This window comes from Buteo buteo, chromosome 1 (genome assembly GCF_964188355.1).
Source record: "Buteo buteo chromosome 1, bButBut1.hap1.1, whole genome shotgun sequence".
In the NCBI taxonomy this organism is placed as follows: domain Eukaryota; kingdom Metazoa; phylum Chordata; class Aves; order Accipitriformes; family Accipitridae; genus Buteo; species Buteo buteo.
Window position 1 is genome coordinate 81,885,412 of NC_134171.1, and position 72,089 is coordinate 81,957,500.

General features: G+C 41.2%; 1 protein-coding gene across 8 annotated transcripts; it reads right to left on the reverse strand.

Moving 5' to 3' along the window:
• Positions 1-5,237: 5,237 nt before the first annotated feature.
• UGT8 (UDP glycosyltransferase 8) lies at positions 5,238-54,851 on the reverse strand. 8 transcript variants are annotated; one of them, XM_075037591.1, is made up of 7 exons: positions 54,118-54,165; positions 47,145-47,229; positions 33,335-34,158; positions 13,668-13,810; positions 10,960-11,036; positions 9,253-9,472; positions 5,238-7,605 (listed from the first exon to the last, which is right to left on the reverse strand). In XM_075037591.1, the coding sequence occupies exons 3-7, from the start codon at positions 34,154-34,156 to the stop codon at positions 7,242-7,244; spliced, it is 1,626 nt and encodes a 541-aa protein (XP_074893692.1). In that variant the 5' UTR covers positions 34,157-34,158; positions 47,145-47,229; positions 54,118-54,165; the 3' UTR covers positions 5,238-7,241. The 8 variants fall into 8 exon arrangements, with proteins under 8 accessions (XP_074893692.1, XP_074893701.1, XP_074893664.1 ...); XM_075037600.1 differs by lacking the exon at positions 54,118-54,165 and adding an exon at positions 53,676-54,034; XM_075037563.1 differs by lacking the exons at positions 47,145-47,229; positions 54,118-54,165 and adding an exon at positions 54,834-54,851.
• Positions 54,852-72,089: the final 17,238 nt, after the last annotated feature.

A 72,089-nucleotide genomic window follows, 5' to 3' on the forward strand; every position in this document is an offset into this window, starting at 1 on the left:
GAATCGGAGAAGCTTCTCATCAGTTTATTCGCGCTGGGTTATCCCTGAGCACTGGGCTGATGCATGCATTAAAGACATCCAAGAGGATGGTGAATGTTTTTATACCAACTGCTTGCAGCTCATCTCAAACCAGCCACTTACTCCAAGTTTCCTCTCTCCTACTTCACCTTCGTGCCCACGGTACCGAGCGGGGTCAGGAGTTCCTACATCACCTTTGCCCCTTCTGGTTTTGAACAACTGATGCAATTCTGCATTTTCTTGTAACACCAGCATAGATAAACACATAAAACATTGCTTATATCTCTCCCGAGTTAATTATTACACTGCACAGCCCAGTCAGTGCAACACTGTGTCAGGCAAAGTGAGACAAGGAATTCCTCCAGATTTCAAAAGAAACACTTCGTTTTCACCCCCACCCCTCCACGGTTTCCTCATCTCAGTTTCACCAATTTGTTTTCCGTGGTGAAAGATTTCTCTGTGAAGGAGGAAACTGTCTATAGCTGTGTATTTAGCTACATTACCTCACAGTCCTTATAAGTAACCTCCCAGTTCTACGAGACCAACAAGATTTTATTTTTTCAAAACAAAGACTAGAAACATAGGTAATAAATTATAATTCTGACCTTCAGTTTGTCCTAGGTGATTCTTAAATATGCAGGAATGTAGTAAAAATGTTTATTTCCATGGAATTCAGATAATGCATTATATAAAACTCTACTAAAATTTGGTTCTGTCATGCAGTAATCAAATCACAAGCAAAACCAGATGAACGGATCCACACCAGCATAACTCCCTCTCCATCTCCTGTGGGATCACTATTGCTACAGAGATGTGCCAATTGTGAGGTGTATTCCAGTCTCTTAATCTGAAATAAAAATGTCTACATGCAGATTTGAGATCATCTTAATTTATAATGAATTTTGACAGCGTTCTGTCTCCCCATCCAGAGAAGAAAAAGAAAGGCAACAGGAATGCCACGCCTGCAACTACAACTGCAGCGAAGCTGGGACATTCGCTCCCGAGGGTTTGCCTGTACAGATATCTTGCCATTTAAAACTGGCTTAGGAACATTCACAGAAAACTACAAGCAGCAGCATAATAAAGCCAGTTTAAACTGTGTATCTGCAAGAGAATCCAAGTTTGCCAAAGCAGATGATCAAGCATCTGCGTGTGTTAATTGGTGTGAGTACCCTTAAGCGAAAACCTTCTTATACACCAGCATCCAAAATTATTTCTTCTCTATCAAGTACTGTACGAGGGAAAGGTCTCAAAGTCTGATCTAGAGAAATGCCCTGAAGGTGGCAGAACTTTGATAAGAGATTTTTTTTTTTTTTTTAGTTGTTTCTGCAATATGCTGAGAAGGGGTTGTACTGGGAGCAAGGACCAAACAGTTACTCAGCGCCTTGGACTGCTGAATGGTGACTGGTAATATCTTGTATAAATGAGAGATACCCAATGTAAAGTTTGAGGTGAATCATAAAAATTAAGGTGGCAGTTAGGCAGCAAACTCAATAGATGGCAGGACATCTTCAATGAAAGAATCAGACAAATCTTAACAGCGAGTTGAAGACACTACACGAACACTCATTTTACAACAAGTTGACTATGGCATCGCAAACCGTGTATTATAGAGAAGAGGGCCTCGAGGACCTGGGTAGAGGAGTGAAAAACATCTGGTTTAAAAATACCGCTGTGTGTGCATTAGACTATTTGACTGCCAAAAATCTTCACGCTCATCTGCAAAAAGTTACAGTCTATGTTGTTTCTTGCTTTAGTTATCACTCCTCACCAGCCTCAGTTCTTACACCTAGACATACAATTGTTAACATACAATTATACTAACATTAAAAAGCCAATTAATGCTCCATGCAGTGCAACTATGCTCTGTTTGTTAAGTTGATGCTTTTGCCTGTATTTTTCATAGACCAGTACTTTTGTGACAGCACTTCTAATCTCATTGAAAGCTGCTGTTTGTGGTTCAAACACGAAGTTGACACACTTTAATCAAGAGATCCTTCAATGCAATTTTCCCCAATTCATGCTGAAACGTACAACACTTCTTCTAAGGAGCAATTCCTGAAATGGCTCACAACGACATCCCAAGGAAGTTTCGGTATTCCATGTCTCTCCATTTTTCTAACTCCTATATAATACCTAAATAATATAAACCTAATGTTCCCTCCTAGCCACAAGGAACACAAGAAGACAAGAGTAACTTCCAGCAAATACTTTCTGAAATTTCCCTAACTATTGTTTAAGCTTCCGTCCCCTCAACACATGTGACATACAACCTTTTCTAACCAATTTTGGTTTCATCACAGAATAACTGAGAAGACCCAGAGGTATGACATGCTCTGATTTTTGTTATTTTACATTGAAAATTTAGCATCCATTGTTTTTTGTTTAGAAGGGCAAACACACCCACACCCCTAGATAAATCAGTTTTATACCACTGAAAGGTATAATTTTCATTAGGATAAGTTAGCCCCAATTGGTCTGCAGTATTTACCAAACAACAGCAGAAGGCTGTCTCAGAAGATTAATCCCGTTTGTTTTAAGACTGCCTTCTCTGTTCAATGCAGAATAAACGGTACTGATCAAACAGGTGAGTAAAACCTCACACTTGGTATCGTGATTCCGTATGCAGTCTGGAGTTACACGTGTATTTTTAAACATGCCTTTTTAACATTCCTTCAACAATCTGGCTGATTTCAGTGCTGGCTGAGCATCAACACCAATTGCTGCTAGATTTTTCATCTTGAAACACAGGAACATTTGCTTGCTATGGCAAAGAGGGAAGTTTTCCCATTGTTACCCACAGTGCAGATTTGGAATATGTACCAAAATATACCCCAGGGTGGGGTGCAGTGTGTGTGGGGGTTGTTGTTGGTAAAATGTTGTAATTATCCAAATGAAAGGAAGCAATTATGGTCTTCCTGAATACAGCTACCTCTCTCCTACCAGTGCTGCTGGACCAGAATTAAAAAAAAAAATAAAAAAAAAATTATTTGGTTTTCTTTACTGTTCTGTAATAAAACAATTCACAGAAGGCAAACATGAAATTTCTCTGAGGAAAATCCCTCCTCCTCTCCCTCACAAGATCGTCATCCTAATCCTTCATCCTACTTGTGAACTGTTAAAAAAACCCGAAACTGCTCTTCAAAACCCAAGCGCAATAGGATAGCTTTCTCCTTTGTTCTGTAACACACCTAGACCTTTAATACAAAGAGCAGCAACATGACTTTAGAGGCTCTTTTCTCATATTTACGTAACTGAACCTTCTTATTACAGGTGTTGCCTTATTTCTCGGAAATCAGAGAGTATTTCCATCCCCGGTAACCACAAATGAAAGTATCTGATAGTACTACAGCCCGCTTTTTGCAGGCATATGCGTTTATCCCAATACACAAGCTAAAACAACATGGGCAATTTCTTGTATAACACTGGATGTGCTATATGCATCTTTAAACACACATTGCCCCCACCCCCCAAAATAGAAACACATCTCAAAAGAAGTTGTATGATCTCATTGCAGGAAAAATTACAATATCTTTATGTTGAAAATTATGTCACTTGAAAGAAGAATCACGCTTCTCATATTTGTTGGCCACTAGTCATCTCTAGTGTTGTACAGCAAGGAAGATAGGAGTCATTTGTGAAGACACCAAAAAACCCCCAAAGTTTATTAAAAGTGCTGATGTCTTCTGAAAAATCACCAAAGCAAATGAAGCATGGTTCAGCTTCAAAATGAATTAAATGGCCACTTTCTAATACACATGCGCACATATATTAGATGTCATATACAAATAAACCTGCTTGTAGGTAACCACACAAATTAAGGGGAAAAATTCAGCACCCTGGAAATAATAGGGCAAAAATTTTGCTTAAATGTATGCATGCATAACTACTATTTCAGTTGTGCCTCTTCACTACAGGTGTACAGATCAGACTAACTACAGCAAGTACTTCATACTTACCATGCCACAGAATAAAATCAGAACATAATCGGCCTCATGAAAAGTAGTATCTTTCAAGAATATCAAAAAGATTAACACACAATCGTATTAAAAACCTGACTTTGCAAGTGATCTGGGGAGTAAGAAGAAACTGCTAGCATATTCATTCATTTCCTTAAACCCTGAATACTCGATAACCATCTCCAGAACCTAGTTCTGTAGGTGATAATTAAACTGTCTTGTTTTTACGGCTGCTTTCTTCTTGAATCGTTGAGCTATTCAAAGGAAATCTGAAAGCAGAATACCAAAATCTATGGCGAGTGCCCAAGTGTCTCGAGCTTCTTTGAAAACCTTTATGCAAGTGGCAGACGTCTTCTGTACTTCTTACTGTGGCTATTTCTTGTCTGCTAGTTTTTGCCCAAAGAGTATTTTATCTCAGTTGCTCTAATGACCTTTCTTTTCATACACAGATACCTGAGAGAGCAGTGAAGCCCATTTAGAAAGCCGCGTCAGGGCTGCAGGTCACACAGCCATGCTGTGCTGCCTACGGACTTCTGCACACCTGCCCCAGGAACAGCTAAAAAGTGGCGAATTTTGCACGTTTTACTCTCCTCCTGTCAGACACGTTTTGTGGAAATGCTCCCCCCACACCATTATCCACCCGCTTAGTCTAATACAGGTTCCTCTATTACTGCAGGGGGCTGAAATGGAAAACTAACTACAGTATCAGATCATATTTGAACTTACAAGAAAGTAACTTTGAACACAACACAGCAGGTATTTCTATAGATGAGGTGGATCAGACCCATCTAGAAATTTGGTAATACAACTAATAATGGAGCCACGTCCTCTTTTTGCAACTGAATTGCAACATGTTTATACCTACAGAGACTACTCAGAAATCAATCATCTCATCTCACTGTGAAAAATCTTTCAGTTCCGCATTCTAGGAAATGGGTATAAATTAACACGTACAAAAAAAACCCCACACTTCACCAGGAATGTTCACATAAACTTTAAAAAAATTAAACTGCCTTAAAAAAGAAGTCTGGTTAAGCATTCCGTCTTTCAGTTAATTCAACACCCCTACAGGAAATACATCTACATTCACAAAATATAATCATTTTTGATTTCAAACACGTATCACGCCTCACGGTACATACTGAGAAGAAAGAATTTGTGTATCCTAGTAAGCATCCACATTTATATACACTCACACACACCGGGTACTTTAAAATAAACAGCATTCATTTGAACAAAAATATACTTCCAACAACAGAATTTCTCTATTAAATCCATGTTTATTGCTTAAGTTTTATCACAGTGGAGATTAAATTATGCTTAATCATCCGGTCAGTGCTTTTGTACCTTCTTCAATGCCAAAAAAGCCATTTAAACCAAGTCATTCATACACTCGAAGTCTTATTACCATCCCACCATTCATCGCCTCTGTGTGCTCCTTTAGTTGCCGCAAACTGCAAGATTGTAAAAAGGTATAGCTAATAGGCTTATTTATAATACCATTTTCTTCAAGTATTCAGAAAGCAGTACAAGTAGCTGTACTGTATATTAGAAACATATCTGTACTGTTATTTATTGCTATAGGATAGAGGCTCCTGATGGAATGATAGTGAAATATTGCATCACCGTGTATGAAGATGATCTCAGCGTCCTGTAATCATCACAACTCTTCCCATGTTAGTGAACGACACTAGGTAACTGGGTTTCTTCTCTTTCTCTTTCAGGCATGGGATTTCAAACTACAAATAAATAAAGCATACACTCACAACATGTGTAGTGCAAATTCCAAGTAAACAGAATGACATGGAAATAAACTCATAGTTGCCAACTTCGGTTCGGCAGGGCAGTTATGATTTCCACGCCCGGCGCCCCGCGTCCCCACCCTCGGCGCACACCACCGCCAGCGTCCCGTGTCGGCGACAATGATTGAAAGAGATTGTTGCAGGGGAAGGGGGAGACGACCACCTCTGCAAACCCTCGCGCTCGCGGGTGGCCGGGCTTCACCCCACGCATGTCCCGTCAGACCTGGGAAGGGAGGCTGGTCACCCGCCGGGAGAGCAGCCTCCCGTCCCGCGTCGGAAAATTCGTATTGGCAACTATGTGAGACATGGATTGCGTGGCCCAGACTAAGAGAAGGTAATATTTTTTTCCAGATACAACCACTGAAAGAGAACATCTACAACATTGCGATTTATAAAGAACTTAATAATAATGAGAATTAATAGGAAAGACATTCAACTTGGGGGGGGGCAGGAGGGTGGGTGTCTGTTGTTTGTTGTTGTTTTGTTTGTTTTTTTTTTTAAACAAACCCCAAATAGCGGTTTGATTCTGCACAGCTCTGGGCCATTACAAAACCTTCTGCACTGAGCACAGGGCTAGATTTTCTTTTTCGTTGTTGTTGTTGTTTGTTTATTTTTCTTAATTATGCAAATCTACTTCCCACACAGCCGTATTTTAAACTGAAATAAACTCCCTAATATTTTCATGGCATAAATTATATATGCAGAGAAAGGCAACAAATAAAATGTTGTATAAATTAGAAACTAGGACATATTGTAGACTTGCTCAAGACCTTTTTCTCCAAAGTACTGGTAGTGAGCAGAAAAGTCATGCAACTTATCAGTAAAACGAGTAAATACTTTTGCCATTTTTCTTCAGTGCTCATTTTAAGTTTGTTTTTTGGTTTGGTTTTTTTTGGTGTGGTTTTTTTTTTTAATGTCTGTGTTCTCAGTCCTCAACTTGCTATTTCTTGCACAAAGACTGGGAAAAATTATTTTTTTTGAACAGCATTCTTACACAACATGTTGAACCCTCAACAAAGGAAACACAGAACTAGCACTAAAGTTCTCTCAGCTAAAAGATGGATATATTAAAATAATAAAAAAATAAAAGGAAAAAACCTCTGCAAATAAAAAGAAACCTCTCCTCATTTGGGACATACACATTTAGCTTTTAAAAACTGAAAATTCATAAATACGGTCATTGTATAACTTTAGAGAATTAAGGCTTCTAAAAACTTCAGTGCCAAAATAACCTCTCTGCATCAGTATTAAGAATAAAATATTTTCCATTTTAGGTTGTGCTTGCCTTTTTTTTTTTTTAAAGACTTTTCTTAGTTTCATAGAATTTTGTCACATAATATTACATACTGAAGGGGAGTGTTAGAACTGCTTATTGAGGTTTTAAGTAGTTGTTAGACTAAGTTACAGCGATAAAAGTCGATTACTGATCTGATTCATTACTACTTTACATGGGGCGGTTGGCTCATTTCACCTTTTTTTCATGCTTAATGTGGCCATTTCTTCTATACTTGCCATTCGGTATCCCATTCTGGTAATGTCCATTAACAGCGCTATGTTCGTCATTTGACCAAAGATGTTTGCTTTGTTTGCGGATAAATTTTGTTATCCTGGCCAAAATATAATAAAGTAAGGCAGCACCCACTAGTACAACAAAGGCAATATCCAGTAAGAAATACTGATATAAAGAGATGCTGTAAACAGCAGCACGTAGATGTTGGGCTCCGTTGTGACGGAGGATGTAATTAATCCAGTATACAGTCCGGTTAACAGGATGACCGGGTTGGTCTTTGTGAATCTCAGACAGCCTCTGGGCCCGCTGTCGGTAGCTGCGGGGAAGAAAAAGAAAGAAAAGGGAAGAAAGGAAAAATCGTCATCAGCGCTCTGAGTAATGCAAGCCTGCAAACACGTTAATATACTTAAGCCTCTTCAGATCAAACAGCGTATTACCGCAGGACTCTCGTAACCACCAGCATACAGAGGGCTGGGCTCAGCAGATAATCTGTCTTTAAATCAGTCGTTACAGCTCATTGATGAAGAATGACTAGAAGAGCAGACCCGTGTGTGACTAAAGGCAGAAATCCACCCTCCAGCAAAGCGATGAAGAGCCAAGCTGACCTGCTGCCAGAGGGGAATCTTATCTAATCCAAAATGAATCCTATCCAGTGAGACAGATTTGCCCTTCCCACTGTAAAGTGGCAACATACCCTGTCTAACACACCACTCACTTATGTTATTGTGCAACTGAATTACTGAAGAAAACACAGAACAAAGCAAGAAACTCGTTGACTACACAGCAAACTATTTCTGCTTGGGTCCAGAGTTCAGCCTGAAATTTTTTTTTTTCCCTCAACAGGCCAACCCCAGCAGCTGATCATGTCTAATTCCGTTTCTCCCCCTCACCGCAGCTGCTGGGTCGACAGCTTATTTATGCAGGACTTGTCTTTACACTAAGGATAATTGCACAAGGGAAAGATGATGCAACCGGTGTTATCGAGATCTCTTTGGTGACATTGCCCTTTGCTGCAGTTCTGCTGCTCGCCCCTTACAGGTTTCTCCTTTCCCAAGGTGAGCAACGCTTAGCGACTTTGCTCTCATGAAAGCAAGAAGTACTGTTGGCACTGTACTCCAAAACTACGGTTAGCCCGATACAATAAACCACCAGCTAACACGTCATTATTTCTGATTCGGAGATGGTCTGAACATCACAGAAAAGTTCAGAACAAACTGGTGAAGCGACTCTCCTCAGACTTTAGTATCCCTGAGCAAACTCGTTTGCTGGAATTAGAAAGAGTTATGAAACCCAGTTCATGGGCTTTTACTTATTCCACCTGAGTAACAAAAAAAAATTTACAACAAACAGACTGGAGTCCTCATATTCATAATAATTTGTTAGAATATTGTCACAGCAACAAACACAAATAACCTTCCTGACCTTAAGAGAGGTATTACTGGCCAGAACAGGAAAAGAGTATTTTCGGTTTGTTTGTTTGTTTTTTTTTTAAATCAAATCATGGAACTTTAGAAAAGAGTCACTCTTTTTTAATACCTCCATGTTTTCAGGTACGATCCAAACATGCCACCCTACAATCGTATAGGTGTATTTTGCCCCAGGCCCCTTAGGCAGCACAACAGACAGACTGCTAAATATGGAGTAATCAAGACACGCACAAAGAGACATTGGGCTGCAACAAGGAATAAGCCAGGACAGGTTTGTTTCTATAACCTTTCTGCCCTGCATATGGCAACTGTCACAAAAAGCAAATGAGACAAATGAGTGCTTAGTGCCTACGTGGAAACCTGATCGATTGAGTAATCTTGTGAAATGGGACAACCATCCAAAGACTTGCCCCAACTGTACACACAAATCAATCCCGACATGCATTTTCTTCCCTTGCACAAAGGTTCTGTATCTGCTTATTTAACCCATAACAATAACTTAAAATAAAAGCAAGCAACTATCGCTCATTCCATACCTGGGATCATTAATAACTTTTACTAGGGCTTCATACAATTCGCTCTCAGTGATGGTCTTCCAGTTCAACAGTATTCCCATGCCTTTGGCCTGCACACGAGTCATCGTATCATAATGGTCTCCAAAAAGGGGAATCCCCACCACCGGGACCCCATGGTACATGGTTTCAAAAATGCTGTTCAAACCTCCATGACTAAGAAAAGCTTTAATGTTAGGGTGACCTGAAAACAGAAGAGGCATGAAGATTAAAAAAAAACATTTACATCTCCTTAATCTAAAGTTACTGAAGAAACTGGGTACAACACATTTGTCACCATGTTTCTGTGGCTGCAATTGAGGACAGGAAAAAAGGGAGGCAACCTGTTCTGAAGTTCTCCTCCTTAAACCTTACACACCAAGAGAGCAGGAACGGCCAATACAAAGAAAATTCTCACATATACGAGTTCTGTAGAATTGTAATGTAGTAACTACTGTACATTGTTTACTCCCGAGTAGCTGCAGGTGGTGACTACAACCAGTTTAGCAGTACAACTGAGCCAGAGAGAAAGCGTTTTTCCTTGTTATTCATATGAAATACAAGCTACTTAATGGCAGGACAACTGATGTGACATTCTCTCTAAAGCTTCACATGCCTTACTTCAGGCTAGCAAGATCTGACAATAATGGTAACAACCTTATGTAATGGAAAAATGATACTGCCTCAGAGCAATTCAGTAACCACAACAAATCTACCTGCTTTAAAAGTCATTTGCCTAATCACTACATTATAATAAACACTCCAGCTGACATGCACACACAGACAGACACACACATGCCTAACGCATTCATCAGCGCCCACTGTAGCACTGGAGCTGTTTTACAAACACACAAACATCCAGGTAGCCCAGAGACAACCACAAATATTCTGTGGCCCCTCAGACCTGCAACTTATTCAGCTACCCTTCGACAGGGAAAGAAGGGAAAAAAAAATAAATACATAGACTCTAGCATATAGTCTTTACCAAAGGATGGAAGAATATCAAGTTTCCTCTCTGCACCCGAGAGCCTGGAGTACCTCAAGTTAGTTAAACAGAAAGGTTATATCAGCTTGCAACATGTGCCCAAGGTCTGTTAGAGTCTTCTTCAGAGAAAAATGAACAAACGTGTGTGTGCGTGTGTATATATACACACACAGAGCAGTATGTACAGATCCATAAGATTTGTTTTGATGCAATGTGAACAAATTTTGTATGCTCAGTATTATGACTCTTCCATGAAGAGACCAGTGAACACCCTACCATGCTTTTTCATAACAGAGAAATTAACAGTTACAGTCATCAGTTCCCTCAAACAGCAGATTCAAGAAAACTCCTACTTATTTATTTTTAATAATTTTCTCAAACTGCATAGCTTCCATGGTATAGAAGACACTTGTCAAAAAATTCTCCCATTTATTAGGCCAAATAGCCTTTGGAATAACTATGTCCTTCCACCCTATTAACTTAAGGAAAAAAAATGGGAGTTAGTACCAGGGAAAGATAATTAACATCAGAAAGGTGTTTGATTTCATCATCTTGAAATTCTGACTAATTCTATACTCTAGTTCTATGACTTCCATTACAGAAATTATCCTAACTTTATAACGACTGCTAATTCAGTAGAATATTGTCAGAAGAGCAACTGGAACTCAAGTGAGAATAAGCAATATATGATCAAAATAGATACTCACCAAGGAGGTCGTTTTGTGGTAGCCATTCTATAAGCTTTGTATTGTTGCCCAAGTTCCTTGGTTTGTTTCCTGAAAACCTAAAACAATAAAATCAAATGGAAGCTGAGTTATCAAGACCTCCAAAATCAATAAACTCAAACCAGAGAATCGAACCAAATGATGCATGAGCCCTAAGCAGATTTCCAGTTACATCAGGGTACTGTTTACTCACTGTTACAAGAAAACAAAAGAGGCTCAACCAAAATGCTGTAAATAGCTAATAACTTCCAACTTCACGTCTTCATCATTCAGTTTCCTTGTAATCTGGCTTGAAATGCAGTGTTTTCTACTAACATAATGGCAACATAGTTCCTTCTCAAAGCACATGTAATTCTTGCCACTGTGATTGGCAGGAGGTTTTACAAGCTCTCTATGGTTCTTAGTCCACTGTTTTACTGAAAACTCTGACTGGTACTAGTTAAATAACTCCACCGAGAACATCCCACCAGCACACAGACAATAATCCCTACCATCAACACGAGGCGTTCCCTTTCAGTTGGCCAATTTCCTGTAGCTCTTGATAACCAACTCCGTGTTATTTTAAAGGGAGTTACTAATACCAGGAAGAGAAAGGCTGACAGCTCAGCTAATGAGGCAAGAAACTATTCATGAAAAGTTGGGAATCAGACAGTGAGACAAGTGTATTTTTCTTACTTGCTCAACTGCCTGAAACCCAATGGCAACGTCTTGCTCACCTGAGGTTGCTAGACAAGTTCAGCCCATAAAACACAGGCTCAAAATACAAACTGATTTACATATTAATGCTACATACAGTTTATATAGAAAGTTAAATATATTCTAGACAGAAAACAAAGTGGGGAAAAATTACCAGTGACTACTAGAGGATAGAGCTCTTTTGTGAGAGCTCCATCAAACAACTTAAAAATATTCTGGTTATTAGAGAGCATTAGAACTGTAACTTCATAAATAATCACCTACATATTCCCAATTAAGCAAGCCACACATCTTTACAACTGGCTTGTACGTTCTGTCAAAAAAAACGTACATTATTTACACTAAGTTACATAAAAGCAAATCAACTATGTTAACTGGTTTTGGCTCTAACTACTACTCCATAATCAGAAGCGTATAAAGAACTACAAAGATTTGCTTGATTTGGCATCGTGGCATAAGACTGCCAAGTAGTACTACCTTTCTCATTTTCAGAAATATCTAGTAGAAAAACTACCTGTGTCCAATACAGGCCATAGGTCAATGATCTGAAGAAGAGGGAAAAAAAAAAACCCAAAACCTATTAAAGTTGGAGTCATAATTTCCTGTTTAGGTACTTAACTATGGATCTCAAATTCCCACCAGGGTGACTGAATGCCACTTGCTCAGCGCTCCCAAAGACCGTGTCTTACACCTAGTCCCAGGGACATCTTCCCATTCCACAAATCACGATGGAAAGAAACAGCAGGTGGGTGCCCTTATCCAGAAGGACATTCAACAGGTAACAGAATGCAGATAACAAAAACAGAACAAAACAAAAAACATACCAAAAAAGCATTGTTAAGGAAATACTAGCGAGGAAAATGAAAAATTTTAACAGAAGGCTTCAACTGAAATTGTTGCTTTTGCATTAAAAAAAGCTATCCCCAAGAAAAACCCATTAAAATTTATTTATTATCTACAGAAAGTGGATAATTCCTACAGAAAAACATTCCAGGGAAAATACGATGAAAGGATAAAACAAAAGAAAAGCAATAAGATCAACTGGGACTAATCATTAGTTACAAGCCAAGCAGTGTTGCAGGCTTCATAAGGAACAAATACAGTCGCTCTACCCCAAACAAAAACTGACGAGATCTTCACTACAACTACCAGAAGTTCTGTGCCATAGCCTGAAGAATTTCCATTTTCCTGTTTGTTAGTGGGGTTCACTATTTCAAGTACACACAGCAGTGAAAACAGTCCCTTAGACATGGCGGGGAACAGGCCACTAAAAAGACCTCTAATACAACTCCAAAAGTGCAGCAAGGACGGCAGTCAGGAATTGTAAGACGCCGATTATTTGGAAACCGAAGGTTCACATGAACTCCTCTCAATTATATTCTAGAGCGATGCTCCACGTGAAGCAGAGCTGACTAAACATTTCTTGGATTTTTACAGTAAGTTGAGAGCACCACTCAAAATGTTTTTAGAGCCGAGAAAACGTATTACTGATTTTTACTCCTGCAGATTTTTCTTCCTCCAAACTCTCACAGAAAAAGACAAGTGAGAAGAGCAATTATGAAAGTCTGTGTTTACAGATAAAAGAGAAGAAGGGGCCCCCAAAAGCAAGGAAAAATAAGACAGAGAAGAAAGAACAGCTACGATTAAATCAGCAGAATGTCATTCTTGCTCCCTAGGGTGGCTTCTTTATCAGAAACGATGACAGTATGTGACAAATGTCATAACCTCAAACTCTCTTTTCACTGTCCGCAATCCTTCCAGGATATAAACTCAGCATACAAGTATAACCTATGTCTTATTCTGCCACAAAATCATTGTTCCTCCTTATTACCAGGGGACTGCAACATTTCCACAAAGAGAGCTTTTCAAAAGAGTCAGGTCCTCTGTGCCACCCAGACTGTCTCAATTTCAGCTTCCGCAACTCTGCATCAAGATGGCACAACAGGAAATCAGCGTGCTTCAATCACCCCAAGTACATCTATCATTGCACTTACCTCCAAATAACTCTCTGAGGCAGTCTTGCAAGAGCATGTGCCAACTTATTTGCTATATCTTCTGACAGGTATTTCACTCCAGCTCCAAATGAGACGAGGACAAAGCCATTTTCATTAGCACCATTCACCCACGTTTGGAGATCCTGTTAAAGTGAAAATTTATACTGAGCACTGTAGAAGCACAAGTAAACCACAGAAACAGATTAAATAAGCATTGCTTAGCAAGAACAGTTGTTGGTCCCTGTATTACTTCACAAGCCAACTTTCAAAAGTCATAAACATTTCAGAAATCACCGAGTACAATGACACAATGATTCAGAATCCACGGTACAGGACACGAACAGCAAAATTCTTCCTGGTTTGTTTTAGTTTCCGTATTAACAACCGGTTTCATGAGATAATTTGTCCTTTCTTAACTGATTAGTTGACACACGTTCACAAGTTAACACATGACATTTTAAGTCAGCAAAGTATAAATAGATCTACCTCATAGTTTCAGCCAGGAAGTACAGCACAGGAAATGCATGAATGAAGTCTGGGACTTAACCGTGTGATTTTTAGCCTTAAAAGATAGTGACAGTACTTCAAAAGGCTTGGTTTTCTTTCATTTATATAAAAAGAATAAACAGAACTTGAAATAAGCCAGAGCTTCAAAAAACACCTTCAGTTTCCACTGCTCCAATATTTCAAGACGCAAGGAACAGTACCGCATCTGTATGGCAAGTCAGGGCGGACATGCCTCTTTCTTGGACCTATATACTTTATCTTACTTAGAGCTAACTGCGTGCCTCTTCCACAGCATATTACCAGTATTATATTAAATATACACAAGTGTAAAAAAGGCCAAAGCCCTTTAGATCCATAAGCTCATCCTCCTCCTGTGGTTGTTCTGAAATGTAGTCTCTTGCAATGCAATTTTGGCTGACCCTCTTGATTCAAGGGCTGCTCCAGCTTAGGCAAGGAAGGCAGCGACGCCGCAGGCAGAGGTCTGAGCGGTGTGGTGCTGCAGAAGCGCTCCGAAAGCAGAACCAACGTCCCTCTCCTGGGGGTAACCCCACGGCCACACCATGAGATTCAGGTTGGGAGGCAGCAGATTTTACATCAGGGCACTCTGCGATGCTTCTTCTGCAGAGGGTTCAAGGACCTTTCTGCTGCACAGGGCTGTGGGGCTCGCGCCGAGGGACGCTCAGCCCACACGTGGTCACCGGTGGGTGCACCCTACGCACGACCACGGCTGGTCCGAGGTTTCGCTGCACTGAACGCCGCAGCGCCTTGGGTCCAGACACAGGTCATTCCTTCACCGCCGATGGTTCGGGCCAGTCGCAGTTACGTTGCGAAGGAGACCACAGCATCCGAAGGTCGGGGCGGACTTGGTGGAAACGGGGTTTGTGTCACTGGTGACAAGGCAAGCCAGCAGACACCGCTATGGACCGCCACCGGGGCGGCAGGGCTCTGCAGGGTCGGAGGAAAAACCATCCCAGCATACGAGAGAGCGCGGAGCTGCCACCTAAACAAGTCTCAGGCACAAGAACGATGTCATTTGGCTTCGGGGGGGGGGGGGGAGAAAATGAAGGGAAAAAAGTAAAAGCCTTGGTATACCCTTTGCTTTTGGAAACACAGATTTAAATTCTGTTTTTTCCAATGCAACTGTTGGCAGCGGGAACTAAAAAATTATACCACTGACATACAGATACGTCAGTCTGCCGAAAAATATCCTGTATTTCCCAGGATATGGTTTAATTCTGGTCTCACCAAATTTAAGCGTAAGCCTGCTCAATACCAGTACAGCAATAGGAAATGAGTAAAAAGAAAATTAAGACCCCTGTTCACAATGCACCTCTTGTCCTGGCAATAAATAGCAGGCCAGACAGTAATAGAGTAATGCTGTGCTATCGTATCTGAGCACAAAAGCTACCACAAAAAACAGCAGGCATAATGAAGACCTGCACATTACACTGGGGGTTGTACGCTAGTCTCTGCTATGCAGTGAAAAAGGAATTTCTATTTTCTCTAGAATCCACAGTTTTTCATTTTTCTTCATCCTTTTCCAGGGCGCTTTCTTCTTCATTTTTTTTCTACATCTGTGGAGAGAGGGAAGAAAGGAAAGGAGAGGAAGTGTCTGTGACCTGCCTCGGAGCTGAATCATTTATTACAGGCTGAACTTCTGACACGAAAATTTCCAAGTGGTTTTGTGATTTATTTGAAGTTTGTCCTTGAATTTTACTTAAGGACCTAAGGCATGCTGCAAATGCATATGCACAAATTTGCAAATGCAAATGCACAAATACCGGCTGGGCAGAGAACGGATTGAGAGCAGCCCTGCGGAGAAGACTTGGGGGTGTGGGTTGACGAGAAGCTCAACATGACCCGGCAATGTGTGCTTCCAGCCCAAAAAGCCAACTGTGTCCTGGGCTGCATCCAAAGCAGCGTGACCAGTAGGTCGAGGGAGGTGATTCTGCCCCTCTCTTCCACTCTGGTGAGATCCCACCTGCAGTACTGCGTCCAGCGCTGGGGTCCTCAGCACAGGAAAGACGTGGACCTGTTGGAACGAGTCCAGATGATGAGAGGGCTGGAGCACCTCTCCTATGAGGACAGGCTAAGAGAGTTGGGGTTGTTCAGCCTGGAGAAGAGAAGGCTCCGGGGAGACCTTAGAGTAGCCTGCCAGTACCTAAAGGGAACCTGCAAAAAAGCTGGAGAGGGACTTTTTAAAAGGGCATGTAGTGATAGGACAGAGGGTAAAGACTTTAAACTGAAAGAGGGTAGATTAAGATTGGATGTAAGGAAGAAATTCTTCCTTGTGAGGGTGGTGAGGCACTGACACAGGTTGCCCAGAGAGGTTGTGGATGCCCCATCCCTGGAAGTGTTCAACCCCAACTTGGATGGGGCTTTGAGCAACCTGGTCTAGGGGAAGGTGTCCCTGGCAGGGGGGTTGGAACTAGGGGATATCTAAGGTCCCTTCCAACCCAAACCATTCCATGATTCTATAATTCTAGTCACTTTTACTCAGTGGTTCAACTAGTTACACCTTGAACCATTTCCTATCTGTTGCTTAAAGCTAAACAGAAAATAACCTTTTGTGGGCTCTAGGACAAACCATTCTGAAAAGCAATCAAGTACCACACTGTAAAAAACAGCTCTCTGCCCAACTGTGACATTCAATCACATTATATTCTGAGAGCTGAAGTCCCCTGTTACAAGGTGGTTTTCTTCCAACAACTGGAACAAGCCCAACATTCACAGGCTCTGGTCTTTATAGGGCACTCATCCACCCTGATACCTGCTGGAAGGGCAGAAACCTGGAGGTTTCTGGAGTGCCTTCTTGATGACAGCTCCATGACAAAGGTGCTCAATAAGCCAGCGAGAGGAGACACTCTGCTGGACCTCATACATACAAGCAAGGAAGACCTTGTCTGGGATGCAAAGGTCGGGGGCAGCCTTGGCTGCAGCGACCATGAGATGGAGGACTTCAGGATACTGAGAGAACAAGACAACAGCAGCATCTCCTGCACTTCAAGAGAACCAACTCTGGCCTCTTCAGAGACCTGATTAGAAGAATCCCATAGGATACAGCCCTGGGGAGAAGAGGGGTTCAGGAAAGCTCGTTGATATTCAAGCATCACCTTCTCCAAGTACAAGCATAGTCCATGCTGATGAGCAGGGTGTTAAGCAAAGGTGGCAGGAAGATGAACAAAGGACTCCTGGCAAGACTCAGACGTAAAAAGGCAGCATACATGAGGTAGAAACAGGGACGGGTGGCCTGGGGGGAATATACAGGCACTGCCTGAGGTTGCAGGGATCTGATCTGGAGAGCCAAAGTCTACTTGCAGTGGAATCTGGTGAGGGACACGAAGGGCAGCAGGGTACATGGAGCAGCAAAAGGAAGACCAGGGGAAGCATGGGCCCACTGCTGAATGGGACAAGGGACCCGGTGACAAAAAAATATGGTAAAAGCTGAGGTACTTCATGCTTTCTTCATCTCAGCCTTTACTGGTAAGGCTGGCCTTCAGCAATCCCAGGTCCCTCAAACCAGAGGGAAAGTCTGGAACAAGGAAGACATACCCTCAGTGGAAGATCAGGCTAGGCTACTTCTAAACAAACGGGACATACACAAGTATATGGGACCTGATAGGGTGCACCCAGAAGTGCCAGTAGGCAACCAGGAGCTGGCCAACGTCACTGCAAGGCCACTCTTGATTATCTTTGAAAGGTCCGGGTAATTGGAGGAGAATCCTGTGGACTGGGGGGGGAGGAAAAAAAAAAAAAAAAAAAAAAAAATAAAAGGCAAGTGTCACTTGCATTTTCATGAAGGAGGATCCAGGGAATGGACTGCTCAGCCTCATCTTGATCCCTGGAAGGTGATGGAGCAAATAATCCCGGAGGTCATTTCCAAACATATTAAGGACAACATGAATGGAGCAGTCAGCATGGATTTATGGAGGGAAAATCAGCTTGATCAACCTGATAGCCTTCTATAGTGAAAAAAATGGCTCAGTGAATGAGGCGAGAGCAGTGGATGTTATTTACCCTGACCTGAGTAAGGCTTTCAGCACAGCCTCCCACCACAGCCTCCCAGACGAACTGAGGAGGTACTGCCTACACAAATAGACAGTGAGGTGGCACTGAAAATTGGCTAAACCACAGGGCCCAAACGGTTGTGATCAGTGGCATAAAGTCTGGCTGGAAGCATATTTGTTTTTTAATAAGGACAAAAACAGGATAGCTGGCACTACTGCTCAAATATTTCTCACTTCAGCATTGGGAAGCCCTACCTGGGACTACTTCTGCTTGGTCAGACACGTGGTTTCTGCTGCTAGAGATCAGTCTGCTCTAGCTGAGGAACAGCTCCCAAGGCTACTGCTCCTCTGTGCTTAATTAGAAATTCCGTGAGACTTCACAACTCTGTGATCTATTCACAGAATAAGAATTATACGTCATTATGTAAACACAGAGGAGGTATAAAATATTTCCTTAAAATGGAATTCCTAAAATAGCATTCAAAAAACCCCATGTATAACAACAAATAGCTATTAAGTACTTAGAATTTTATGTAGAGGAGAAAAAAAAAAAAAAGGAACTGCACTGTGCACTCTGGAACTAGAGTCACCCTACAAACAGGCTTTTGCATTTTATTATTGTGCAATAGCAAAGCAACCTGCTTTGTGTTATTATGGCTGATTTCACAGCCAAACCTTTGTAACCCTTCCCTTTGAAGGTAATCCCCACTGCTTCAGTGGAACATAACATGTACAAAGGGGAACTTAAAATCTTGACAGGCAAGACAAGATCCTGCCATCAGGCTCAAATGATGGAATTTGTTTGCCATATTAAATGGGATTACCTAAAAAAAATAAAGATCAATGGAATATAAACTGGTTTGTGTAAACTGAAGTTTATTATCCGAGTGCTCCCTCTCCTGACCCACTTCCTAAGTGTGGCAACACACAAATGCATGCTCGCAAGCTCTCAAACTGGAATCCAAGCATAGGAAGATTTTAACTTCAAAAATCAGGCATGCTTCCCCTACAGACAGGTCCACAAAAGGAAAAGACAAGTGAAATGAGGTTTGCCATGCTCTGAGTTGGTCAGGTGCAAATCAACTCTGAACGAGCAGGTAAGTAATGATTAACACAAGTGCAATAGGCAGGGACTTAGCTCAGACGAAAAAAAAAAAAAAAAAAGCCTACATGGCTACCATGGGCTTCCAGACCAGAGCTGGATGATGCCTGGTCAACCCAAATAAGAAGCAAAGGAACTTGAAATTGTCCTCAGGGTTTCTTTCAGGATGCTAAATTAGGAAGAATATGATTTTGATTTCACACACAGTCAGGCTCAGAACTGTCCTGTGCCAACCTCAAAAAGATCCAGAGAGTTTCAACTCAGCTTGTCGTATTTTGACATCAACTGAAAGGTTCTTTCTTTCCCCCACTCAAATGTGTCCTAATTTTACTTAAGCCTTACATTGCACTGGCAGTAAGAGGAATTGCTTGCCTGCCTTCTGATCTGCAGCCCCATTCTAATCTGCTTCCCCAGAGGGGTGCTGGAGATCAGTACCACGCATGGGTTGCGGAAAATGAACTACTAACTTGTCAGGACAAGGGTTCTCCTTGCATACATCTGTGTAATTCCTGGCATAACACGGCCTTAATTAAACAGGATCACTAAGCATTGCTAAAAATGCAACAGTTGGGTAAAAATCAGGAAATGAATAACAGAGAACTTACGCTGCTTCCTTGTAGAGCTCCCCAAGTTCGTGATCTGGAGGAATTCATTATTCTCAGGTTCCTTTAACGTCTTGTAATTATTTCTCCTGACAGCTTTTTAGTACAGACTTTCTAAACTGAAGATCTGAATCCAAGTGAGTGGCGTTCATAGGTCCTTGGTTGCAAAATAGATCTAAACATCCTGGTACAATTAGCTGGGCCATGGCACAAAGGCTCGGTATTTTCTTGTACTTTCCCTATTCTTTATGTGGTATACAAGGTATAGAAGTGATACTCACAGTAGTTAAAAAGCAGGCTATGATCTTGGCACATGAAAGAGACTAAATACTTCATCAGCATTATTACTATGGCTATATATGTCACTTAATTTGCGCATATACATTCCTAACGTTAATTTTAGCAAGCGCACCGTGGCTACTGTGGTGCAGGACGAGCAGTGCAAAATACAAGCTTTGAGCGATTCTCGCAAAACCTGAATTACGGAAGAGAACAGATTGATGCCACAGGACAATTTTGTTTGCCTGTGATTTCAGCATATCTAGCCACTATAGCCTTTAGTCACCTTCCTACCTTTCCATTCATTAAGGCCATACTAGCCCTAACACCCCAAGTACCAGTCTCCATGAAACCACCACTTCAACACTCTAAGCTAAAAAGTTTCACAGACACCTGGGCTCACCACCTATGAATTCACCCCTTTCTTTTTCTTAAATCCACTTACACTTTTGACCTCCAGCACATTCTGTCTTCCCGATCTAATTATGCACCGTATGAAAACGCACTGAGTCAGGATGAGTCATTAGAGCTGCCTTCATTAAAAGCGGCGTTCCCTGTTCGGGCAACATTTTACAGCTCCTTGCTTGCAGCAGGAAAAAGACCTCCTTTTTCCCAGTTTAAATGACGTTCAGGTTTGCTGCAAATTCCGTGCGATTGTTTTTTAATGTAAGGAAAGGATACTTAATATTTGAAATCACAACTTCTGAGGTCTAAACCTGCAGTAAAGGTCTGGGGAGGGAGGCTATTACATCACAAGCTGCATTATTCAGCCTTCCTCAAACTCTTCTTCCAACTTCAACTGAACACAGAAGTGAGAAGGAAACACCTTTGACTTTTGCAGTTAATTCAAACTTTACATACACATCATAAAGACAAGCACTGCTTTAAATGGCTATCTCTTTCAGTGACTGTAACAGAGCACCTGATGACTTATTTCCCAAATATAAGTATTTTCAGGTTTTGTGGTGTAGAAAGAAAAACTCTTGCCTCAATTACTTGAAGTCCTAGCATTGCCAGCAAAAAACATTGCTTCGCTGAGGCTACCCTGCAAACTTGACAGACTGACCAGCAGCTTCGAAACAGACCTGCCTTCCCCATCCAAACTAGGAACCAAACTTCAAACAATTGTAACACCCCAAACCTTGATGAGCTTGAAAACAAAATTTTGATAGAATTTCTGAAAAAACTTAGATCGGGCACTCACATGACCTGTAGTTGAAGAAGAATTAAAAATGTAATTATTCTTCTTTGTGACTTCACGCTGAAGACAAGCTGACATTAATGAAATATTCAGCTGGATACACAGGTGCGTACCGGGATTTTCCAGAAATTTTAAGACACTTGAACATAGCTGAAAAGTCTGGGATTGGCAAGGTATTGCAAAAATGAGTCGAGTGAGGGAGGCTGTTTTTTCCAGGCTATCTCACAGTCAGTGAGGAGGCTCATCCAGACGATAAATCTGAGGTCCTACAGCTAGACACATCACACCTCTTCCTACCTGCCCCCTTCTCCTCCCCAGGCACATTACGGCCTCAGCCGAGGCTAGCCCACGGGAAAGACAGAAAACCTGTCAAGCCTGCTATAGCACATGTTCCATTTCTGAACTATGAACTGCATTTTCCAACTGAATTTTGGGTTTCATCCAATTATAGCCTTATATACATCCCCAACAAAATATCTTCTAATATGTACATTAATTACCATTTTCCCTTAAGTGGTATTTTAAAAAGTAATCAACGCATGCTAAGGTGCGAAATGCTTAAGGGAGCCCCAATTACAACACTGTGCCAAACCCCATCAGGCCTCTGCCTGTTTTCATGTTGAATTCTGTGCAAATGCATGTTCTTTGGGCAAAATAGTACAAGAGTAAGAGACTGAAATGATAAACTTTCTTTTGAAGCTCCCTAGCTGTTCATTCAAATATCTAGTTTCACTTATGTTGACTGACTGATCCTAGCACGGAGTCCCAAAGGAGGTACCGATTCATTTTCAACCATATTCCACATCAGATGTGCTTTCTAAACCCTTGTAACAAGTGATAATTAAACACACTCACAGGTCTCAGAGAGATACGGCAATTGCAGGGACTAGGCAAAGGCGGTCAGACCGCTACCATTCCCTTCCTTCCCTAGGCAGGGAGCGTTCAGGTGGCAGCACACTGGCCTTCTGACCATTTTGCCCCTCTCAAAAGTTGCATGCTTGCTTTTAAAACACTCTCTCCAGTTTGTCATATACACCATTCATAGGCTGCCTAAGCAAGCTTCTCTTTTTTCAACATCGGTAATACTTATTGCAGTCAGCTTTGCACAGGAGCAGACGCTACGACCTTGCCTTGTTCTCTTCCCCGAGTTTGGTTGCCTCCGAGTAATGATTTCTGTGCGATGCTACATTACTGAAGAGCAAAGGTTTTTGAGTATGTACTGGTCTTTTACTGAGATTCTCCCTGTGCTGGCATAGGGAGAATAAGCACTTACTGATCTATGCTGTACTATAGGCATGAGGGGGGCAGGGGGAGGAATAAAAAAAATAAAATAAAATAAAATAAATCTTTTTACCATTCTCAGACAGGAATGTTATTGTGCCGACCCTACTGTGTGAGCTTTGTTCTGTTTGATTTTCTAATTAGCTATTCTTAGCAGGCTTAGATGCTAAATGCACAGCTGTGACTATAGAGTGAGGACCCAGCTGGCAGTAACCAGTGGTGCCTAATACTGAGCTTTGTTTCAGATAAACAAAGTACACAAATACAAACATAACCGGGTTTAATATCCCAAGCTTTCCCTGTTCAGCTGCTCGATTCAAATGTGTAATAGCACAAATGCCTGTTCTTTGAATATGGTTGCAAACCACCATTCCCCAATAGAGAGCACAGGCATACTATGCAACTTCTACTACAAAATGCTGCTTAGAGTAGACAAAACCAGATCTATTTCAAAATAAATAAATAAGAAGCCACATGAAGTGATCTTTAGAAAGGAGATACTCACTGATAAATAAACAGAAAGGTACACAGACCATTTTTATTAGTGTCCCAACTTTTCTGGTATCTTCTAAATAGCGCTTCTCTCATGTGAAATATTTAAATGCTATATTAATACATTTTTAACTTCATTTCAAATCGTACTAAAAAGGGTTTCAGCACAGGTGGTTAAAGGTCATATAGATGCCATTATACGACCTTTACTATCACTTTAGAAACGGCGTCCTATCATATAATCCGTAAGTTATAAAATAACATGTCTGTCTACAGCAAACCCAGAGAAACCCCATCACATTAGGCAAAGTATGCTGTTTGTATTTGCTTGCCATGAATTTGTACATCAGTTTACAACCAAAAATAGAGGGTTTTTTTATTTGTTCTAACGAGCAAAGGACACGGGACGCCACCGCGGACTGCACGGAGCAGAGGATGGCTCGCACCTCCCTGACTCAACACATCCAGCTGCCTTCTGCTGGCTCAGCCGAACATCTCCGCACCGGCTAGTGGGTATGTCACGCTCTGAAGGTTATTTTTCCACTAACCAGATTCCTGCCTTTTAAAAGCGATGGCCGCGAGGCAAACGTGCTCGTCCCATTTTATCAGGGTTTGTTCCTTTTCGTATCATCGGGCTCGGTCAGTTCAATTAACAGCAGCCAGGCTGTTCCCAGCCAGGACAAGATCCTTCCCCACCCCACCATTTCCCTCTGGATTAACTGCAAATTAATCATTCTGTTTCCTTGGGTACAAGTCGCTGTCGGCCACCAACTTCCTCTCTGTTGCGAACTTTTAACTAAACGTATTTTTTTCTGGTCTCTCCCCCTCTCCATTTATTCTGCTGTCTGAAGTCAAACTGAAACTTCTAAAAATGAAACAGAAAAGGTAGGATATTTGTAAAGTCTGAATAAGATCTACCATACAAAGTCCATGCAGTTAACATTCACATTGTTCTTCCATATTTTGTACTTCATATTAGCACAGAGTAAGATAATTCCAAAAACAATACTTTGTAGACATTAAAAAAAGCATACTCAGATTACGGCGTTAGACTTAAATCTCTCCATTTTCTTGCTGGGTAAAGCCATGCTAACACTCTCAGTTGGGAAACAAGCTGTAAGATGTGAACTGCTTTCTCTTACGACCCTAAGCACTACTAAGTGCACTGTTGTCACATATTAATCTAACAATGCTGTTGATAAAGTGCTTCTTCAATAATATTAGGCACAGATTCAGCCCTGTTGAAATACAGACTTTCTCATTTGTATGTTTCTCACTAATTATTTGGTATATATACACTGCCTATTTGGCTTATCAAATGCACAAGGGCGGGGGGTGGAGGGGGGAAGAAGTCTTTAAAGCCCTATGAAGCTTTTCAATATCTAAAATGTTGCATTTTCTTGTCCTTGACCTCTACTGCCTTTTCCCAGTTAACATCTAATACTGACAGAATGTTTAAGTCCATTTAACTTTAAGGAGGAATGAAATTTAGACTCAAAAATGCAGGCAAGAAATACAGTACTGCAAGCCTTTGTCTTTTCTCCCCTATCTCAGCCCCCTCTAGAGTTACAGGCGTATCCAATGAAGCCTCTGAGAACACGGGCTACCTAAAACTAGAGGTCAACCAGAAAACTGCCGCGCAAGTACTTCCCTGATGCAACACTCCGTCAAAAATCCATTACTCACTGGACCTTTGGCAAGCACCCTGGGAAAGGAACCTTGCCTTTCAAATGAATGGAAGGTAGTTGAAAATAAGAAGCTTGCCCTTCAAGAGAGGTTATTAAAATCACTGCATAGAGTAGCAGGTGCAGCAGTGGTATCCTCAAATCCAGGACTCAAATTAAAAACCTTGTTGACATTACCCCAGAGGCAATATTCTGTTAAAATAAGCACCAAAAAGATGTTCATTTACCTAAGTGTGAAGCCCTGCCATATAACTTGCAAGCATACACAGAAAAGTTTATGATTATTAAATGTAAATGCAAACCAAGGTTTTGCCAATCCTCCTACAGTTTCAGTACCTGCATATGTGGCAGAAAAGCTGTACAAGTAACAGTTAAGAAAAGATGGTTTTAAGTATGGATGCTGTTTTTACTTACTCTATATCCATAGAACATCGGGTCAATCTAAATTGCAGCAAATACAGTAAGGAGAAAATTGAAAAGAAGCTGAATTTTAAACCCAGACCTCTGCGCTACAGATACTGACATATAGCCCCATCCATAAATTCATATTATAAACTAATTTAGGTGGAAAATTTTGTCTTTCATTGCTCCACTACGACACCTGTGCTCTGTGGATGGTAGGAGATATAATTCTAACCTGCAGCTTTGATTTAATAATGGAAAGTTCTTCTTCATTTCCTTTTCAGATGAAACAGCTTGCTTTCTGCCTGGATCTCACCTCCTCCCACCTCTCTTTTTTAATATTTATAAATACATATACAAGCACGCATATATATGTGTGCATGTATGTATACACACAGATACATATATTTTTATATAATATTTATATATTTTAAACAGGCCATCGGTCATCACCCCTTCTGTAACAAGCTTAGGATCAGCTGGCTTCCGAGCCTGTGTTTAAGTTCTAAGATCTCACATCCTTCAGAAAGACCTCCCTGATGTCCTCTTCTGCTCCTCCGCTTGGTCAGGGTGACCAGAATTGCACTCAAACTCTTCGGAGGGTCCCATCTATGTGTGTCCCCCCTCACCTTTGCGCAAAAAGCATGAAGAGGGACCAAGCACCAACACCGGCGCTCGCTGAGCGATTCCCAGTTTTCACCTCTTACTCCCGCCGGGTCTGGATGCAGGCAGCCCAGCACCATGCAGGATGAATCCCCGCAGCAGCCGCCAGGTATCCTGCCTCCACCTCCCCAGACCAGGGTTATGGGACCCCGGCACAGCACGCTGCCCTGCAGCATCCTCCGGGCAGGATACAACACAGCCTGGGAAAACTCGGGGAGGTGCAACGGAGCTACAACCAGCAGCAAAACAGCAGGTGAAGGTTAACACTCAATTGCAGAGGTGTAAAAAAAATAATTCTACTCAGTTTAAAAAAAAAACCAAAACAAAACAAAAAAAACCAACCCATTAGGGCAACTTTGTTAATAATGAAACTTCTGTTCAAGGTGCTGTTGTGACCTACAACAAGCTCGCTGTCAAGACTGCTCAGTCAGGATATCAAAGACTGCTTTACTTCAGGTCATCCGTAAAGGATATCCACCAAGCCTAGGCATTGAAAAAATTACTGTACACCAGGTTTCAGCCAAATGTGAATTGACTCCCTGAAACTACAATTCCCTTGAAGGCAATCTTTTGGTGAGAGCGGCATTATTTGGAAGGCAGATGCTTTCTTTAGGCAGGGAAGCTGAATACACATTACTGATTTTCCCAGCACTCTTCAAAAGGTCAGGTAAGAGGTGCTTGAAGCCACACCATGGAAGAGGTTACGTACCACCTACTCTCAGCCACTAACACCGGGGCAGGGAGCCCGGCGTGAGACCGTCCCTTCTCCTCCCTATCCGTCACGTTCGGTTCTTCTCCAGAAGCCTCCAACCTCTCCTGGAGGTCCCTGCTGCAAGACACCTCACCAATCCAAATGACAAGTGCTGTCTAACACTAACCCAGCCATAGGATATGTAAATGCTCAAACACAAGTTATCTACTTCACTTAAATAACCTTTAAGCAACTAGGACATCTGAAAAGAAAAGTTGGCTTGATTACAAAGATTTTTTTTTTTAAGTCAGTAATATTAATAATCAGGCTTGCTGCTCTTAAATGTCAGCTTTGAACACATCCCAATTTCCCAAATTATACAAACATGGTGTTTGAACTCAAACACATTCCAAATACTGCAGAAAAAAGTATGTCTTTGGAAATAAGTTCCTATCTTCTGTTTCTCTACATAATATTAGAAATTACAGTATGGTACAGAAGCATAGAAAAAACACCAGGTCATTTTTTGTCCTACATACAGGTCAGTCTTAAAAACCTGCAAGTAACACTCACAGTTAAAGCACTGCACGTTACCAAAGTGAATAAATCTCGTTGATTTGTGCATTCCAATAAAAAAAAATGATGAATTAGAATATTTAAAACCAAAAACCTGTTTATAATAGTAGCTTATATTAGCCTGTTCGATTTTTTTTTTTTTTTTTGGTAAAGAAATACAGTAAAGTAACTTCTGTTGCTTTCAACTTTAATGATTTGACCTATGCAATATCCAAGGTCCAAACCTTGCGTTTTCTACTCGCAATACACACAATCATTTGGGCTGAAGAAATAACCACCTCATACTGCAATCCAAGTAAACTTGCTTTTTGATGGACAGCACAGGCTTGCTGAAGAGGTTTGGTGTTCGCTCATCACATCGCTGGATGCCAGCTTACATTTGGCATGTGTACTTGGAGGACCTGCCTTCCTGAACGAGTTTTACTGGAGATACTTAACTGACTTCTGAAATCAGCCCTGCATCCTTCTCCCTGTGTCTTATGCTACACGGGTAGATGCTGAGTCACGTACCTTCCCAAACTTAAAATGCAGCAGTATAGCAGGAATAGACATGGTACGTCAACCTAGCCACACCGGAGCATCTGAGACTGGAGACTACGGCAGTTTTATGACTGCGGGTACCTGAAGAGCTCAGGCAATGCTCACTTGTGTAGCAAACAATCAGTTGTTGCGGGGAGAGGGGGAAACTTTAGGTAGAAATCTATTTCAGAGCTGAAATACATGATCGTATGGTTCAGCACAGAATTTACACAGTGCCCCATAATCTGTCATCCTTAAAAGACTTTTTGCCTCCCCAGCTGACAATCACATGCATTTTAAAACAGCTCTAGAATTGCTTCACATCACCAGAAATTTACTGTCAAAAGTAGCTCTGTAAGAACTATTCCCCAGACTTAAAAAAAAAAAAGTAAAATGATAGTGCTACGCCATGCGCAAAAATCTACTGCTACAGTCTGCAAGAGCTTATAGACGGTGTCCTTGAATTTGAACAAAGGAGAAAAATCTGATCTAAGGAGTAAAACATCTCTTTCTTCTTCCACCTATTTTTAAAGATAAATACCAGTATCAGCTAACACACACCTAGTAAACATACAACTGTCAGCAAGACTCGGGGAAAAAAACCCCAAACTTTTTAGTGAAGTATTTCAAAGCCACCAATTTGTTACATAGATCTAGATCTATATAGTAAGCTTAGATAAGAGATCTACAGGGAGGAGTAAGTTACCATAATTACTATTTGTTGACAGCAATGGCTGAAAGGACAGCTTCTAATTCTGAAACATGAACACCCTCCTTTGTAGCACAAATTTAGTTTACTCAGGTATGGAAGAATTAAAAAAAAAAACCACCACAAACTGTCATTTGTTTCTGTTTTCCTATCAATGACAAATGGCATTCAATCCAAAGTACCACCACAAGATCAGCATTGAAAAAAACCATACTGTTACACAGAGGTAGTTATAAAACTTTAAAAACTGTGCTGATGTGAAAAAGCAGCAGGTCAACTTAAAAACTGTAGGGTATGCATCATTTTAGTTTGTGATCGGGGTTTTTTTTTTGTAAACACTGACACAGATTGTCTCAAGTACAACTGTATCCAAGCTGCAGGATCCAACCTATGTCCAAATGCACCTACAACATTAATTACCTGATGGAAAGGAGTCCTTTTGGAACTGTTGGGCTGCTGCTCCCGCAGCGAGGACACCCGCTCATTTCCAGGGTGCTCTGTCCCCTCCTCACCAGGCACCAGGTATTTCCCGAGGCGGCCGCTTGCAGCACCCGTCGGGTTTCTACCCTGATTCAAGGACGTATCTTATCAGGCTGATTAATGCCCAGCTATGTATCAACCTAGTCACAAGATATGAATGCCATAGCAAAGGTTTCCCCATTGTTTCTTAAAACGTGTGTTACTTTAAAAAGCCAGCTTCATTCGGCTTTGCAAGATCCCTCTGGAAAAGTGTAATAAGGAGGCGGCAGAGGAGCCTTTCACTTTCCTAACAGCCACTGCCAGCTATCTGTAAAATACTGCCAGCTAACACCATGCACTTAATAGTTTAAGTCAGCAATGACCTTAAGGACTTGATACTCGGCCTGTCCCTAGCGTTTGATCTTTTAAGGCTAATTGTGCTCGTGCTGTCCTCTATGCAATTCAAAATACACTCTTTTGGAGTTAACCATACAAACCCTGGACTCTTTCCCACATGCATGTAAGATTTGACTCGGTGATGGGTGCAGCCCCATTAACCACCTCCTTGCCTTTTCAGAGCACACTACGCAAGAAGCACCTTCTAAACCCACACACTTTAACCCGTGAAAACAGCACGCTAGCTACCAGAGAAGACAACTAACCCTGTGGTGCCTATCGCCTGGACCCAGCTTTGGGAAGCAACCATCAGCCCTCCCGAAAACAGAGCCGCGCCAAGCGCGGACCCACGTCGGGGCGCTGCCTTAGGAGAGGAAAAAAAAAAAAAAAAAAAAAAGAGGATTGGCAAAGGTTTCCCCGAGGCATCCGGCCAGGCTGCAAGCCGAAGACACAGCTTGCGGTTTGCCTACCGCAGCCGGGTGCCGCACGCTGCGGCCGTCACGGCTATAGAGCTCAGCTGCAGTTAAAAATCCAAAAATCCTGCCCGCCGCGCCGGCTGACGGCGCGATCCGCTACCGCCGGCCTGTGCGGAGCAGTAAGGATACAGCCCAGTAAGACCAGTTCCCTTGACTGGTGAGGTGTGCGATGCGCGGCTAACATACGGTGCCTGCAGGACTGCAGCCTGCCCCGACCTGCGCGCCGTGCCAGCGCAGCAGAGGCTCGGCACGCTCCGGCAGCTTGGCTCTGGCTGCATCTACTGTGATCTGAGCATCTCCCCGCAAAGCACGTCGCTTCACGCCACCCGAAAGGCCAAACCCTGCTACAGAGACCCTCGTGTCTCCCATCAGACACCAGCAAGCGTTTGGTTCGTGGGTGAAATAAAGCTTCCAGCTTAACATCCTCCCAAATAAATCCAGTTTACCTGCGGCAAAATACTCTACAAAGGGAACGTGCAGGCAGTCCGTGGGGATGACTGGGGGATTTACAGAACCCTTCCACTGCCCTGAACCAAAATATTCATGCAGATGGGACAGGGACAGAGCAAAGCAAGAGTCAGGTTTGGTTTTCCCCTTGCACGCTTGCTGTTACAGGACACGGACATTCAGCATCCCCTGCTACATTCTGCCTTTAAAGCTGTGTTTTTCTAACTATTCTTTCAAGAAAGCTTAAGGAAAACACAGGTGCAGACTCTGAGCAACCACAAAACAGAGCTACCACATCCCCTAGAATTAAACAACAGCCATCCCGTAATGGTTTAAAAGGCCTTGACCTTTGTCTCCTCTTTGATTAATTGCTACTCTCTGCCTTTTCTTTTTAAGATGTTACTTATTAGCAGAAAACTAGAGCTTTTCAGTTATGTGTAGGAAATCTGATTTGGTTAAACAAACCACTTTTTTTCCTTTTTCACCCCCCCCCCCCCCCCCAAAAATAACACTCTCTCTGCTGACGAGACAGCAGTGTTACTGCTGAGGTGCTTGGTATTTTGTGTTGAGCAGGTATTTTTGACTCGAAAAAATAACACAGATCTTTTTCCTAACACTACTCTACCAGAAAATGTGGATAGGCTACTTATAAGCAGTTTTAGAGAATCTAAGATACCTGAATGGCTGGCAATAGCAGCTTAAATTTGCCTGCTGAAGCCATTATGTCCAGCCACACGCCCCTCTCTTCTGATGATCACCTCTGGCCAGGAACATCGCTTTCATTTATGAGACAGTTCCTGAAGCATCACGATTTCCAGCCCAGCACAGAAACGTGAACCAGCTCTGCTTCTGGCTTACCCTAATGCACCAGGCTAAAGGCTGCAGAAAATAAATTAGCAAAGGCTCCTGCCTTCGAGACGCAGCAATAGCTGAAAACAGTGGCAGCACTAGCTATCCAATTTTAATCTGCCAGAATGAAGCGACAGTTATGAATTTATCTAACTGTTCAGTAAAAACAAACTGATTGCCCAATAATTTACCTACAATACATACCACAGTGGATTATGCATAACAGTTTAGGCACGGACAAATTATATGATAAAAGATGAACACACTCACTTTGTCTCTCTCGCTTTCAATCAAATCCTGTGCTTAGAACATTGTAAGAATGAATTGCCCAATAAAACTGAAGAGAAGGTAAATAATATCTCAGTTCACAAATAATTACAGGGGTTTTTTTTCCCCACCACCGTAATAAGTATTTGCCAGCGTGTACTCTACCCACAGGTCTATTTCAAGGTCACTGTCAGTCTGGTTGTATTAAATGTTTTACTTTCTGTTCCACCTTTTTGCATCATAAGATATTGCAACAGATTAACATCTGTGGTTCCCGAGTAAATTTCAGAAGTACACAGAAATATATTCTCAAAAGGCTCCAGATACATATTTATATGTGTGTACAAATACATAAATCTCTATATCTATACACACACACATCCCTATAGCAAAACACTGAAAGGAAACTGCTCCTTCCATTTTCTTCCGCTCCGTTTTATACCAAAGAAAGTATCCACTTTTGAGGACAGTTAATTTTTTTACCCTAAAGACCAATCTACTGAGACAAAAGGTAGACAATGTTAATGTAGTGCCCAAATTTATCATGCAACAAAGACATTTTTCTTCTTACAGAACAAGAAAATACCAGTTTGGAAAATGAAGAGCTGAAACTCAACCCAGCCAGCAAGGTTTTCCTTCAGAGAATAGGGCTGAACTTTGTTTAGCTAGTACAGGGCTACCTTTAGACTGCTTTCTGGGGATGCCTGCACATTCTGACACTTTCTAAACACAAACACATCAATGTACACACAGGAAGAACCAGTTGGAAACAGCACTGATATGGTCATCTCTGATGGCACCTGGGAGAACAGACAAGAGTGTATGTTGGGATATAACCACTAGAGTGTTCAGATTGCGGTGCGAGTGCCTGCTCTCATTCGGCTCAGATGCACTTAGAGTTGAACAGGGGAGGAAAAAAAAGATGAGGGAATTGCCTCAGTGCTCCACATCAGTAGCCCAAATCAGGGAACTGTCTGATGTTTTCTGAGTTGGTGAAAAAAGGTACTGCTAAGTCAAGACACTACCAACACTGCAAAGAATGAAAAAAAAACCAAATCAAAATAAAACAAACCAGCCTTCCACAACCAATTTTCAGGCTAAAACAGATGAAAAGCGGGCCTGACAGCAATAAGCAAAGGCTGAACAAGACATTTTTAGAAGCAAATTGTTGAAGACTGCAGGTGTACCTACCTATTTATCACCCAGCCAGAAGTGTCCATTAATAATCATCTCCAATTCAAGATCTATTTGTTTATGTATACATGAATGGAAGTGTAAATTACATGGTTTTCTGTGAAATTTTGTTCTGTCTGTCACTCACCATTACGTTGCTAAACAGAGGCATTCTTGGGTATCGGGTGTCAAAGATCACATGGTACACTGAAGTAATCAAACTTAATTATTAATCTGTGCAGCCAGGATTTCTGGAACCAGTCCAGTCACTATCACTATTTCAGTCTGAAGTTCAGTACCTGATGGCCAGTAAGTGTACAGTAAAAATTCATATCTGAGTACAGCAGTGGTGCCATTCACATCAACTCACATCAGTTCCATTTTTTGGCCTATACACAGTTCCTATATGCTTATGTAAACCCAGTTTTAAAGACGTTTTTACCATCAAAACAAGGGAAGCAAACTCTCCATAAAAACACTAATACCATGAAATTAGATAGTATAACCTATCAGCAGGCTTCTTTAAGTGTAAGAAGTATTCATCTATTCTGCCTCCTTCCCAATTTAACCCAGACCTGGTTAGAAGCTACAGATGTAACTTCCAAGATAGCGTGCACTGTTTTTTCCTCTACTGTACCATTAAGCACCTTAGTCAAAAGCAAAATACTTCCCGCAACCACAAAAGACTCATTTTGATGAGTTTGTGTCTGACAGTTCCCCCCACCACCACCCCAAGCTACTTTGAGTGACCACAAGGGTGTATTTCACCAAGCATCACAAAAGATGCGAGATCCCATTTGAAATTCACTGCTTAAAAACTACCACTAATCATACAAGGTCAAGCAGATACCACAGAAATTACTGTAAAGCTCAGCAAACCTTACTTCTGGCAGAGGGCTGGCCGGTTTGGTTAGGATTCCTCCCACATAAACAACATTGGGTAGCGTAGGTCTTGGAAACTCCAGCGCTACATCAGTACAAAGCATCCACAGGCTGGATCCATGAACCAAGTCATACATGGACCGTTCCGGCAGAACCTTGTATTTCTGCATTATCCTTTCATATTTTGGCAGAACCAAAAAACTGACTCCAAATCTTGAAATAAGATAAACAACAGTATTTTTAATCCTCTCAAATAGGTTCATGTGATCTGTGAGCAGCGAGTTAAATTCTGGAACGTAAGACAGGGGAGCTGGAGCACCTACTTCTGCTGGATACCAGAGGCCAGTGGAAAAGACAGCATATTTAACCCCTAAAAGATGAGCTATAACAAATCCACACATCTCATTGGGATCTACCAGGAGCAGGTCAAATTTTTCCTGTTTGAGGGCACGCATGAGGTTTTGGTTGCCAACGATCATGTCGCAGTTCTTGGAATAGTGGTCCAGGATATCGAACAGTTCGAGGGCTGTCAGTCTCCCCGAGAAGATACTCCTCATCTTGCACTGGAGAAAATCATCTGAGGTGCTGCTGTTAAAGATCCCTGGGTAGCGCTGAAGTCTATAGTGATTAGATGGAGGAATCTCTCTGCCCTCAGAGAGGAGAAACACTGTCTGGTGACCTTGGTCATGCAAGGCTGAGGCCAGAGTCTTGAAAATATAAAGATGGCTTTCAAACATAATTGGCGGCACAACAACGATTTTGGCAGCCCTCGCTATCCCGACAGCACTCCACAGGAGAATGAAAGCTGGAGCGTACGGCTTCATAGCTGAAATGAGAAATAGAAGCATTACATCAACAGAAAACATGTTTGTATGCTACCTGGGAAGTTAAAAGAAGTTATTACGTGGCTGTCCTATGAAAGGTAATCACATCTCCCTATTTCAAAGCCGTCTTTGCAGTGGTGACAGGAAACAAGAGAGCCACTCTGCTTCAGAGTGCATTTGGTAGTGCTCAGTTTCCAGCAAGATCTGCCTTTTCCCCTTCCCTCTCTTTTCATCTGGCATTAAGGGCAGACAAAGAGACTTCTTCCAACACAGATACTGATATGGCACCTGCATTAAATGGCAGGAAAACCAGCCGGGGCAACCAGGTTGGTTGAGACAATCCACGGAGATACCACATGCACTGCTTGCAAATTATGCCATCCAACAGCTGTTAAGATCTTGAAGTCAGCTCTGAAAGCAAGATCCTGCTACATTTGGGATTATATTTTAAAGCACATCTGCATTATTGTCATTGTCACATATTAAGTGAATAAGAAAGATGCTACATTCAAAGACCCAAAGGCTAAAATCCTCTATTCATTCACATTAGACCCAAAGGATGCACTGGTGATTTTCAGTGCATAGGATATAAGATGACTCTTATAAATACAATTCAGTCTTGCCCCCTCAATGGGAACTTCTAATATGTCCATTTTAATTCTGTAGCTTGAGAGTGCCACACTTCACACTACTGTTACGGTTACGAGCTTTTCTATGACAAGGTCTTGTCTGATAGTCACTCAAAGCTTTCAAGCTGTCTTCCTTCAAATTGCAACTCTCTATCCTGATTTAAGGATAACATTTTGCACCGTTTTGTTTTCCTATAAGCCAGTGGGAATAGAGAAGATAAAAGATTATTTTTTGTCTCCTAAAAGGACACGCAAATTCATGCAATGATTTTCTTTTGTGTCAACACTTATCAGACTCATGGGAGTGGAAAGTCAAAATCTGGCAGGAAGATGCTAGCATCTAATAAGAACCAACTTAACTATGAGCTTTCAAAAGTTACACTTTGTGTATGAGAACAAGTGAAATAACAGCAGTTTGTACTACATACATGAACATCCCAACTTCCACTGAAGCACTTCTACAAGTACTTGAATCTGAACCTACTTAAATCAGCACTTGAGCACGCACTCAAGCACAAACTCTAACCTATGCTGAAAACCCCACTGCTGTCCTAAACACACACAATTCCTGACAGTAGCAGGCTGCCAGGGAAAGGGAAAATACTTTTTCCCCCCATGTTTTGGTGGAAAAGCCTATAAAACACTGTATGCACCAGATGAAAGCAAAGCGCATTAACAGCACGGAGAGGGAATGTCAGAAAGCTCCTCAGTCGCTTTAACCCTTCTAGGACAGAGAAACAAGTGCAAGCCAAACCAAACAATCTGCTCTTTTCTTGTGCCAAACCAATCCATGTGGAAACCCACGTCTGTTGCAGTGTCCTTTATAAATAAGCAAACAGAAACAGGTAACACTGCTACTGAGTTACCTCCTTACGGTGTAGTCTTATAACCCTCCTACAACAGAGTGCTCAGGAATTTCTTTAGACACTTGTTTTTTAAACATTATGTGGGTTAGCAGCTCACCAACAGAGCATCTCACATTTGTATTGCTACTATATAGTATTGAGCTTTCTGAAAGATGCCCCAGTTGTGTCCTACTCCAGCTTCTGCAAGTGGCTTGACTTTGAAACATTATAAGCACGCACCAAGCCCAATTAAAGTTGGAAAAATCACCACAAGGTACATTGACTGTTTAAATCAGGTTTCTCACGTGAAAAGTTTTCTTACTGGATTTGAAGCCTCCTTCACACTTGCCTTCAAAAAGTGTTAGCCACTGCCTAGAAGACTACCAACCATCACTTAGAACACTCTACCAATTTCAAATTAATTATCACCAGCAGTAGCGTGTGTACACACAAATAAAAATGCACAAAAATGTTCATTTGGGCAGATGCGCTTTTTTTGCTGTGGGGTTTTTTTTTTTTCTTTCCCAAGACAAAGCCCACAGCACAAAGATGCACAGCAAAACATTATGGTATCCGTGGGCAAGTAGCAAGAAACTGCAACACAGAATTTATTGAGATCTCCGCACAACCGCCACCGCATTCACAGGCTGACGGAGCATTCTGGGAAGTACTTGGCGGCTTCACTGTTTCTAGGCACAAAGCTCAATTTTACAGAGATAACACTTCAGGGGAAGCAGGAGGAAATTACTTGCTGCAGATATTACCAGTAGCATATGAGATCTTCACTAAACTGCACCACTGTCATTGACATCAGGAGAGATCAAATTGGTTTCTAAGCTGCTTCAATTAGGGTGTTGGAGATCACCCTAAAACATCTCCTCCTTGGCAAATAGTAGTAGTTAAATCGAACTAAACAGCAATCCTATTCACTCCCCAATAAAGTTGGAAAAAGCATTCTTACTACATGAAAAACAGCTTACCTCCCAGCACGAAGGCCTGACCTGCCGGAGAGTTTAAGCTATTAAATTTGCCTTTTTAGTTCAGGCCCTTGCTTTCACTGGAGGCTTTCTAGAAAACAGCAGCACCCCACAGAGGTCAGCTGCGCTCCCAGTAGCTCCAGTTCGAAGGACGTGCCAGCAGCCAGCCCTGCTCCCCATCCCACCTGGCTCTCGCCTGTAAAACTCGCAGGTTCCAAGCCACAGCAGAGGGTTGTGCAAATGCAGAAGTACGCAGGCTTGGCGTAGCGTTCGATATTGGTACCAATAAGCCGTGCTCAGCTATCTTCCAACAGGGATAACACTCGTTAGGTAAGTGTGGTTTCAAAAAATAAGTAAATACTGGTTTGTCAATGAAATATCCAAGAAAATCAATTCATCAAACTTGGAAAAAACCCATTATTGATTACATCTCCCCATGCTATAAGCATTCCCACGGTATTCAGTTACTGCTCCTGTCAACAACAGCGATATTACAAAACCATGAATGGAGGTGTAGGATTGGGAAACTCAGAAACAGTTAACATTTCTATCAGCAGTATAAATCAAAGGTACCAGGAGCCTAAGGGCTAGTCATGATCCAACAGGTTGCCAGACGCAGGCTTGCCAGCTGTACTTTGATCTTCTGATCCAATACAGGTCTGGAGCACAGCACCTACAATCCTTAGCCCTAAGGCGTATTTTCCACAGCCGGGGTTACGCCCCTGCCACCAAAAGCCATGAGAACTACAGCCGTACTTCCCTGGGATGCTGACGGTACCATCCCCACCCTCACTGAGCAGCAACATTTTCAATGGGAATCGCAGTGGACATTTTACTCTTTGTGAAGGTACTATAAAGCACTACCTGCCTAACATGAAAATCTGTCAATATAACTGCAAGCAATTTACCAAACTTTTTTTTTTTTTCCTCCTCTTGAGGTGTACCAGCATCAAGAGATAACACAACATGCTTCCCCAGGAGACTGTAGTTTGCAGTATCTTCAGTACTGATAAAAAAAATAATCACTACTCAAAAACGTGTTATGCAACTCCCCTTTTTCAACACAAGCATCTTCCACAGGGACAGGAAAATATATGTACAGGACCTGCCAAGCCATAGAGATATTAAACACATGATGCTATTAGAAAAATGCCAATTAAGTCACATTTTTACTGGGAAAAAAGGCATTGACCTTATATTGAGCTTCTGGCAGGCACCTGCAGGATGAAGCCTCACCGACAACGAAGCTTGGAAAGTTTGTATTTAGCAGGAACGAGGGCAATATGTAACAGCACTTTGTAAGCCAATTAATCACAAGCCTAATTCCCATCTGGCAGACTCAGAGAGGGGACGAGGTAGGTGCTCAGTGCCATCAGCAGGGCAGTAACACGCAGCCACGCAAGCTCAGCTCCAGGCTCAGTCCCCGGTGTCCCTTCACTCTGACCACCCCCAGCAAGGAGCTCCTCCAGCACATCAGGTATTTCCACCGAGACAGGGAGAGCTGCGCAGACTTGCCTGTTTCAATGGGAATTTCTGATTCGGCTCGTCTCCAAAAGCAGTAAGCAGCGCCTAGGCAGAGGGGGCTTTACAGAAGTCAGGGAAATTAAGAGGTGGTGCTCAGCTGGAAGGCAGTTAACCAAAACCAGAGCACAGGGACTCTTCCCACTAACTTCCAGTCATACTCCAGCAGTGAACTCCCAGAATAAATCACTTGCCAAAATAAATAAAAAGCATCATCACCCAATGCAACTGCTTTCTGTTGCCGAATACCAGGAGCACGAAAAAGAATGGTCAAGCGTCCTGACAGAGAAGAGGAAAGAAAAGCCAAAGCCAGAGGATGATGTGTTTCTCCAAGACAGTTAACAATATAAAACCATTTTTTACCTCTAGCTTAAGTCCTTCTGCTTAGGATTTGCCTCCATTAAGTAAGACGGTTTTGGTGTCTGAGCTGGCATGTAACATCCTCTTATAATAGAGGGTGAAAAGACAAATCCAAATTTTGTAAAATTTGATAAAACCAAAACCAAACAAACAACACCCCACAAAATTGTCACCGAATTGAAGCCATTACTACTTTCAGCCAAAAAGCCCTAAAAGCAATGGTATGGAGGAAAAAAGAAGAGAGACGCAGAGTGGCTTTATATGAGTAAAACCAACTGCCAACTGTAAAGAGATCACCTATTCTAGTGCAGCAAGAAAAAGTTAAATATTAAAAGAAATACCAAGAGGTTAAACATTAAACCTATTCCAACAGCTTCTAGTAAAGTTAATGACCTACACATTTTTTTTCAAATGAAAGAGAAAGTACAAGCTTTAAAGTGTGTTACAGAAAACCAAGCACATCCACAGAAGACTGCTGGAGGGATGTTTTCAGCTGACCAAAAGAGTTCTAAATCCTGATTTTTATTTTTTTTATTTTTTTAAAGAAGTATTTTTCCATTCACCCAGAAAGACCAAGCAGGATCTAGAACAAGAAGTGTGACTATACAGACATAGGTGACTTTCAGAGAAAAAAAATATAAAGGGAAGGATCCTTCCCCCCAGTTGTTCACAAAGGCCTGATACTTGAAAATTAGGCAATGTGGAAACAAACTGAACGATGCTTATTTTCATATAAATTATATGAAAAAGTCTTAATGTTTAAATTAATATTATAAAAGTGAACTAATACTGTCGTTATATTTCAATCTTAAAAATGGGTTTAAAATAATTCCAATTAATAATTTAACAGTCAATTACAGTACTGGAATACGCACTGAAGATTAGATTTACTGCCAGTCCTTAATAATCTGCTAATCACTCTGTAATTAAAAATTACAGACATGTTTGGGGGTTTTTTTCTGCTTTACACCACTGGCTGCCTACCTGCTATTTCTGAATCTCACAAAAAAAAAAACCACAAAAAAACATTTTCAAGCCAGCAATACCATTGTCAGTGTTTTCCTCCATTATAATGAGATCTAGAAGCAAAAGAGACTCTCAAGCACCTCCATATGCAGCACAGCTTGAATTCAAACTGCACGAATACTTATCACCACTCAAAAAAGTAAACACTTCTTGTGCACTTACACATACCTAACAATATAAAGAGTCCTTTTTATTCACTAGTAACACATAACGCTCCTGACTTCTAAAGCAGCAAATTGAGTTTTACAGAGATTGAGTTCAGTGATGCTATTAGCTTTTTCAAGTTCTTCCCTTCCTTTCGGCCCTTCCTTGGATTTGCTAAGGTGTGTTGAGTTTACCTGGGCAGTTTGGTCAGCAGACAGGGACCTCTGCGTAGAAAGGTGTCCTTCATACTAAACAGCAGCGCTGTACTGACAGCAAAGGAACAACCTTTCTAGCTGCTGATCACTCTCGCCTTACCCAAAGAGCTCAAATTACTCACTACAATTTAACAGATACCAGTACACATTAAAAGGAGCAGGCTTACCAACTAGACATCCACCTCTGCAAACCCAAGTGTGGATGCTAATTAGCACCGAAATGACTATGCCCAAACAGAAAGCTAATGATGTGCATCACAGGAGTATAATTATTAAAAAGGGGGGAAATTTGAGATTTGTATGTATTTCAGCAAACCGTGTGTACTGCAAACTGCCACCAGAGTTCTGGTAATGTACAGATTTATTACTTGATCCTGCTCACAGAATTGTACTCTCTTTTCACTATCAGTTCATTACACAAAACTCAGTATTTTAGAAGGGAGAACACAAACCCTGCTTTTAGAGCTGTAAACCCTCCAAAATTTCACATTAGTGATCTGAGCCAATTGGAACAAAAGGCAGAAAAACAGAAAACTTTTTTGGACAACAACAACAAAAAAAGGTATTATTTTATGAGCAACTAAACTTCTTATTAGAAGTTGCAAATCTGATGTGGTTTCCACACAGGGATAGTGGATCTTGACCAGTTATCAATTACATACCACAACTGCCCACAGTGGGCTCCAGGCCAGGCTGCTGCAGAGTCGGTTACTTTTCTTTCACCAACTTGACATCAGTTACTCCACCTGCTCGTATCTCCATCCAAGCTCAAAAATCAGAACCATAAGCAGTGCAGTGTCACCTCAGCAGCCAACACACCTTACCATGTCCAACAGCAGCATTTACCACAGGTAAACCTCTATAGTGCGTTTATTTTTTTTAAGATAGTATGTATTGTAGCTGTAAGAAGACAAAAGTATGGCAAGAAAAACGCTAACTTGTGACTGAAAGACAACCGGTTTCTGAGAGCACTACAAACTCCCCCTGAAAAGCACATAAGCAGCTACTGGTTACGGTTTACTACTGCTTTTAATAAAAAGGAAGCATAAAAGAGGAGAAAGAAATGAGCATGGATCTCGGCTTATTACCTGATGCATTACCTGTATTACTCAATTTATTGAAGCTCCCGTTCTGCCGTGCCTACTCAAGATCCCACTGACATTAAACTTGTTTTATGTGCAAATCTGTTTGCTTTAGCTGTTATTAAAAACAGTTTTACAGATACACCATGGTATCCAATCTTCACAGGCTTGTAAACATGTCAGTTAAATACAGAACCAAACCCTGCTAGTTGCATGACCAAAGGCCCTGCAAGCAAAGCATTTTCTCAAGACTCAGCAAGAACAACTATCAAAAAGCACTTACAGTTACGAATAAAGCTGAAAGAGGAAGAAAATATTCGAAGACAAACAAAAGGTTTTCTAACACTGGTTACAAGATGATTCAGTGATAAAAATACATGCACCCAAACCAAATCTTAGCTGTATCGGCCACATGCAAGCAAGCTGATATGAAAGACAAAAACTTATATATAAGACACAAGCATGAATGCAGTGCATTGATTCAAAATTGGGGAAGAGTGAACAGAGAAAAGAAGAGGTCTTTCTATTCACAACATCCTCCAGGACATCTCTTGAAACAATACAAATAATTTTCCAAGTCCCCCTCAAAACATTTTCTTTAATACCAGCCCACATCAATATTTTTTTGCCAAGCACCAGAGTAAGGAAATGCTACCCATGTGGGGGAATGCACTGACCAAATTATGTATAACAGCAAATCTCAGAAGATGATCAAATTATCACAGAGGAAGATTTTAATTCGTGGCGTAACAGATGACAGTAAGAAACACCATGTTCTTCAAGCTAAAAGTACAACTTGATTCCTAAACCCTTTAAGCTGGCAATTGTAAAATATGTTCTTAACCTAAAATACTGCTCCCTGTACTGTACACGTTCTGTAGGTAATAGGAAATACTACTCCATAATTCTTTAGGAGCATTAAAGCAAATCAGGCCCATAAACTGATTTCAGGCAGCAAACTGCAGTTTAAGATTAGGAAGCAGTTGCTATTATGCAACCCACGTGCTGTAAAACAGACGAAATTATCTGAAAGGTGTGCATGCACAGAGCGCCAGAGCAGCAAACCATTATACTACTTAGGACTCTGGTAGACTCTGGTAACAGGTATTGCACATTTGGATTTATAAATTTTTCCTATCGCACATCTTGTTACTAATCGCTGAGGTAGTGCATGCTATGATTGTTATTTTGTGTTGCAAGGTTTTAGGTAAGTGGTAAGATTTGGCTTATAACTACAAGTTCCTATTTCAACCAAATGAATAAATTAAGAAATTAGTGGAAATAATGAGTAAGAAATCAGTGCGCACAAACAAGGGCAGACTTTTGCATTTACTTTGTACAGTTTCTTGAACAACTACATCCCTCTATCCAATGACTGAAGCATTTCAATGAGTACCAGAATGTCACACCACAGATAAAAGAGAGGGGAAGATTTATAGGCATTACAATGTCGCTGTCATCATCTGTCAGAGACTGACTGTGTCGGTTATGCAAACAGCAAAGGAGTTATTAAGAGGGACTCAAAAAGATAGGCAATTTATTAAACCCCTTTCAGTAACAACTTATCTGTGTAACAGTTTTTATCAAAAACTGAAGGATTTTACCTAAGCTTTTGAACTCGAGAGTTGTGGAAAACAGATTTTAAAAATCCTCGCTCAAAAGAGAGCAAGGTAGAAGAGAAGAGGTACTTCTCTTTCAAAATAAGGTTTTACAGTTAGCACCCAAAATATTTTCAATGGACATGCCAGCAGATAGATCTTTAAGAAGTCACACGGGAACAGAACTCTTATGCAAGGCATAATGTCCTATTAAGATGAACTTCTAGCAAGTGACCGAGGTAGAACATTCTTGGTAGCACTTTGCCACTGGCTTTCTGAAAAGAACGGCTTTAAATGAGTCTTCATAGTTACGGAAAACAATCCTAAACTTCTGAAAAGATTGATCAGATTGAAAAAGATTAAATATTTACAAAGATTATCTCTATTATTCTATGAATAGATTCTAAACTTAGACAAAATTTCTAAAGTTATTAACAGCAATACATGCAATCTTTTAAACGAAGTCACTTATAAGCCATAGCAAGGCCTGCATACTTTGGGATTATAATACTGCAGTATTGACAGCATCAGTCAAGAAGAGATTTACCTGAGAGTAAAGGATTGAAGTCTAATTAAATGTTTTCATAACATGAAGTATGTTACAACAGGGCAAAGGCACATTCCCCTTCATACGACTTACATTTCTTAACATTCTATGCACTAGAACTGAGCAAACAGTATACAGTTAAAAATATTTACTTTATTGAATGTCACTATCGTAGCAGTATCCATTTTCAAGATTCAGTCCAACTAACTGCATGAAAGTGAGTTTCATAAAGATTTTACACCCTATGAAACACTAATGTTCACAGACCTACCAGATACGCTAGTTAAAACAATTCAAAATACCTCAATAACGTATTTTAATAATGCAAATGAAAGTAAAAAGAGCACGAAGAGTGAGTTCTTTTCTGTCCTGCTGTGCACTGGGCAATTCAAACAGGGTATTTTAAGATCCTTATACGCTGTAAGTCTTTCACATTATGTAGTGGGGATTAGCATTTGCAGGTACTAGTCCACCTGTCAATGTTTTATTTAAACTGAGTGCTATTGCAAATTCTTCTGTAAGGCTTAGCCAGGCCTAGAAGTGCTGCACGAATAAAAAAAGCCCCATCCTTACCGCTGCTGGCCTCGGTCCAAAGCAGTATAGCAAGACCAGAAGAGGCTCCTGGCCGCAGCAGCCCCACTGTATCCCCAGAACTGGGAGCAGGAGGGGAAGAGGGTGCAGAGACACATCAGTGGGACAGCTCAGGTCAGGCTGCGCTTAGTACTTCGGGCCCTGCGCCAGAGCAAAGCCGACCACATCCACACGTGGTGTTGCAACTGAGCCGACGTGCCCTCCTGGACCTCGGGAAGCACAGCGCAGAAACCTGAGAAACGAAAAGCCTGCTCCAAAACCTATGCACCTCCAACCGAATGCTACCTGAATCCGTGCGCAAGCGACTCGGATTTCTCCGCATTGGCGCTCTCCATTATGCAGGTCTTTTCCTTGCTGCCCGTGGTTCCTCCACCCCCTTGGAAAGATAAATGCTGACTACATACAGCAAAAAAGCCATCTATTTGAAAGCAAGAGACGTATATTCCCCGTGGAGAGATTTGTCTAGTTCATCCAAAACAACATGAGAAGGCTTTCTGACAAATTATACATCTTCCTCACAGCTACTGTGAATTCACAGAAGACGCAGTATTTTGGCACCAACATACAAGTCCCTTGACAGAGTCCCCTCAACTTCTGGAGACCTTTCCTCCAAGTACTGACATCGGAAAGCAACGTTTCTCAACTTGCTGCAACCATTTTGCACCAGAAAGCAAGCAACCTGAAATCATGTTGTGACATCGAGGGGTGTGGGTATTAACACAGAGAAGTCAACAGGTTACTCCACACTTCCTAGAGACACCGGTGTTGTTTAAGACATTATTTACTGGCTCACAAACTGCTGGCCCTGCTCCTGCTGTGTGACGCTGCGCTGCCCAGAAGAGCCCAGTAACACACTAACTTACCGGAACATGTTTCATGCCACACAGTCAAGAGCTACAGGAAAAACTGCAAAAAGAAAAGGAGAAAACCTTCTACCTGCAGAAAGCAGGGGCCATGAGCACCACAGCAGCTGATGGAGACAAAGATGCCTCTCCAGAGGGGTCAAAGCTGCCCAAGAAGCCTTCTCTTTAACACTGGCATCAAAAGACAGATTGAAATACTGGCTGAATGAAGTATCAAAGAGACAAAGAAAGAAAGAAAAAATTAAAAACCCAACTCTGCCTAATTTTAAACACTTTAATCAGTGAGAGATTCTCCTTTGATTAAAATGACTCTCCAAAGAAGCGGCTGGAAGAAATTGCAGAGCACAACTTCGTAGTGAGCTTATCTGTTGGTGCAACAAACACAGCCTATAGTTATATGCTACCATCACGCAAGCAAGAATTTTGCACCATGAACGAGTCTCAGGGTCTGAAACATTAGGTTTTAACTTAAACACATTTTACTGGGATTGTATTTTAACTTAAATAATTGTTTGGGGGGGATGCTTCATTTTTCACTACAGCTAGCTTCAGCTTGGTACAAGCTCTCCCTGGTCACGCCATCACATGACACCTAGAAGCACTGAATGAATTTCTTTGTTCAGTATCTGACTTCATCCTATAGCAAATAACTACATTTTAATAAGCCACACAAACAGAATCACAAGGGAAACTATAGCAGGTTTGTCTCTGCAGTGGGAAATAGAACTTTGGTTAAAGTTAAAATACTTGATTTAATAATGTTTTGCTCTTATTCAGCTCAATTAAAATAATTTAATTGCTCAAGACTGTATGCGGCAACAACACACACTCTGACAACATTCAGCTTGTTCAGTCTGTTCATCATTAGGTTCTGTTTTGAAATTTACAGGTAGAGTTTTTCTAAAGCAAATTATTGTCTTTCACTTTCAGATTTGTGTTTTATAGTGTCTGCTTTGAACCACCTCCTAGCAGAATTCAGTTGTTAGAATAAGGATAAAAAGTACTGTATGTAACTGTTTTCCTGTCTATGTAGTTTAATTCTCAGATTCTGATTTTAAGACCGCATCACTTGCCAGACTGACAGGGGACAGAAATCAACTCAGGCACCTTCTAAAAGGTGCAGACAACACTCCAGTAAGGAGTAAGAAAATACTCAGGTTTCTTTGCAGTAGCTGTATAAAGATTTTTAAATAGACAGAAACTTCCTGCCAATTACCAAAGTATCACAAAGCGGAGTAACTGAAGATTCATCACTATGAAACGTCAAAGAAACGTGGCAGCTTTAGATTACACTCTTGAATTTGACACACTGTACACCAGACTCTGATCTATTTTACAAGATTCTCAACTTTGAAAGAAAAATTCGGATAGTCATCAACTGTTCTTGGGCAGGTTTCCACGCAAGTCGTCACAGGATTTACACCGACAGCTCACATTTATAGACTTTCAGGCCCCACAAGCAATGATACCCCAAACACTAGACTGGCCTATCTAATCATGTTACTAAAAAACACCTGAAATTTTCCCACTTTAGAGTGCTGTGAAGAAAAATGTGTGTAAACAAACCTTCCCACAAGCATTTTATGCTGGATTTCTTAGGAGAGACTTCTGTGCCCAGGGACCAAACACCGTACATATCAACACACCCCTCTCAAAGCTCAGTTTCTTTGAGCCCAGGGACAGGAAATAACATTCTTCCAAGGACCAGCAAGGCTTAAGCAAGGGTCTAAATCTCCAGTATTGATAGTACACTGGTGCACAAGTTTTATTTAGACTACCGTGACAGTCTCCTCCAAGCTCACTCAGGCACAAAAGGCTTTAGTGGAAGAGAACCCCAGAAGAAAGCAGAAGAGCTTGAGATCTTTTTGCCAGCAAGGTATGGAGCAGCAGCAAGATTCCCACAGCCTGTAGCTCACTTCAGAGAGTACCAGCACAGCAGGCCTCCCGGATGAAAAACTGACCTACATCTTACACCGCAAGAATATCTGCAGCCAGCACTACCTATGGTCTACAAGCTATTAACACAATTTCAGATGGTGCCCGAAGACCATCAAGAACAGACATGAGCCTGACTTGGCAACCAGGCAACAAACTGATAGAAACAACAGTTTTCAAAAAACACGGGAGCGATCAGAGTACACGTTCGTTTCCAGCTTAGCCAATCCACCCTGTCAGATCATCCCATTTAGCTTCATAGCCAAACTCCTTGGCTATCAGTTTGCCATTACTGGAGGGAACAGTAATTGCAGCTTACAAAGTTCAGACTGGCACTAGAAAAATCTTTTCCTTTGGAAGCGTGCTGGGCTGCTGGAAAAGGTTACCAGCAAGGATGAGGCACCTCCATCCTTGCAGGTATTCAGGACTCGGAAGAAAAAGAGCCATGGCTGACCTGATCTTACGTTTGCCAACAATTCTGTATTGAGTGGAAATTTGCACAAGACCTTCCAGAGGGCCTTCTAGCCAAGATTTCTGACCTACTGACTCTGTAGGCACCAGAGCTGGTTAAGCCTTTCATTGCCCCCAAGGGTAATTCCTGCAGAGGCAGTGCTGCCTGCAGCACATACTGAGTACTGCCAATGCCGAACCTCACCTGCAAGCTCTTCACTGGCAGCAATCTTCTAGTCAAGAATGGTACTGCTACCAAGGTCCATCTTTAACATCTCAGCACATCCATGCTATTAAAAAAAAAAAAAAGTACTTTTCAGCACCTGTTTGCATTATGATAAATTGGCAGAACTGGCTTCCCCAAGCAAACTTACAAAATAAACACGTAACTACTTGCATACAGCATCTACATTCTCTAACAACTATCTTGTTTAAAAAGCACTGTCTTATTAATCTGAAACATATGCAATGTAAACTACTACCACAGCTCAGTAACAGCTTTTAGAGCGAGTGAGAAGGGAGAAACCAAATTAAGTGCTCACTTGAAAGAAGATTTCATTATAGAATTTCCAGCAGTACGAAACGTTTATGCATTTGGCACAACATCTCCTACGTTTGCTTTCTTACTGCTATGTCTATTCCCCATGCTTCATCTTAGACAAAAATATTTAATCCAACTGGGGGGGGGTGAGAGAAGGAGAACATGATTCTCCATGAAACAAAAGAGATTCAAATTAGTAACTAAATCTGCATTCTCAATCAGTTCAAGGACAGGTGTAGCCGGAGGAGAGATGTACAACTGCATTCAGAAAAGTAGATTCCCCCTCCACGCACTGCACGGTGCAGAAAGCGCATCTCACTGTGCTGCTGGGTTTGACAGCTGCAGCGGGCTCCTCAGTCATACATCCCGCTTCACCTTGAAAGCAAGCTTTGCATCTACACATCATTTAAATTATTCTAATGTTTAAAGTAGTATTCTAGCCAAAATTCCTGTTCCTAACCCAGATTTAATCCAGAGAGATATGCCTCTTCGATCCCATTCATACTGTAAGCTTTGAAATACCTGACTTTTCTCTGAATTTGAGAATTTCTCATTTTAAACATTAAATTGGGAGGACAACAATGATGTCCTGAAAAGAAAGTTAATGGCAAGTAAGTAACAACATATTGAGTACTGTTTTGGTTTTTTTTAAAACATTAATACTTTACTTTTGTTGGAAGTTTTTACAATTCTTTTTAAAATACCTTTATTTTATGAATTGGTGTTCTTGGCATTAAATTACAAAGCCTTATTTGTTTGACTTAAGTCAAATAACTTCCAACTTGGGGGCAGGGCAGAGAAAAACCATCAAATTCAGCATACGTAACTGCATTTTAATCAAAAATCTTCACAATTGAGGCCTTTAATTTCAAAATTTGATGTCTGAAGGTTGTGCTACAGCTATGCACTCAATCCTCATGTGTAACAAATGTATGAAATAACTTTTTAAAGACTGGTGTTAACGTATGGATAAAACCAATTTCTCTGATGGAACATAGTGTGTTAGTTTAAGGAACTCAAAGTCCTCCACCTTTTATGTTCACACTGCTACCTCCCCTTAAATACACTGAGAGACAGCCTTCAAAATTTTTTGGTTTGATTTTTTAAAAAGCATAATGTTTCACCAGGGCATCAAGGCTCATTTCTAACTTGGTTCAGAATCTGAAGCTCACCCCAGATTTCCCATTAACTCTCCCTTCAATTATTGAGTAAGAAGGGAAAATTGTTTTAAGTCACTTATTTCTCAGGAAGCTGAACCATCCATTCATAGGAGGAAAGAACAGCATAGAACAAAGAAGAAAGCTATACTTGTTCCCCTATACAAATAAAATTATGCGCCTGACAACTGTGCTACTGAAGAGAAACTGTCATAACAAATCAGATTATAACTACTTTTTGCAACTCTGAACTGTATCGTCTAGAAAAGTTATCTATGTTGTCTTTCAAACCCCTTAAATCATAACTGTTACGTTTACAGTTTGTTAAAATCCAAAGTTTGCTGCTATTTTTTCCATTTACCATCACTTCTTCGCATATTAAAAACACCTTTTTGACCTGGGCTAGTAGCTATTCTTTTTCTACAAAATGATCTACTGATCAAAGAGCTCAAGACTTAGCAAGGATACAGTAAGTGTCCCGTAGTCCCAAGTATAGTCAATTAGGTGTACTGCTTCTAACAGCTAAACAATTAAGTTATTCCGTAAAACCACAGGTAGTGTTGTCAACTCTTCCCATATTTAGGAATTAATAACACACACAAAACTCTATGTTAAAACCCAAAAATTTCAGAGTCTTCCAAAACAAAGGACTCACTGCTACTGCAACACACTGGCCCCAAGTCAAGAACTGCAGCACTAAATCTTTCCTGTAATTAGCAAAATAAAAAAATAATTCGAAAATAGCATGGTGCAATTATCTAACAGCAAAAAGGAGATCTGAAAAATTTCTCCGATTAGATGATAAAACATTATGAAGAAAAATATTTTAATGGACTTGCAATGAAAAAATAGTGGTAGTCAACTCCTAAGAGGTTTTCTTTACAAAGCTACAGACAATTTAAGGACTTCTTCCCTACAAGGAGTGTTAACAGGACCTCACACCCTGAACATTTAAGATGTATACATCCCAAGTGTCATAAAACACCAGAAATATTTTGTCAAAGGGTTCAAGAAACCTTATGTCACAAGACTTGGAAATTCACTCCAAGCACAGTTGTCCTGGGGAAAAAATGGAAAAAACACCACACATTTCAGGACAGAGAATTATACTAAACAGTTCTAGTGTACTTTACTTCCTGGAAAACAGGGAGGAGAGCCCACTACAAAGCCTATTCACAAATACTTTGAGCTGCACCACAATGTCAGTTTTCAGTCCAAAGATACTTTATAAAGCAACAGCAAAAAAAAAAAAAAGTAAAACCATGCTGAAAATTTTTTTAAGAATAAAAATCCCAACAAAAGAAAGTGAATGATTTCAAACGCTTCTAATGCATCAGCATTTCTCAAACACAATCCTATTCTCTTCTTAAATATCATTCTAGCATACTAAAACACAAATAAAAGCATTTCTTTTAAAAGTTAGGACCTGGAGAGAAAAGGTATTTCATTTAGTGAGCACCTCTTGAATACTCCTGAATATGATCTTACAACAATCATCTCAATAGCTTTTAATATTATAGAGTGATTTTTCTAGTAACTGGCAAGGGACTCAATCAAGATGGTACTAGTAAACTGAGAGGAATTCTTGGTACTATTCTAAAGGAAGCAACCTGCCTAAAACAGTGATGTGGAAAGAAGCACTTTAAAGAGCCCAAAGTGGAAAACATAAAGGTAAGTAGGCGTGGGCAATAAAATACTCGGCAGTTAAAATCAGAAATAATAGGATCGGCATCGTTGTTACAGTTATTAGTACAATTAAGCGCAGAACATTTTTGAAGTGGTAGGAGGAATGTTGCAGCAAAACACATCCTCTGTACAAGTCTCAGCAGGTACATAAAAGGACATACACGAAGCTACACTCAGTGGCACTGTTTTATGGATGATGAGGCTTACCGCAGTACCTTCTCACCCAATGTCTGCACATGTAGTAACACACCTACCACACAGAGGAAACTTGGATAAATTTGATTTTTTTCCAGTCCTGGAAATAAAACATATAGCTTGAAATCAACCAAGTCAACCTGTAGCAAATTGTATAGAGCAGAGAATTATGTCAGGTTCTCTCTTTTCCGCCCCCCCCCCCCCCCCCCAAACTGATTGGACCATGTTGTCATGATCCATAGCACCCCCGGCACTCATTCACTAACCCAACAGAGTTCCTCCACGTGAACCAAGTAACACAGTTCTCATTCCAAAGGATTGATTTGGATAACCACCTCTGAAGTGTTTTAGATATGATAAACATGGCATTGAAATTTCATGAACATGGTAGTTCTAACTACCTTCAATTTCTCTAAACAATAAGTAAAATAGCCAAGTTTATCACAGGGTACTAATCTGGACTTATGACAGAGTCCTGCCTTGATCGCAGGCCCAACCCAACCTGTAGCTGCAATGACTGCCAATGAACTACAACAGCTAGTAGCCATTCGCTAAGTTGAAGTTGCCACCATTATATAAAAACCAATACACTGCTTCGTTACCACTTCCTTCAGAGTCAGCTGCCCTCCACTCCACTCACACAGGCAAGGAGAGGACTCGGAGAGCTCAGGTGACACCACCCTGCGCAGAAAGAGGACGCAGGGATTGTCTCAGATGCCCTCTCCTCAAGCCCTAGTTAGTCCCACAGGTTTCTCCATCCAAATCCTGCTTCAGGACCACCCAACTGCTTAGAGTACTCTAAGAGTATAAAATGTAAGGGGCATTTACAAAGAACTCTAACATGATTCTCACCTTAGAGTCTATATAGTCAAGAGACACATACAACAAGAAGTAAACCATTTTTTTTCTCTCGCTTCCTGCAAGGACCTTCTGTTGACGTAAAATGTTGTGCAAAGATTAAAAACAATATGCAAGCACTTCAGGCCAAGTACTCATTTCCTTGTATTTCAACAAAAATATTTTCACAATAGCATGAAAGCCACCTGAAAGAGCGTAAGACTAACATGAACTGGTTAGTAGTTTTGAAAAAACAGTCACTGCAGTATCCAGTGTTCAGCCTGATCAATGACCGAAACAAAAGAAGAAAAACAAGGAAATGTGAAGTAAAGGTTAATTGCACACTACGTTGTGTTGGTGCTATAAAACCAGCTCAGCTAAAATATGTAAGTGACCTTGTGTGATAATTGCTTGGAAAAGCAGGCAGACAGCTTTGGATAGGAAATGTAACAAGGCAACTTTTAGAATAAGTGCCTACAAACAAGCGATATCACGTGAATTATTCCTAAAACTAAATCACCCAGTCACAACGTGAAAAGCAAAAATACTACTTTCAAGGTGTTTGCTTTGGGTCAGGGGGAGACCTTCAAGGATGTCTTCTATTAAAGTTACCCGCTGCTGTTCATCCCCAGGCAACTCTGATGAGCCTGCAGAACGGGCTGCGTATTTTTTAATGATTTCCCATTGTTCCATAATCACTACTAAAACGCATATGTAAACAAGTCATAAAAGACAAGATACCATTTAGTATCTCTTTAAATACCACAACTTTATTGACATATTCCCTTAAAAGTTTACGCTTAACCGTTTTCCTTCTTTTTAAACCACAGGGGAGGCACAGCAGCAATTACGCAACGCTCTTCCTTCAAAGGCAAGCCAGTTCTGATCGGAACTCGGTTAACGTCCACGCCGGAGACGCATCCCAGGCCGAATGCTCACCCCGAGGGTCCCCTCACGTTACGCCTTCAAGTTTGCGGCGGGGCAGTAAAACACCCGCCCGGCACCCAGGAGCAACCCTGGCTGCCCGCCTTACGTAACTGCGGGACGGCTGAGGTGACAGCCCCTCACGGCCGCGCCGAGGGGCCCGTAACCGCTCCCGTTAGTTACTGTAGATGGGGCAAAGCCAAACGCATGGCTGAACCCAGCCGAAGTCGGTGTCCGAAACACAGCGGCCCCCCCCCCCCCACCTCCCGCCCTCCATCCTCCGGGGCCGGGGCCCTGCGGCAGCGCCTTCCCCCCCCCCCCCCCCCCCCCCCCCCCCGATCACCAGGTAACGCGCGCGGCGGCCGCGCCAACGGTCGCCGCCAACGGTCGAGGCGCGCGCCCCGCCGCGGGCACACCCCCCCCCCCCTCACCACTCCCCCCCCCCCCCCTCCTTCTCGGCACGTACTGTCGCAGCTTCGCTTCATCCTCACAACTTCCCCGGAGCGCCTGCCCCGCCGCTGAGGAACAGCGCGAGTAAGTGTTCGCCTCAGCGCCGGCAGCGCTGCGGCCCCGGCCCCCTCCTCCCTCCTGCTCCTCCTCGTCGTCGTCCCTCACACCGCTCAACTTCCTCAAGGCGCAACGCGGGCACCTGCCGGGTGAGCCGGCAGCCTCCCGTCGCCTCTTCCCGCTGCGGCGGCGCCGGAGGGAGGGAGGGAGGGAGGGAGGGAGGCCGACCGGCCGGAGAGACCGTGCCACACAGGTGCCGTGCCCGGCGCGCAAAAAACCCTCTCCTAGGGGACGGTCGCGCTCCCTGCCGCCCTCAACACCCCCCCTCCCCACAGCAGCAGCCCAAGCTCACCTCAGGGTAAGGGCGGGTAGGGAGGTGGCCCTTTTTTCGCCCACAAATGACGCCCCTCAGCACCCCCGCAAGGACACGGCGCTCCTCCCGCCCCCGCTCCCAGGTCACACCGTCCCCTCCGCGCCGCTCCCCTTGCTCAGGGACACCGCATCGCCACGGCCTCCCGCTCCCCTGCGGTTTCTTTCCAGTCAGCCCGCGGCTCCCCCCGCCATCGCGCTCTCCTCCCCTCCAGACCCTCCGCCGCGGGGCGATGCAAGGTGCCCAAGGGCTTTCCCTTGCGTTACCGGAGGGAGGGAAGGATGAAGGCAAGAATGCAGGACTGAGGGGAGGGAAACGAAAAAAAAAAAAGCGGCAAGGTGAAACGAGAGCCTCCCTCCTCCTCGCCCACCTCCCCACCGGCGGCGCCCGGGCAGGGACCCTCCGCCCGCCGCACGCGTCGCCGCCTCAGAGGGGGACGCCGGAGCCGGGACCGCCTCGCCCTCCTCCCCGATCCCCCTCCCGCTGCCCCCCCCCGGGGGTATTGCCGAGCTCCCTCACCGCTCTCCCTTCAGGGCCGTTTCTCCGCGTCGCTGCTTCTGGTAACGAGCCGAAGACCGGAGCGAGCCGCGGCTCGGAGCTCCGCTTAGCCGCTCTTTTCCTTTAGTCGAGCGGGCGCGGGGGCTGCGCGGCTCCGTCCGGCCCGGCCTCAGGCCCTGCTCCCGCCGGAGCCCCTCCGCTGCGGCGCCGGGAGCGCCGGGCCCGCCTGTCCCCTCCGCCCAGGCTCTGCTGCACCTGCTAGCGGGGCTGGGCTGCCCCCTGCGGCGCGGGCCGAGGAGAGGAGAGGGCACCCTCGCTCCGTCCTCCCTCAACTTCTCATCACTTTCCTCTGCCCTCGCTCCGCTCCGCCGCGCTGCCGCCCCGGCAACCCACCGCCCGCCGGACGCATACACCGGGCGCTGCCGTCGACCCCCGCGGAGATGCTGACACCGGCTCCCCTCACCCCTTCCCCCTCGCCGGCGCGGAGAGCTGCCGTCCTGATCCCCGCCCCATGCAACTGCCCCGGCTCCTAGGACAGCGGGGAAGCTCCCGGCGGGGCAGGTCCCCTGTGCCCGCCTCTGGCGGGTGGGACCGGGGCCGCCCATCCGCCAATCAGTCCGGGCGCGGCGGCGGCGGCGAGACCGCGGGAGGCACCGCCGGGCCCGCCCGCGGCGGCGGCGGCAGGAAGGCCCTGCCTCCGCCGGGGCGGCCGAGGTGGGCCCCACCGCTGTCCTGTTTCCTCGGAGCTTCGCGGGCTCCTCTTACGCTCGCCGACAGCCGAGCATGCTGCCGTTCACGCGTTGAAGGGCGCGCTGCGAAGCGCGGGGGATTTACGAGGCACAAGCCGGCACTCCTGTGGGAATCTTAATCTCTACCTGTCGTAACCCTGAGGGGGTATTTCGACGGACCCGTGCTCTAACGTCGCTCCTCCTTTTTCGTTGCCAGCTGGCTTTGGTTAAAAACAAAACGCATAAGCGCTCAAAAATTCCTGAGCTTTTTCTTTCCCCGCACCACACCCCCTTCATTAGAGCTAAGGGCAGCTGCCTAACTGATCCCGGCTTCTGAAGTGATACAGGGTCCTTTATTTCCTCTTTCTGCAGGAAAGGGCGTTCAACTCCCTGCTCTTGTGGTCTCTGCTTGGGGAAGGCTGACTAAAAGGGATGATGAAGCTCCTGTTACCTCCTACCATCCATCATCCTGGCAAAGACCTGCCAGTAGCCTTCCGAGCCCTCACCTGACAAAGTTTAAGTACTAATGGTAATTCTCCAATTAGGGTTTTTTGTTTGGTTTGGGGTTGGTTTTTTTTTTTTTTTTGGGGGGGGGGGGTGCAGGGTGTGTTGGGTTTGGTTTTATGTTATTCACTTATTATATAATAAAGGTGTAATTTCACGGCTGCCAGACAACAAAGTTCTTTCAAAGAGCAAGATCTGTTCCCTTCCTGGCGCACGCTTTTCAAAATCCAAACTTTTCTCCTGCTTGCTTTAAGTTGTAAGTTCAAAAGTGTTTTATGGACCCACCAAGGTAAATGCTTCTTTCATTGAAATGTTTGCAATGAACTTTAAAGGAAAAAAAGTTTCAGACAGTCTTCCTGATTTGACAAATCAAGTTACTCCTTTAGTAAAAGTGAAGGTTTAAGTTTCATCAGACAAAGCAAGAAAGTTAATGAAATTTGAAGGGTAAGTAATGAAATGCCTGATAAGAAAACCAAACATAAACTTTAAATTTACCTCCACTCTAGTAAAGATGCCTTGCAAAAGAAGATGAAACTTTACTTTCATTCAAATTAATCCAGTTTGTTTGGGGCATAGAACTTCTCATGATAATAATTATAGAGCCTGTTAAAAGCTCTTCTGTTTCTCACCTATAAAACAAATTATTACAGTTTCTCAAATCTTGTGCGCCATTTGACATCTAGTTAACATTAAATCAGCTGTTAGGCCTTAGCAGGTGATGCTCAAATCCTGCAAGCTAATAGTGGCCTTTGGCTCTGAGGTAAGTTCTGAGCTTCTAAAAATGAGGTTCTGAAGTTAAATGTCCGAGAATCAAGCATACGGAACCACTATCATGTTGAAAGTTTTAGTCACTTCCAGGTAAAATAAATTTCAGACTGTAATGCCCATTGAAGACAATAGGTAATAGTTGAATAAATTCAGCTCCTCTGCATATCTAAACTACCTTCTTATTCCAGTAGTAACTGATTTGGTAAAATCCAAATAACACAGAACGATTCTTAGGTTAACAGTGGTCGTAAGTCTAGACTTGAACCAAGTGTGAATTTTGTTCCAATTTCCCTGAGATATGTTAGTATCTCCTGCATGTTTATGAGTATTCTTTTTGTTTCTTGAGTAGCAGCTTTAATAAAGCTGTTCTTGCCATGGAAGTAGCAATGCTGAAAAGTAGCAGGTGGTGCAATTACCTGCGGAATTTTATTAAAATTACTTACCAGACCTTGTAGAAATATTAAGGGTCTTTTCATGGAATGTTGTACTGAAAATGTATCACAGTGATGGCAGTATCTTGAATTTAATTAATGCATACTATTTAATGCTAACTGAGGAGAGAATGTTACCTCTAGGAGCTTTTTTATTCATCCGTGCACCTTCTACCTTTCCTGTCAGCAAGTCAGAGTTGCTTGATTGTATCAATGTTCTGCCTTCCCAGTTTCCTATCTTCAGCAGACCGGCATAGGTCAGATAAAACATTTTATCAAAAATTAACGTGTTCAGTGTTAATGATTTCCTCTTAGTATTGTACGTTTATTGTAACGTGACGTAGTGATCTTTCTTTGGTGCAAGTATTTCAACTCCGAGTACGTGGGCTTGTCCTGTCTTTGCCTGTTATGGTTACATGCTATTGCAAAGCAAAATTGTTTTTATTTCAAACTCCAGATATGCATATAGTTTTGTATTTCTTTCAAAGATGATCTTTTTTCATTTAAGGGAAGCACTGAAATATATGGTACCTTGTGTTGCAATAGCACCTCTTCTCAGAGAGACTGACTTTTGGATTGGAAGTGTATCTTCGAACCTGAACACTCAGTATAATCTCAGTTTACTGTTTTTTAGGCAGTTAACCCTGTAATGAATTTTTTTTCTTTGACTAGTCCAGGAAAAGCAGCTTCAAACAGTGACTGTAGTTGGATCTCTTTTCAATGCTTTCCTGGTATAGAAGACTCCAGATGTACTAAATGTTGATTCTCTTGCCTTCAATGTATGTTTTAAGTACAGAGATACAGTGCACTTTGGGGTGAAACCTTCTAAAGTTCCATATGACAATAATTTTTCAAAGTCATTGAAACCAGAATTAGTAACTTGTGTGATACAATTATTAATATGTAATACCAAGTTTCATCTTGTCACAGTTTAATATCTCTTGGAAATACCAGGCACTCCTGGAGACTCAAATTATGGAGTCTTGGCGGATAAAGTAGTATTTTACTCTGGAATATTGATGTCTTGTACATGATAGCCCCAATCTTTTATTGCCCAACTTGTTATTTTGATAAACAATATAGTGATGTTCATATACTTCTTTTATGATTAGAGATGCAAGTCAACTGTAGATTGTTTTCAGAATAAAAAGTGTGCATAATGCAAAGTATTTGGGGGTTCTGTGCACAACTGTTTGTTGTATTTGTTACTTGCTGCATACTTCTAGCAACCCAGCTGCAGAGACAGTAAATATAAGGTATTAATTAAGCTATTATTATAAATGTGAGGTATATAAGGTGTACAGCCCAATACTGCAACATGAAATTTTTGTTCTCCAGTAAATTCCAGAACGTAACACGGAAATTCTGTGTTGCAAAATTTTGGAATCTTGGAACTCCAAATTGTGATAAGGAAATCAGAGTCAAATAAAACAATGAAAATCACAAAGTGCTATAAATATGAAGCATTTTTAACTTTCATTAAAGTTTTACAGGGCTAATAAACACTTCGGAAGTGTTTTTGAATAACCTTCTATTGTTGTCCAAAGGAACACCTTCATACTATTTTTCAAGAGAGGAATTTATTTCATTTGCTTTTAAGTCGGACACCAATGTCATCACGCTTATTTTTACTAAGTGAGGAACAAGAAATACATCTTGACATGAAATGTTTCTTTGAGAGATTTAGAATTTGATTCTGTTGGGTTAAGCCAAGAGTGCAGCAGCTGCAGAGCAGTTTCCTGTTGCATTTTCTTCCCACTAGAGTTTTTATCATACTCATAAAGAAATATTAGAGTGTTAATTCCAGATTTCTGTTTCTTCAAATCTGGTTAATTGGACTGCACAATGTACATCAGTTAAATTGAAGATTATGTCTTTTGTGCTTTTCTCCTGATTTGCACTGGTCTGGTGGCAAAAGAGAGAGTAATTTCTTCAGTAGATTTCTGGATCATGATGATTCACATACAGGTCTTTAAGGGGGGGCGGGTCCTAGTGCTGTGATTGTTTTGACTATACATGCACATATTTCAAGAGTTTCAACAGAGCAAAGTAGAAGTATAATCTTCCTTGTAACTCATCTAAGATAGCGTTATCTAATTTTGCTTGTTAATTGGTATGACATCACAAGCAGCCAAACTAATTTATTTAAATAAGGTTTTTAGTTCTATTGCCTTACCAATTTGCCAGATGGAAATAATAATCTGAAATGTGTATTACCTAATCTAACTGCAGTGTTACTAGACAACCATTTCTTCTAGATCTGCTTGCTACATCTTGTGACCTTGTTCACAGATCCCCATAAACACAGTAAAGGTGTACAAAACTCTGCCTTTGCTGTAGGCAACTGTTGGCCTTATCATCTCACATAATTGACACTAACACAAAAGTGACATTTATTCTACCTATATAGGTGACTCTCATAAGTGTATATTACAGTTATGAATGGTGGTTCCCAACAGAAGATTACTGTGTGATTGCAGTATGTTTTGTCCATCTTGTAAGAGTGAAATGGTAATTTCTACTTAACTGATGTATGTTTGGGTAGCAGCAGAACTTGAGGCATCTCAATCAGTTTTTCTCATATAGGAGAAACCTGTGATTCACCTGCAGTTGTTGGCTCAGTGCAGCCTGCATGTTTACAAAACATAATGTTCTACAGCCTTGAGCAGAAATTTTAACAAAGGAAGAAGGAATTGTTTATGAACAAATTCAAGTGACATCTCATCACTTACTCCTTGTCTGGCAGTACTCTAATTTTCTGAGGAGGTTTTTGTCCTGAGTGTTTGTTGACCACAGGGTCAGAACACTTTCTTGTAGAAAAGTGTTAAAACCATTAATCCCACTTCACTGTGCTTTGTTATAAAGGACATACTGTGTTTAGAGAAGGTATAGGGAGAAGTGCTTAAAGTGTTTAAGGAGATTGAGCAGCTGCCCTATGAGTAGAGACTAAAGAAGCTGTGTGGAAAGGAAAAAGCTAAGGGAGGGTATGGTCAAGATTTGCAAAACTGTGAAAGGAGTAGAGACGATAGATACACACCTGTTACTCGCTAGATCCTGTAATCCAAGAACCAGGTGACACTAACTGCAGCAAGTATCAGATTAAGAGATGAAAGGAACCTCTTCTGGAAAAGTGGCTGGCCTTGGTTTTTTTTTCATTACCACAGGAATTTATGGAGGTAGGCTGTTTCAGCAGGTTCCGCCGAAAGGGAATAAGCAGCTTCGTGGGCACCAAGTCCATAAACAGTCACTGAAGGTAGGGGTTTACCCTGTAACTGTCCAAATACAGTAAGTGAACATCCTGGGTTAGTAATAGATGAATTAATTATACGAAGTGTTTGTGCTGTCTCTGAAGGGTAGTTTCTTTTCCTCCTGTCAGAAGTTCCACAGTGGCCTCGAGGAACCTTGTTCACCCATGTGGTATTTCTTATGTTGCAAACTCTCAACTGGAGAGCATACAAACTTGTGAAATGAGTTGGGGTTTAGTTTTGTACTGATTTAAACACAGTTTTGTATATGAAATTGTAGTTGGAAAACTAAAAACTCTTTTTGGTTTTCTTCTTGTTAGTAAATGGAGGTGAGTGTGTCTTTACAAAATTTGGCTCTGGAAGATTAAGCTATGTTTATGTCTGAGCATTTTAAAATCTTAAGGTAGTATAGCTGTTAGGTTGACATGTAATAAGTGGGTGAGAAGTGCTAGGTGTGGTGTAGATATTTGTTGATTGACTAGGGTTTTGTTTGTTACCTATTCTGGTGACTTTTCTTCACTTGTTTGTTTTATGTTTACCTATGATTCACTAAATTCAGTTCAAAACCTGTGCAACTCTCCGTATTGTTGCCATGTTCTAATACTACTATTATGACATTGCACACTCAGTCGCTTCTTGAATTGTGTAATAACCACTTCCCGATTGTGGATTTTAAAAGAAACATAGAAATAGCAAGATAGATCTTTGTGTTCCCATTTTGACAAAATTGCTTGTTTTAAACTCAATTTCAGAAGAAAAGTAGTTAATATTAAAAAATCTGCACGTGAAAAATCATGCACAAGGTTTTATTTATTATTATTGTTTCTATCCGTAAACTTCCCTTTTCAGTTATGCTGTTTTCTTTAATTCTTTGGGAGTTGAAATTAGAGCTGAAAATTGAAAAGCCATTGGTGTCATTCAGACGAAAGTTCAATGTAATTTGGTATTTTGCAGGTTTCTAAACCACAAGCAAATAATGCCATTTATAGCCGTCCTTATCCCTCTTAAAATAAGGGCTACAATTTTATCTCTCTAAGCTTGAGGAAGACAACATGTAGCAGATGTTGGCAATAGTCTTTTGTCATTTTGAACTATCAAAAGGTACTCGAAGTCTATTACCTGATGGGGCTTGCTTAATCTGTGTAGTTTGTTAGACACGAGGAAGCAATTACAAAATGCTACTACAATAAAGTCTCCTTTTAGAAGGAGAAAAGAAAGATCTTTTAAATACTTAGCAAAGCTTGGAGCTAGTACTAATTTTATACCCAACCACTGCAAGTTGCTTTTTCAGGACCAACTGACATTCTTCTGGTCCGCATTATCTACGTATTGTAGCAAGTACCGAGTTCAAAATCTGACTGCAGAGAGAGTAAATTAATCCAACAAGATGCCTGAATGTACTTTGTTTTTACATTTCTTTGATAAGTAACTTTAGTAAGTACTGATTAGGCTTGCAGATACAGTTATAGCTTAAATCTTACATGATGGTAAGCTGTGGTTTATGTAATTTTCCTGTATAAGCAGAAAAGGTTAGTACTGTATGACCATAAATAAGGTAATTAATAGTGCTTGGATACTCTACTAAAACATGTTGCTGTTTGAAAGAAAAAAAAAAGGGGGAGGGGGGGCAACAAATCAAACAAATTTATTGCTCCAGCAGTATTTTATTATATTTGGTTCTTGCAACACTTGTCATTAATAAGAGCACAGTCTTACCACACCTACTAAAAAAACCACCAAACCCAAAAAGCACTGTGCATCTTGTTTGTTCTCTTTACCTCATGTGAAAGGCAAGAGTAATGAATAGAGCTAACATGTAGAACCTCAATAGGGATTCAAGGAAGTAGTTAATTGAACTGAGATGTAGCTGGTCATTTGATACTGGGATAATTGACAGGGGTGTGGTATGGTGTGTGTGTGTGTGTGTGTGTGTTCAGTTTTCTGTTTTATAAATGGTTATTAAGAGACTATTCATAGCCTTAATTGTAGAGTGGCAAAAACTTGACAAACAAATAGTTATTCATCTCCTTTAAATGGAGTTCTGCATTTCCTCTCTGTCTCATACAGGTGGGTAGTTTTCTTCCTTCTTATTTCTTTCTTTCTTTTTTTTCCTGTTGTCAGAGGTAAGATAAGATGAATAGGCTATATTTGGCTCAGTGTTGTTATGTTTTTGTAGTCAAAGAAAACACTAAGCAGTAGTCTGAAAAACTTTGCTAAACAGTGCTTATGGGGTCTACTTAGTAAACTAATAATGACTGTAACCTTTTGTACCTTTTCCATTTGTCATAAAAGTACTCTGGTTTTAAGATGGGCTTGTTAAGTCTATGAAAGACATTGTAGGACTGAGTTCCGGCAATAATAGGATAACAGTCTCAGCCCAGGAGGTCCCTTTCAATCCTAAATTGCTGATTAGAGACTGATTAAGACCTGAGAGAGAAAAAAACAGGACAGGACTCTTCAGCCTTTTTAGGATATTTGCAAGGAGTACAGGGCACAGATCCTGAGTTCAAGCTCCAGTGCCAGGTGACTTATTTAATATAAATACACTGTCATATCTACAAAGCTAGGAGAGGTAGTGATTTCCAGCAACTGATATGAGACAAAATAACCCAACAGCATGATTAATCAAAACTCCTGAAGTAATAAAGTGTGGTCACTGATGCACGTCCACAGAGGATAGAGAGAATATGGTGTTTCAAGTGCCATGAGCATATCTCAAGAACTCTGCAGTACTTGGGTAAGTCAGTAACTTCTAGTATTAAATTCCGTGTGACAGCTGTGGGCCTTCACTAGCAATGCCTGTTAATCTTGTTATAACTCTTGCATTGGGTGTGATGGGAAGCATGCCAAACTCACTCTATGTACCTACCGCATACCAAGAAGTTGTTTCCCAATGTTTGGGTAGCCACCACCACATCCTCATGCCAGATATTGCAAACAAATTCCTCGCTTCTATATCTGTGTGTTTCGTTTTGCAAACATGATATACTCTTAGAATATCATACTGAAATCACCACCATCCACTACTTTAAAAATTGGAGCACATCTTTCGTGTTTCATTTGGAGAAGTAGTCTTTCCAGAAAGTTCCTCCTTTTTGTTCTTCGTTTTCTACAGCAATACGCATCTTCACAGAATTTCCTTGTCCCTATTTCATCTTTGTGCATTCCTGTACATCTTATGAACTGTTTGCCATCTTCCCTGCTTTTAAGCAGGGAAATAAATAAAAGCATTCTGTCAAGCTCTCTTCTGAATGCTGCAGAAGCCTTTTTTCACCTTGCACCAAATATCAGTCCCTCTTTCCTCATCACATCTACGTGCTCCAGGCATTATAGTGGGTATCACTTCTTCCACTCCCATCTAAGAAACGCGTCCATACTTGGCAATTCCACCATCAAAATCTGCTTTGGAGACCACAGCCATTCACAACTAAGGCTGTCTCTTTTTATAACTCCCCTTTTGGAATACGTGCTGTGTAATTTTACATTGCCCCTTCTGTACAAGTGGCTTTACAATTTCTTACAAATACAGTCTGTAATTATTAAAATATTAATTCTGTACTGCTTTATCTGTTTTTAAGAGTGTATTTGGTACCATTTCCTAAACTGTTAGGTTTTTCCCTGATCCTCTTCCACATATTTTATGCTGTCCCTGGGCTTAAAGCAACCAGAAGGCTTGTAGGCCTGAATGTATAGAATGATTCATTTAGGGCAGTGGATCTGCTTTGGAACAGAGAGCAAATTGAAAGTCCTTTTTTTCTTTCCAAACTGCTCTCATTAATTTAGTTTTCAGTGTGGCCGTCTTCTCTTATATTTAGGAAGCAAACTAAATACCAGGAGAAGGATGGGAAAGAAAATTCTAAGAAGATCAAGAATCCATTGCTCTCAAAACTAGAGAAAAGAATAGTCTTAACAAATTACAACTCTGACAAGCTACAAAGAGAATTGAAATGTTTAATTACATACCTAACATATCTATAGATACTACAAATCTGTTAGGTTGTTGGGGTTTTTTTCCGCACTGAGGGCATACTTAACATTTTTCTTTCAGGCCGAAGGTCTCAAATAAGTAATCATATGTCTATTTCTCCGTGGGTTTTTTAATGAATATACCATGCACTAACTTTGAACTTATTTCATGCATTTAATAGCCTTGATGTAATTCTGAACAGCATAGCGTTAAAAGGCTGTATTAAAATAAAAGTATTTAAAAGAACAAGGAAATTATTTTTAGACAAGCAGAATGTATGTATCACTGATGCTGATATTCTATACAAACTAACTCTAGAAAATTGGTTTTAAAAAGTTGCAGAAAATAACTAATATTTTGCATTGTTGAAATGGTATCCCTCCTTTTCAAATAAGCATTTTGTATGCTTTTATTTTCCAGGTATCTTTTCTTCCTTTCTCCTCCTGGAGGGGATATTTGTCTTGCATTAATCCTCTCAGTTTATTTTCTTTGCATTGTCTTTCCATTAATGCATTCTCAAATGTAGTTGTGTGGATATGGAACTATTTAGCTTGTATTTTGCTTGTATCTATAACCTATGGAGAATTTCATTAATCACTTTTAATAAGCATGACTCTACATCTCCTACACTGATTAATACTTAAAGTTTTCTTGAAATTGCAGATGCTTTCGTATAACTTTACAGTTAAACATTGTTGTAATCACATAATCAAGAATCCCAGCCCGATGCTGTGGCTAAGCTATCTTAGTTTTCTTTTTGGTAAACCTGCTAGAATAACGCAGTTAATATCTTCTTTTTTCTTCTAAAGAAGTCACAAGCATACATTTTCTGTTCCTTTCTTAGAGAACAAGATGAACTAGACATATTAATCTGAATGCGGTGAAGGCTTAAATTTTAAATCTGAAGCCCTTTAAGACCTAGAACCTAGATCTGAGCTCTATTTTGTTTTGCTTGAAATGAAATGAGAAACAAGAGAAGAATTTATTTTCTACCCAACACTGACAACTCTGCTTAGAAACAGTCAATTATTATGTAACCCCATCTGTGCTTATGAAGTACCAGGGAAACCGAAATTGGACAGGAATCGTTGCATGACTAGATAATTGCTGACAGAGGTGTGTTGGCCCTAACTTGTGAAGGAGGGGAGAGCAGACGCACCATTTCTCAGTAGAGAAATCTTCTAGCTCCTCTGCAATCCTGTGTTGATGCTATCATATAATGATACATTTCCTGTGTTTTCCTCATCTGAATGCTCTTCTTCTGGAGGACCTTGTCCTTTACTGAACCTTCAGTGATTTAATTGAAGCTATTAAGTGTCTCTGACCATATACATTTATATTAAAGCTCTCTTGGGAACCTTGAATAATATATTGAATGTTTTGCTAAGGGAAACTGAATCTTCTTAGTTTCATTCCAAGACTCTGTTAAATATATGCAAGAGGATCAAGATGTTTGGAGCACTGACCTGTTACACTTTCATTTGTCCCACTATCCTATTAATCTAGTGACTGAACACCAACCAATCAAAAGTGTATGTTTAGGAAAGAAAATCTGTCATTTAATGAATAGTCTCGCCTTCTACACTGTAGTTCTACCAGCAGTTTTGGAAGGTTGGTTCTTTTGTTGGTAAGGCATAGCAAAGCTTGATCAGTTTGCAGTTAATGCAATTTTTTCCTTACTCTTTGGTGAGAGTTGTTGTGGTTTGGGGTCCCCCCCCCATGACTTTAAACTGAGATTTTGGGGTTTGTGTGCTGTGAATAGAGAAATGTACCAAGATCCATTCCAGAACTGTGTCACATCTGGATTTGACTATTTGGAAGCCTTAATGAATCTTCCTTCTGCAGAAATGGGGTCTGCTGCTTACTGTTGCCCCTGTAGAAGTTTTGGAATAAAGTTCTGGAGATTCTGTCAATACCGAGTAGCTATAGCCAGTAACAGAGAGCACAGGAATCATAAAATAATTTAGGTTGGAAGGTATGTCTGAAGGTCTAGTCCCACCCCTGCCAGAGCAGATCATACTAATTTTGGGTGCTTAGGGCCTGACCACTTGTGTTTTTGAATATTTCCAAGGATGGAGATTTCACAGCCTATCTGGACAACGTTTTCCAGTGTTTGACCATCCTCGTGGTAATGGTTTTTTTCCAGGTATCTAATGAGATTTTCCTGTGTTGGCCTTTGTGTCTGTTGCCTTCCTTAGTATCACTGTGCACTTCCACAAAGAGCCTATCACCTTCTTTATACAATCCCATCAAGTAGCTGAAGACAGCGATAAGGTTTCCCCACAGCCTTCTCTTGAGATACAGGACATTAGAGAAGCTATTCATCTGCATTATTTCCATCTTGGCCTGAGTGTGGACTTTGGGCAATAACGTGCAAATATCCCTCTATACCTACGCAAATCTTGGGCCTATTTTGTAAATCTTGGTGCAGAGGGGTTTATGTGGAACAGAGACAGTGATTCCCAGAAGGACAGTGTTTGGCCTCTGAATTTAAATCCTTTGTTCTTGACTCAGATCAGATCTTGAAATCTGCAAAGGCTGGAGGGAAGACAGAAGTGTTTCCTCCCATTGATTTATTTCATATCTGTGAAATAGCTGAGAATGCTTCCTCTGCAACAAGTTCCTTCATAAGTACTGTTTGAGGGATGGAATACAAACCAAAAAAAGAAGAGACAGGATTAGTGGAAATGAAGGCATTGGTAGTAGCAGGGCATGACCAAAAGTTAAGTATAGATGATGCAAATGCAAAGAGCGAACTGTAATTACTGTGTGGTGGGCAAACAGTCACAGAAATCACTATATACATCTTAACAGGCTCAGGCTTTCATGGATCTAAGTCACAGAGGAACATGAAGCTACCTTTTTTTTTTTTTTTTTTTTTTTTAACTCCACAGTAATTTATTTGTGGACAAAATAAGAGTAAAAAAAGTAATACAAATATTGCAAGAGAAGAGTCGTGGAAACCATTGAGTTGCATTTCTCTAGAGTAGTGGGGGAAGATTATTTGTAGAAGAGGGAGGAGCCATTTGCTTTTTAGCCACTGCTTTGAATAATGAAATATTTATTCCCTGGGAGAAGAAAAGCTGAAACAATAGAGCTGTGTTTATAGAAAAATGGTCATTTGTCCAGACTCTGATTTCTGGTTCATCAGTACCTCTTTGTGAGAGGTGCTTCCCTGAAATATGCCTTTGTTTCAAATGGAATGCAACCAGGGGCGTATAGTGCAAGGAGTCTCAGTTGGACAGGCTTAAACAAACAATAAGACAGTGCAAAGGCTGAAATTAAAATGTATATATTTTTTCTGTGCCATGTTCTATTCATTACCTGATTAAAGTGCAAGGCAAAACAATACGACTTGAAACTTCCAACCAGATGAGTTGTATGTCTGTACAGCAATGTTAGATGTTTTTTAAAATGTAATGCAACACCATTCAAAAGGCAATTGCCAAGCTTTTCATACTGTTTGTTTGATGAAGTTTTAAATGGTGGCAATAACCAGCAAAGCTCGCTTAATTTGTGTCTGTTCACAAGGACAAACACCAACTTTTTCCTCTTTTCCCAGACCACTGAGCCCAGTGATCCAGTGTTATACTTGGAGGGAATATGACAGGTGGTAACTGAGATGGCTTTAGGTCACTTTCAGTGTAATCTATCTATGGTCTCAAAATGACATCTGCTTGCCCAGAGGCTGCACTAGTTTATCTTCTTCTCTCCATGCCCCAGTATTGTTTGTTGGAAGCAATTAAGAGCTAGGAATATTTATTAATACATTGTTGGTGGTCATGTCCCTGTTGTGATGACAGTGTGTGTTAAGGCTTCCTTTCTCTGTCACAGAACCACAACATGGCCTAGTTGTAGCAGGCTTTTAGGATTGGTAGTGTAATGGTGTACAGGATATGCTTCTAGTTTGATTTGTTGTACTTTTTTTGTCTCCATACTGGTGTGTTGACCTTAGCTGGCATTTTGACTTTTGTTGCTTGATTCTTTTTGAAAGCACCATCTAGTGGTAAAAACTCACAAAGAGATTTAGGAATAGGGTTTTGTTTCTGCTTCAGTGTTTTCTTTCTGTGGTAAATCTGTCTCTCTTGTTTTCCCTGTGCTAAAAATAAGGCTCAAGAGCATTTTCCCAGATTCCTCTCCAGCCTAGTTTACATTTGGAAGCTAACAGGGTGCATCCCACTTCTGTGTTGCTTATTTTTGCCAGAAGCTTAAGTCAAATGGAACAATCACCAAGAAGTGATCTGTGATTCTATGAGAAGTATGAACGATGATAACTGTATCGTAGATCAACAAGTGATACTGTACCAATGGAACTACGTATCTGCTCTAGAGGCAGATTAGACTACAGCAGTGTTAGATGGAGGAGACCTTCTGTTCTGTCAACTGGATTTTTTGAGTAAAGTGATTTATGTATATTTTTGATACAATGCAGTAGTAAATAAGATGCAAGGTTATTGTGATCTCCACAGCAAAAAGAGACATACCAGAAGAGTGACTTCCAAGGAACAATGTGTGTACAGTTGAGAAGCAGGATGTGAGATAAGGACAAGGATGGCAGTCAGGGGACAGATAGCTTCTGCCATCTATTGTAAAAGCAACAAGTGCCATAGGATAGAGGGATAGAATGACCAAGAACCAGAAAGTAAGGAACTATGTGAATGATAAATCGTGGAGAATATGAATGTGCAGTCAGTGAATATATAAAGCAGCTGAATACAACAGTGCTTATGCATGGAGAGTTCATTGGGAAGTCAGGACAAGCCATCAAAGAATTCGTGAAATGACTTGCACATGTTCATGACAAGGTTGGCAATAGTTGCTTTATTGTATCCATATGACAGCCTGGTTTCAACAGTAGGAACATCATTATGTCCGCACAAATAATTGATTTGTTCTGGTCACTGAACAAAACATAAATACATGCAGCCCAATGAAATGAGCAATATTTTATTTTGACTATGTAAATACAAGAAATTGGGGGTTTTCTAAAAAAACCCAGAAGAAATGTTTATGAGCATCAAAATTTCATTATCATTGACATCCACAGTGATGAACAGATGGTGTCATACCTTGCTGTCTTGTCTGGATCAAATACTTCCTCTGACTAATGGGTCATCGAAAATCTGTCTCTCCCTCCCAGAACAACACTACCTTTCCTTCTTATCATCACCATATTGTAGAGTACCAGAGGTATCTTTCAATTTCATTAAAAATATCAAGGAAAAACTGTTTTCTGATGATCAATGAGTATGCAAATATGCAAGTGCAACATCTTAACAGATAAATCATGAAAGGCTTGTCCTACAGTATGGTATGACCTGCTTTTTTGAGCATTTGGAGAGGAAAATATGGGCTTGAGCTCCTTAAATAGGAAGGAGTTTGAAATCCTGTCTTTTTTTGACCCGGGAAAATGACACATAATTACCTAGATTAAAGTAAGAGCTTTAACGTTGTTGATTCTAGAAATATTTTCAGCCTAACCTGCATTCAGTTTTGAACTAACTGATACCATGTTTCTGGTCTAATCAAGAATAAACAATGAAAGAAAAAAGTTGCTGTGTTCTTATTATTGTGCTGCACATAATACATCCAAATGTAGGGAGCCAAAACACTCCTCAGTTTTATGCTTGCCTATATTGCAGCTATTTTACAACAAAGGTATAACACAAAGATATATGTGTGTGTGTGTATATATATATGTTAACTTAGGATTCACTGTTAGCATAAAGACTTCACTGAGTTCTGCCATAATACTGTAAAATTGTATTGCCATATATCTTCCAGGCACAGATGTGAAAAAGGGTAAGTCAGCTGCAGGTACCTCCTGTTTAAGTAAGGTGTAGTGGTGCAGTTACTTGTCTTTGAAATATGTAGCAAGAGAAACATTACTAACAGGCCAGTTTCTATCTGTTGTGGGATAAAAATTTCATAAATGTTTTCTTAAGTCATAAAAGAGGGTGTATCCTCACTGCATGAAACTGTCAGCTATCACCAGATCTTAATTCTTGGCTTAGCCATCAGAAAGAATCACTCCTTTCTTGCCAGAACAGATGGGACAGAGGCAAAAGGTGCTTGAATAAGTCAGGTCAACTGAGCAAAGCAGATAATGAAACAGTGTCTTTACAATATGTGACAAGTAAGGACATGATACTGATAGTGACTCAGAAATTCTTTTGCAACCCATGATGCACTATAAGTGTGGATTAGAAATAACCCTCAAAAACTTGACTCCAAATTATAATTAGGTGTGAATTATCATACAAACCTTAAGGCATCTGTAAAACAGTGTGCAAGTGTGATGATTAATGTGGTGATTGTGTAGTGAACTGTAACTGTGAATTGTAGACAGGAGTTGCTGAAATGCTTTTAAGTTGCATAGTAAATGCACATGAAATTAAACTTGGGTTACCTGTGACTTCTGATGTATGATGTGTGGTTATAGCTTATGTTGATCAAACCATGTATATGGAGTTGAGCAAGTAATGCAAACAGTAAGAAAGGGTTGCTATCTCTTTGAGTGTCAGTGATGAGATTCTTGCACAGCAAGTGTCCTGCTTCTACTTAGCTGGAAACATTTGCAGATAGTAGTACTCCTAGTAGTATAGTAGACAGTATGCAGATACTACTGTTGTGTGCAGTGAGTGGCTATGGTGCCTAGCACAATTAAATACAGTCAATGTTAGGGGTGCTCCAAACAAATCTCTGCGTAGTAGTAGTTGTCTCCACTTCAAAATTATATTGCAAGTTTTGCGAGGTCACTAAACTTTCGAAGTGCAGGAAATGGCAATTTAACTAACTGTTGCATTATTGATCATTAACATTGTCTAATGAGGGATTTTAGAAAGGACTGTGTATGAAAACGGACAATGGCTCTTGGACTAGGATCTTTAAGGCTCCTTACCACAGAGGCAAAAACCTGTAAACCCTCTGGTCCCAGGCTGTAGGTATAAGCATGAACGAAAATCTGTGCTCAGTTTGTCCTCTGACAGTCAGATAAATTTCCATTCATTCTAGCTTTCAAAAGAAATTTTAAAATATTCGTACATTATCATAAAATACTTTGTTTAAAATGAATTAACATTTTCCAGTGAAAACCTATTTTATGTTAAACCTTCTGAACATCTTTAAACATCCTCAACAACTCTTCTCATATATAGACATTTATGTTGTATTCCGATATTGGTTTCAAAACTCTACCATATAGTTTCACTATATGTTCTGAGCAAACTTTACAACACTGTTAACAGGCAAGAATATATATATATATATATATATATACACGCACACACACGTTCACTGCAGTATGGCAGCTATCCAGTCTAACAAGTCTTTGGATAGCCATGTGATGGAAAAGAGAAGGTTTCATTATGAATATGGAAACATGTGGGCTCTGTCTAGCAGAGAATATTTGTCACTTCCAGCTATGGACTGACATAGCATCACAATTGTTTCACAAGAAGGATATTAAAGCTTTTCACTTCTGGTGTAGCTCTGATGAAAAAAAGTGACCGTAAAGGTCTGTTAAAATTTTGGCGAATTTATATTGTATATTTATTGTGCGTACTGTAGAGAGGAACTGTACAACATGACACGTTTTTCTCTTCCAGCGGACTTAGGCAACAATATTCAGCCAGACTACACTTATGTTGGTTCTCGTGTCTTTTCAGTAATGGTCTGCCAAGCACAGTCCTCAGAGGATGGTTCTTGATCATTAACATACGGTTGCCAGAAAGTATAGCTATCCAGGAAATTTACTTTGGCTCAGAAAACAACAAACTCTGTTTCTTGGTGCTGTAGGTGATGTGTTTTACTCTTCAGGAAAACATTCCGCTCAGCAGAGCCAAGATGTTTTTAAACAGACAACTTATTTTCAAAGGCATACTTAAGCAAGAGGGCCTAAGTGTTTTGACTATAGAGAGAGGATAGGATTGATAATAAAGATGAAGCTGCCATCTCTTTTTGTGTGTGTGTGTGTGTGTGTATGCATGCAATGCATAGCACCACCACCATTTGACTGATGGCATTCACAACGTAAATTACATCCCATTGCATCTGATGTCATGACAGTATATGCCATGAAAGGAACCAGAGAATGAAAATCTATGGTCTGAAACAGGGAAGACAAAAGCACAGTAAGCAAAACCTGTTGTGGAAATGCTTTGTACCTAGAACATTGCTGAGGCAGGAGCAATGCAAGTAAAATCTAAGTACGTGAGCCTTGCCAAAAAATAATACTAATTCCTATTCCAAAATTGCAGCATCCTAGTAGATGAAGCCTTTAGTAAATAGGTACATCATCTGAAAAAAAAAAATGCTAAAGGTTGGAAGATATAATACAATATTGTTTTTAAAATCTGCATTGAAAGGCCGGTGTTATGTAGTGTTGCAATGTCAAATAATGTGCTAGAAAAAGAACTAATTTATATACGAGCTATAGAAGATGGGAAGCTACAGTTAATTATCTGACATGCCTGTTGTAGACTAATCCCTTGGGTTTCAGAGGTTATATTTACCTGGTCAAGTTTGAGCTCATTTGGGGCCTGCAGCAATGAAGATCAGCCCTGAAAATCAAGGAACTGTAGTAGTATTCTGCTTTTCATACACACTCACATACACACACACACACACACACACACACAAAAAAGATCCAAACAAATCACACCACCACCACCACCCCACCCCACCCCCAAAAAAAACCCCAAAACAACTAGCCAAAAAGCTGTTCTGTAAAGCCGAATCATTTGTTCTAGCTAACATTTCATACTTGCAGATTCTGATCGGGTTAAAGACTA

What these genes read in the sequence shown, in the direction of transcription:
- UGT8 (XM_075037563.1), bottom strand. An exon ending in CGGCCAGCCCTCTGCCAGAA is followed by an intron (nt 13,811 to 33,334) that starts GTAAGGTTTGCT and finishes TCACTTTAACAG; the next exon opens with GATCTCCAAACGTGGGTGAA. An exon ending in ACCACAAAACGACCTCCTTG is followed by an intron (nt 9,473 to 10,959) that starts GTGAGTATCTAT and finishes TTCTGTTTTCAG; the next exon opens with GTCACCCTAACATTAAAGCT.